The sequence below is a fragment of the Durio zibethinus genome, chromosome 24 (assembly GCF_047325235.1).
Source record: "Durio zibethinus cultivar Kanyao isolate XHJ-2024 chromosome 24, ASM4732523v1, whole genome shotgun sequence".
Classification (NCBI taxonomy): domain Eukaryota; kingdom Viridiplantae; phylum Streptophyta; class Magnoliopsida; order Malvales; family Malvaceae; genus Durio; species Durio zibethinus.
In genome coordinates this window covers 13,675,882-13,747,970 of record NC_143185.1, presented here as the reverse complement: position 1 = coordinate 13,747,970, position 72,089 = coordinate 13,675,882, and the positions used below count along the sequence as shown (strand labels likewise).

At 30.0% G+C, this 72,089-nt stretch overlaps 4 protein-coding genes and 2 pseudogenes across 16 annotated transcripts in view; 3 read left to right on the top strand and 3 right to left on the bottom strand.

The window, feature by feature from the left end:
* Window positions 1-16,081: 16,081 nt before the first annotated feature.
* On the bottom strand, window positions 16,082-21,459 carry LOC149511941 (exocyst complex component SEC6-like; annotated as a pseudogene).
* A 2,534-nt stretch (window positions 21,460-23,993) lies between these two features.
* LOC111316377 (uncharacterized) lies at window positions 23,994-30,980 on the top strand (annotated as a pseudogene). The gene is made up of 5 exons (XR_016333117.1): window positions 23,994-24,623; window positions 24,808-24,939; window positions 25,027-25,281; window positions 28,753-28,910; window positions 30,020-30,980. The product of XR_016333117.1 is annotated as an uncharacterized LOC111316377 (transcript).
* A 419-nt stretch (window positions 30,981-31,399) lies between these two features.
* LOC111316881 (protein DOG1-like 4) lies at window positions 31,400-31,844 on the bottom strand. The gene has a single exon (XM_022919101.2). The coding sequence runs from the start codon at window positions 31,842-31,844 to the stop codon at window positions 31,494-31,496; it is 351 nt and encodes a 116-aa protein (XP_022774836.1). The 3' UTR covers window positions 31,400-31,493.
* Window positions 31,845-32,345: 501 nt separating this feature from the next.
* Window positions 32,346-39,244, bottom strand: LOC111316880 (uncharacterized). The gene is made up of 5 exons (XM_022919100.2): window positions 39,095-39,244; window positions 38,658-39,022; window positions 35,724-36,355; window positions 34,857-35,372; window positions 32,346-32,704 (listed from the first exon to the last, which is right to left on the bottom strand). Exons 2-5 carry the CDS (start codon window positions 38,908-38,910, stop codon window positions 32,561-32,563), a joined length of 1,545 nt encoding a protein of 514 aa, XP_022774835.2. The 5' UTR covers window positions 38,911-39,022; window positions 39,095-39,244; the 3' UTR covers window positions 32,346-32,560.
* Window positions 39,245-44,308: 5,064 nt separating this feature from the next.
* NDC1 (NAD(P)H dehydrogenase C1) lies at window positions 44,309-57,347 on the top strand. 5 transcript variants are annotated; one of them, XM_089753406.1, is made up of 12 exons: window positions 44,311-44,530; window positions 44,611-44,801; window positions 45,160-45,255; window positions 53,067-53,133; window positions 53,254-53,437; window positions 53,787-53,880; window positions 54,018-54,230; window positions 55,371-55,772; window positions 55,992-56,068; window positions 56,791-56,894; window positions 56,992-57,113; window positions 57,144-57,347. In XM_089753406.1, the coding sequence occupies exons 1-12, from the start codon at window positions 44,479-44,481 to the stop codon at window positions 57,159-57,161; spliced, it is 1,620 nt and encodes a 539-aa protein (XP_089609532.1). In that variant the 5' UTR covers window positions 44,311-44,478; the 3' UTR covers window positions 57,162-57,347. The 5 variants fall into 5 exon arrangements, 4 of the variants coding, with proteins under 4 accessions (XP_089609532.1, XP_022774827.1, XP_022774831.1 ...); XM_022919092.2 differs by having other exon boundaries at window positions 56,992-57,347; XR_016333094.1 differs by lacking the exons at window positions 55,992-56,068; window positions 57,144-57,347 and having other exon boundaries at window positions 44,309-44,530.
* Window positions 57,348-67,571: 10,224 nt separating this feature from the next.
* Window positions 67,572-72,089, top strand: part of LOC111316877 (fatty acid amide hydrolase-like) — a 9,434-nt gene continuing 4,916 nt past the window's right edge. For 2 of the 8 annotated variants that reach the window (XR_016333240.1, XM_089753654.1), the window contains exons 1-8: window positions 67,572-67,693; window positions 68,183-68,292; window positions 69,973-70,033; window positions 70,745-70,935; window positions 71,097-71,226; window positions 71,491-71,568; window positions 71,663-71,810; window positions 72,042-72,089. The exon at window positions 72,042-72,089 is cut by the window's right edge and continues 65 nt beyond it. Coding sequence is in view for 7 of the 8 variants with exons in the window: in XM_089753654.1 (XP_089609780.1) it covers window positions 67,594-67,693; window positions 68,183-68,292; window positions 69,973-70,033; window positions 70,745-70,935; window positions 71,097-71,226; window positions 71,491-71,568; window positions 71,663-71,810; window positions 72,042-72,089 (866 nt within the window). In the remaining variant the exon portion in view is untranslated. Of the gene's footprint in view, window positions 67,694-68,182; window positions 68,293-68,791; window positions 69,434-69,688; window positions 69,901-69,972; window positions 70,034-70,744; window positions 70,936-71,096; window positions 71,227-71,490; window positions 71,569-71,662; window positions 71,811-72,041 lie in introns of those variants that run through there. The other 6 variants (XM_089753655.1, XM_022919091.2, XM_089753658.1 and 3 more) reach the window with 6 other exon arrangements.

The window sequence follows — 72,089 nt, the reverse complement described above, 5'->3', positions numbered from 1 at the left end:
AAATTTAAATAGCCTATCAAAAAGCTGAGAAGCTAAGGTAACAACAATTGAAAAATCTAAATATCCTTAAACACTTTCTTTAGATAAACTAATAGGCTTTCTCCTTAATCTATGAGATGAAGCTTAAAAGGGGATAAGAACCAATAAAAAAAGATGGCATTACTCTCAATCAACCTTTTAAGAAGATGAAAAAGTTTTTAGACAATAAGTGGATGATAAAGTTGAAAAAATGGCTATGTTTGCAAAAAAATTCAAGAGTTTATGAGGATAAACATGTTCTCAAGTAGAAGTAGACGACAAAAGGAAATGATAAAAAAAGAATCAAGTAGAAAAAAAAGGGATCAGATTATTTGCTATGAATGCAACAAACTGAGTCATATTAAATTCAATTATCCTTTGTGAAAAAAGCAAAACATGACAAAACCAAAGAAGAAAGCAATGGTTGTAACATGAAATGATAATGACTTCTCTGATGATGAATCAAATGAGGAGGAAATAGCCAATTTATGTCTCATGGCTCTTGATGAGCCCAAGGTAGCTTCTAATCCATATGATTTAAATTCATACACATTTAATGAATTACAACATGTTTATGATGAATTAGCCATAGAATTTGAGAATATAAACATGAAATATAAAAAAATGATCTCTAACTTGAAACTAAAAAATGAACTCTTAACTAAAGTAAAAGATGACTTAAAAAATGAAATTGAGCTCTTAAAGTTGAATGTTAACGATTTAACAAACAAAAATGAAAATTTGCATAACTTTTTTCTAAATTCTATATGGGACATCAAAAACTTAATGACATGCTTGAAACACAAAAAACATTCTTTGATAAAGATAGATTAAGTTATAATGGTGGTAACAAAGAGAATCATTTAAAGAATTTCTTTATTAACCCAAATAATTCATCCAACATATGTGTATATTATTATAAATTGGGTCATTCTATACAATATTGTTCCTTAAAGAAAGTCACTTATAGAAGTAAACTCATTAGGAAAGTGTGGATTTCAAAAAAAGTTAGCACAACTCAAAATAAGATTACTAAAATGAAATGAATTTTAAAAGGTATAAGAATTGTTAGTACTAACACTCAAAGATCCAAGAAAGTTTAGGTACCCAAAATAAAAATTTAATTGTGCTTTTGTAGGTGGATGAGCATTGTTACAAAGCAAATTCAAGCAAAAACAATTCATGGTACCTTGATAGTGGATGCTCAAAACACATGACTGGAGACAAGACTCTTTTTAAAGACTTAAAAGCTAAAAGTGAAGGACATGTTCCATTTGGTGACAACTTTAAAGGTCAAATTGAAGGGATTGTCTTTATTGGTAACAATTTTTCTACTACTATCGAAAATGTTTTACTTGTAAAATGACTCAAACATAACTTACTTAGTATTAGTCAATTATGTGACAAAGGACTTAAAGTTATGTTTGAATCCATGTGTTGTCAAGTGATTGATATCAAAACTAACAAACTTGTTTTTATTGGACATCATCAAGAAAATATTCATGTATTTGTATTGCATCTAGATGATCTTTTCTCTAAAAATGTTTATTTTATGGCTCAAAAAGAAAATTAAAGTTGGATTTAGCATAGAAGACTTGGATATGCAAGCATGCATGTAATTTTAAAACTGTCTGAAAATGATTTGATTGTTGGTTTACTAAAATTGAAATATGAAAATGACAAGGTTTGTGATGCATGTGCTCAAGAAAAACATAAAAAAATCTCTTTCAAACCTAAGAATTATATTTCAACTACTAGACTTTTTCAACTACTTCATATTGATCTTTTGGTCTTACTAGGACAATGAGTATTAATGAAAAATGATATGGGTTCGTTATTATTGATGATTTTACTAGATTCACATGGGTTCTCTTTTTGCATTCAAAAAATGAAGCTTTGGAAAAATTCATCACTTTTAGCAAGTAAATACAAAATGATAAATGCTATTCAATTTCTAGTATTAGAAGTGATCATGAAAAAGAATTTAAAAATCTTGGTTTTAATGTGTTTTGTAGTGAAAATGGTATTAGCCATAATTTTTTGCTCATATAACTCCTCAACAAAATGGAGTAGTAGAAAAAAAAGATAAGACCTTAAAAGAAATGACGAGAACCATCATTTGTGAAAATAATTTACCTAGATATATTTGGGTGAAAATCATAAATGCCTCTTGTTATATTACAAATAGAGCTATCATTAGGCCAATTTTGAAGAAAATTCTTTATGAACTTTTTAGGAGAAAAAGGCCTAACATAAGTTATTTTTATTGTTTTTGTTGCAAATGTTTTGTTTTAAACAATGAAAAAAATGATCTTGAAAAATTTGATGCAAAAAGTGATGAAAAATTTTTTCTAAGATATTCTTTGAATTCAAAAGCTTATAGTCTTTAATAAAAGAACATTAGTTGTTGAAAAGTCTATACATTATCTTTGATGAATTTAATCCACCTTCGAGAAATGTGCCCCTTGATAATGATGTTATAGGTATACTTCAAGAATATATCAACGATGCATCACATGACATTGAGGAGAACATTCAAAAAAAAAATGATGAGTTTCTAGAGAAGCCACAACATATAGAGAAAGAACCAAATCACCATAAAAAAAAGAGATATGTCAAAGATAGTAAGATTATTGGTGACCCAACTCAAAGGGTAAAAACTAGATCTTCTTACAATATGTGTAATTATGTTACTTTTCTATCTTATATTGAACCCAAAAACATAGATGAAGCCTTAGGAGATGATCATTGGATATTGGCTATGCAAAAGGAATTGAATCAATTTGAAAGAAGCCAAGTATGAAATCTTGTACCTAGGTCTAGTGATCATCCTACTATATACACGAAATGGGTTTTTAAGAATAAAATGGATGAGCATGGCAATGTTGTTAGAAACAAAGTTATGTTGGTAACTTAAGGGTATAGTCAAGAAGAAAAAATTGATTATGATGAAACTTATGCCCCGGTTGCAAAGTTAAAAGCCATTAGAATATTGCTTGCATTTGCATGTTTCAAAATTTTCAAGCTTCTTCAAATGGATGTCAAGAGTTCATTTCTAAATGGTTTTACAAATGAAGAGGTGTATGTAAAGTAACCTCCCAGTTTTGAAAATCTTAAATTTTCAAATCATGTTTATAAATTGACAAAAATTTTATATGGTTTAAAACAAGCTCCTAAAGCTTGGTATGAAATATTGCCAAAATTTTTAATTAAAAATGGTTTTAATAGAGAGAAGGTTGATACTACACTTTTTATAAAAACAAAAGAAAAAGACATTATCATAGTACAAGTTTATTTTTATGATATCATATTTAATGCTACTAATGAAATTTTTTGTCAAGAATTTGCTAAGAGTATGCAAGGTAAATTTGAAATGAGCATGATGGAAGAACTTACATTCTTCTTGGGATTACAAGTAACGTAAACAAAATATGGTACCTTCATCAATCAAGGTAAATACATTAAAGATTTGCTCATAAGATTTGGATTAGAAGAATCAAAGCCTTACTTAACACCTATGAGCACTTCAATAAAACTTGATAAAAATGAATGAGGTAAATGTGTTGACTCTAAATTATATAGGTTTATGATTCATTCATTACTATATCTTACTGCAAGTAGATCGGATATAATGTTTAGTGTATGTTTATGTGCTAAATTTCAATCATCACCTAAATAATCACATTTATCTGATGTTAAAAAAAATTTTATATACCTTAAGGACACCCTTACTTTAGGATTACAGTATCCAAAAGGTTCATCTTTTGCTTTACATGCCTATTTTGATGTGAATTTTGGAGGTTGCAAAATTGATAGAAAGAGCACTTTCGGTACTTGTCAATTGTCTGAGAATATGCTCACATCATTGTTTTTCTAGAAACAAAACAATGTTGCTCAATTCACAACCGAAGCCAAATATATAGCGGCTGGTAGTTGTTGTGCTCAAGTTTTATGGATTAAGTAACAATTAAAAGATTTTGAAATTATCATGGATCATATTCCCATTAAATGTGATAATACTAGTGTCATAAATCTCACCAAAAATCCAATTCAACATTCTAAAACTAAGCATATTGAAATTAAGCATCACTTTATTAGAGATCATATTCAAAAAAGTGATATTATACTTGAATATGTTGACATCATGCATCAATTAGCTAACGTTTTCACAAAGCCTCTTGATAAGGATAGATTTTATGCAATTGAGGTGAACTTGGTATGATAAATGCTCCTTGAAATGAATTTCTTAATGGTATGATGAATGTTGCTACCTTAGTTGATCAAATGTATTATATTGGCTTTTTTTTTTCTTGTGTATGATTATATTTGTAATTGTATGTACATATTTTAATGTTCATGTTGCATGATTTTTTAAATTATTTTAAAAAATTGCTATATGCGAAACCGATTAATCCCTTTTTCACCGAATCAATTAGTTTTTCATCCAGTAGCCAAATTAAATGGAAAACACTGAGGAACCAATCGATCCCCCTTGGATTGGATCAATTGATTTTTTATCCACTAGCCAAATTAAGTAAAAAATGTGGGGAATCAATCGATCCCCTTATGGACTTGATTGATCGATTCATGGCAAACCTACCTGGTTGATCCCTCTTTACACCTAATCGATTAGTCATGCAAAACTTGCCTTATGCGCACCGTTTTGACTTTTCAAAATTGGGTCTTCTCTTGTTCCTTGGTCGATCATTCCAACTCATTCATCCCTTCTTCTTCTTCTCCAAATACCTTCTCTTCAAACCTTAAATATTCTTACTCAATTTTCTCTCAAAATTCATCTCTTTTAACCAAAATCTTTTACAAATTGGTTCATTTCTATTTGGTTTCTTGCAAAAATCATCCTTAAAAATCTTTAAATCACATAAAAATCTCCACACATTCTTCTCACTCTAGAAAATTGATCTCTTTTTTGAAACTACTACATGTACTCAATTTTCTTACCTCTTTCAAACATATTCTACTACTTATTACCTACAATCATAAATTTCTCCATCAATTTCACATAAACCTACCTATTTCAACTATCCCATTGTTTTCATGGCACCAAAGACTAAAGAAAATGTTAGAATACGGAGGAATCCTATAAACGAAGCCTCTAGTTCATCAATTAGGCTTTCATTCAATCAAAATTTTACAAATCCTGATGCTAAGGAAAGATATAAAGCACACTTTGTTCATGAGGAGGTCAAGCATAGAAGGGTAATCTTTTTTAAATTTTTATAATCTATTGAGTCCTTTATTTGCATGCATTTAAGAGATTTGGCTAGATGAACTATTTATGTGTGGATGGAATTGTGGATGAGAATCTAGTAAAAGTGTTCTATAACAATGCTACTTGCATTGAAATTGAAAGGGCTACAAATAGATATTATCATGATAGATTAAAAACCTATATGATGGGTAAAAAAATTGTAGTTAGTAAGAAATTGTTAGCTGATGCCTTTATGCTAGATGATAAGGGAGACACTAACACTAGGTGTGACATGCTAGAACTAGCTCAAGATATATTTAAAAATGACAATTTAAGATTTGCTCCTACTAAAGCCACTAGACTTTCAATGTATGATAGGTTGTTACACTTTATAGTCACTCTTGTATTGGCACATTTTGGCACTCAATACTCAACCATTAAAAAACAAGATTATTGATAGATGTACAAAATCAAACATGCAAAAAAACCTAATCTAGTGAACTTTATTTTTCGTGATATGATAAGGGTAGTGCAAAACAGAAACTACAACTTAGTTTACAGGGTTGCAATCAGTAATCATTTAAAAAATTAAATATTAATACTATATGTGATAAAGAGATTGTGTTTAATGATCTATTCGACATTCTTGGTGCTTCTATTCTACATAGTATGGGTAATACCCAAAATGCAACTGGTTTGTGGATTTAGAAAAACTAAAATTAAAGCTATACAAGAAGAATGAGAAAAACATGATACCCTAGATATTCCTTATGCACATAAAAGAGAACCTTCTATCCTACCATTTAATACCTAAAGAGCTTTAAATATGCTTATACTTCAAATGAACAGTCTACACTTAGTGGTTAGAACTATGAATCTAGATTGAAAAATATGGAAATGACCCAACAAGAGTTAGTTTCCAAAATTCGCTAAGTTATAGCTGATATTGAACACATTCGAAATGCACAATAGCAAATGGAGCAACACTTTCCTTATTTTTCTCATTCTCCACCTCCTCCTCAATGATCCATCCTAATGCCATTCTTCAAATGTTTTCCCACATCTTTATTTTTTTATGTTGTAAATTTTTCCTTAAAAACACTTTGCATTATGTTTTTTTTATCAAACTTTGGTATTTGATGTTTATATTAATGAAATATACATTTCATCTTCATTATGATATTTGCTATATCACTTTGAAATTTGGCTTATGAAATTGGTATATTGCTTGATGATTTGACATTGAAATTGGTATGAACTTGAGTTATGAAATTGAGTTGGTATAACCTTGAATTGATTGCCATATTCTTTTGATTGACTTTATCTTTTTTGCTATGACAAAAAGCAGGAAAGGAAATGGTATGAAAAATTTTATTTGATTGATGATCTTGATGGTATGAAAAATTCATACTTGATGATATTGACATTGATGGTTGTACCCTTATTCTTAGTTGTTTTAAAGTCTTTTAAAATTTCTTTATGCTTAAATTCAAGGGGAGCTTATTTTTCAAATGAAAAAATGTTTTTAAGCAAATTTTTCACTTGGTTTTGTTATATCAAAAAGGGACAGATTGTTAACCTTAAATTGATTAAGAGTTTTGAATTGATAAAAAAAAATTTTGCCTAACTTGAATCAAATTCTCTTAATCTCAAATTGAACATTTTTTTAAGCCTTTTATCTTGTCAAAATTCATTTAGGAACTAAAACAAACAAATTTTAGAAATATAATGGGTTTATGGCATATTTTAGATAGAAGGGATCGATCCTCTCCCTTACCCGATCGATCTTTTGGCCAAATGGATCAATCTATTTTCTTCTAAAAGCTAAACTTCTAGAAATTTATCAAGAACCAATAGATCCTCTCCCTATAAGGATCAATTGGTTAGGATTTGGAACATAACCGATCAATCCCTCTTAAAAGGATCGATTTATTTTTTATACAGATTGCAAATATGGGTCTAAAATCAACAAAAGGGATGCCCACATGGGGATCGATCACCTAAGTATTGGATCGATTAGGTATACTACCTAATCGATCGGGTAGGTGTTTTTTATTAAATGGGCTTTTCTTTAGCTAACCCGATCAATCTTTAGGAGATCAATCCCCTGATGCCTAGAAAGCCCCAACGGTTATTTTCTTGTCTGATATTTTATAGGTTTGAAGCATTAAATGCAAAGCAATGGCTATCTACTCTTTTCTACATATAAATGAAGGTTTCCATTACAAATTAAGAGCATGAAAAGCTATGAGAACTTATTACCTCCACCAACCATCTTGTTCAAACATTCAAACTAGCTCAAAGAGAGAAAAGTCAAAAAATCCTCATTGTATTTTTTTTTTAAATCTTCTTGTCGATATTACTTTGTACTTCAAGTTAGAAAACACTTAACCTTAAAGAGGTTCTTTAAGTTTGCAAAACACTTCAGAAATTTTGTATTGTGACATTGTAAGCTTAAGGAGGAGGATAAATCTTAAGAGTTTATGGTGTTGATAGTCTAAAGCTTTGAGAAGCTAGGTTGTAACTTACAATATATAGTGGATTGAACTTCTTGACAAGTGAGGCTAAAGGAGAAGATATAGGTGCTTAAAAGAAAGACTTAACCACTATAAATCTTGGTGTTTAATTCTTTATCTCTATCTCTTGTTTTTTTAAGATTGTTTTAAGTTCATTTGCTTAGAAAAATTATTTTGCAGAATTTGTATTATTTAGTATTGATTTTTTAAAAATTTTATTATCAACCAATTCATCCTCTTTTTAGTTTATTTCAAGTTTTTGAGTTAACATGGTAAAATTTACCTTTATCTTTTTTAATTAGGGGGCTTCGATTCTGGCAAGATTCTTATTAGAAATCTTACTTTTGTCATTTAGTTTTTTAATTTGATTTACGAAATATGATTTTTGAAGTTTTTTAATATTTTTAACAATGTCAAAAAAAGAGAAAGCATAATATTTTCATCCATAACTGATTAGAATTATATCAAAAAATATAATATAATAGTGATATTGTATAAAAAGGAAGATTTTTATAAAAAATCTTACTTTTCATAATTTCATTCTTTAGTTTAGTTTACACAATGTGATTCTTGAGGTTTTTTAAGATTCTCAATAGTGTCAAAAAGGGAAAAAATAGGAGAAATAAAAACCTCTTCTTTTCATAAATTTTCTTTTGAATCTAGAGGAAAAGTAAAAAATTTGGCCCAATTTGCACTCACTTAATTACATTTTCAAACTACATTATTTACCTTTAAAACATAGTAATTTTATATGTTGCTTTTTATTTAATTATAATAATTCAACAAACATGACGTTTTTAAGATTAAAAAATGTACTTTTTGTTGAAAATATAAAAAAAATATGATTTTTGAAGTTTTTTAATATTTTTAACAATGTCAAAAAAAGAGAAAGCATAATATTTTCATCCATAACTGATTAGAATTATATCCAAAAATATAATATAATAGTGATATTGTATAAAAAGGAAGATTTTTATAAAAAATCTTACTTTTCATAATTTCATTCTTTAGTTTAGTTTACACAATGTGATTCTTGAGGTTTTTTAAGATTCTCAATAGTGTCAAAAAGGGAAAAAATAGGAGAAATAAAAACCTCTTCTTTTCATAAATTTTCTTTTGAATCTAGAGGAAAAGTAAAAAATTTGGCCCAATTTGCACTCACTTAATTACATTTTCAAACTACATTATTTACCTTTAAAACATAGTAATTTTATATGTTGCTTTTTATTTAATAATAATAATTCAACAAACATGACATTTTTAAGATTAAAAAATGTACTTTTTGTTGAAAAGATAAAAAAAATTTAAAATTCTTAAATTTCAACGAAGATGACATATTTAAGATTAAAATTACAGTTTTTTTAAAAATATAAAAAAATTTATATTATAATAAAATTTTATTATTACATATAAAATTTATTATTTCATATATGTGTAATAAAACCGCTAATAATTTTATTTAAATAATTGAACAAAAATATTAAATAAACAATTTCCATGTTAAATAAATAAAATTTTAAATAAACCACTTGCTTCTTCATGTATCATGTGTTATTCATATGCCATTAACGATAATATAGTAAAAAACTTTATTAGATAATTTTATATTCATTTAACCAAACACAATTCATAAACCAAATGTACTTGTAATTTAAGAATCTCTTGTAGCTTTAAAAAATCTTTATTAACCCAATAAGCCTTCAAGAGTTATAAATTGTTTGATCAATTTAACTAAAGATACTTTTTGATTAAGTTTTTACTGCTTGCATCCTTCAAAGAGTGATTTGAATCCAATTTGATTGAGATTTGATTTTAAATTAATTCCTTTACCATTTTCAATTCCTACTTTTGAGCAAAGAATCTCTTATAGCTTTAAAAAAAATTCATTAACTCAATATGCTTTCAAGAGTTGTAAATCGCCCGATCAATTTAACTAAAGATACTCTTTGATTAAATTTTTATTAATTGCAAAGCTTCAAAGAGTTAATATTGCGAAGATTACATTTTGCTAGTTTATATTCAAAATTAGTTGACATATCTTATTGATTTAGTATGATAGAATTTTTTTTGTTAAATCCTTAATTTATTCTTGAATTTTTTACCTTTATACTTACTTGATTAAAGAGCATATTATGCATATAAGCATTTTCCAACATGTAACCTTTAGGAACCAAGTTGTCAGCTCTAATTTCAATCGATCTAGTTCTAATATCATACCAACTAATTTAAAAGTCAACCAACTAATGTGATAGAAAATTAATTCAATAATATAATTATACCTTTTGTAGATTAAGTTGAAAAAAATAAAATCCAAACAACAGTAAATAATTTTAGCAAAAAAAAACAATAAATAATTTCATAAATAGACAACATTTGAATCACATCTCTCTTTTTCTCATCTTATATTTCCAATTTAAAATAATTTATTCTTTGTGAAAAAAATAAAAAATATGTTTTCTATTTTTTTTCTTTCATTTTTTCCCTTTCAAGCACTAATAAAATTTTTTCCATTTTCCCGCTCATCTTTTTTTTTTTTTTTTGTCATTCTTTTACTTTTTACATTCCAAGCAATGTCCTAAGTTTTGCTTTCAATATCACTTTAACAAACAAGGAATGAATTTTATGATTTTTAACCGTTTAACAAAATTTGAAGCCATATTATAGCAAAATTGCATAATGCCAAATTTTGATGGCATAGATCCACCTCTTTACTTATTCTAATTTTTTTATAGAAATTTTTTGTTTTTTTAATAATAACTTTTTGCTAATCAATCAATTTTTTTATCAAACAAACATGAAGGAATGTAAAAATTATATTCTAAAAATTATTTTATGCGAAACAAATGAAACCTTAACGATCAACGTTACAAAAGGTGTAAATTGTGAGGAAATTTTTGAAGAAAATATAGCTCAATGAATAGATAGCTTTTATGAAAATTTACTTCACAAAAGACTAAAAATTTCATCTATAAATTTAGTTTAACTCCTATACGGATGGTTTAGGTAGTGTCATGTTTCAAACTATTGCTTATCCATTTTCTCTTTTTTTGTCCTTTTTTTATAGTTAATTAATCTTTTTAAATTATCAAAAAGTAAATAAATATTATTTTAAAAATTATTTTTTGTGGGATCCACTTATACCATTTTTAAAATTTTTTTTTACCAATTTTTTACTTTTCTCTTTTAAAAAATTAATAAATATTTTTTTAATTTTAATTTTTTTGTTGCGAACTCATTTAATACCATGAGTAAACCACATAATTTTTTTTTACTTTTTCCTTTCTCTAATTTTTGTTTTTACATATTTAAGAAATAATTCTTTTAAATTGTCATTCTTTTTGTGAGACCTACTTGATATCAAAGATACACCACATGATTATTTTTCTAATTTTCTAATATATTTAATAAATAATTTTGTTAGATTTTATTTTATTTTTTGTTAGGGCCACTTGATAGCACAAGTATACTACATGTGAAACCATTAGATTCCTTATTTTTATTTTTTCAATTTATTAAATATTTTATTTTTTATATAAAGCCCATTTGATATTATTATTAAAAAAAATTTTGTTAGTTTTTTTTAATTTGATAAATTTTAAAGAAAAAAATATTAGTGGACATGTTGATATCATATCATATCTGATTTTGATTTTTTTCGTCTTTTTCTTTGGTCTTTTAAAGCTCTTATTTATTTTTTTAAAATCATGATATAAATTTTTTAGAAAAAATTTATCATTACTAATATAATGTAGCAACTTTCTTCCCTTTTTATTTTTTTATTTTTGCTTTCCGTCTCTTTCTTTTTTCTTTTTTTAGTTTTGTTCTTCATTTATTGTTTTTAAAATTAAATCATTTTTTGAAAAAGACATCAATTATGTACACATGACACCCTACTTTTTTTTTTGTCTTTCACCTTTTATTTTTTATTTTTTAATTAAATAAATTTTGCATAAAAAAATTGGTAAATAAACTTTTAAAGAAAAATGTCAATAATAGGTATGTAGGACAAAAAAAAAAAACTCCAAGTGATTGACTTTAATTCATCTATATCCAATAAGTGTATTTTTTTTCTAGTTTGGGATTGGATCAATTTTTTTCCAAAAATCAAAATAAGGTCAAATACGAGTTTATGATATTTTATCTTGCTAGGATATATATAAATTGTTAGCATAAATACTTGAAATAAACCAAGATGGCGTGAATTGGTTTATAATAAATTTTAAAAAAAATCAATATCTAATGAGCACAAATTTTACAAATCAATTTTTCTAAGATAATAAACACAATAAATGTAAGTATACTAAAAATTATTTTTTAAAAAAAAGATAAAAATAGAGAATTAAATACTAAGATTTATAAAGGTTTGGCCTTTCTTTTAGGCAGCTATGTCATTTCTCTTAGCCTCACTTGCTAGGGAGTTCAATCCATCATGTGTTGAAAGTTACAACCTAACTCTTCAAAGCTCTGTACAATCAACACTACAATCTCTTAAGGGTTATCCTCCCCCTTAAGCTCACAATCTCACAATACAAATTTTTGAAATGCTTTACAAACTCAAATAACCTTTGTAAGGTTGAGTGTTTGCAAATATAAAGAACAAATCAATATTGAGAAAAAGATTAAGAGAAAAACATATACAATATGAACTTTCTGCACTTTTCTCTCACTAAATTGGTCTTTAATGTTTGAAGGAGATAATTGATAGAAGCAATAAGTTCTCTTAGCTTTTCATACTTTTCAATTGTAGTGGGAAACCTTTATTTATATGTTGAAAGAATGAGATAGCCATTGTTTGCATTTAATGCTTGAAACCTGCAAAATTTTAGACAAAGAAAAAAGTTGTTATAGCTTTCTGAGCACTAGAGGATCGATCCTCCATATAAGGGATCAATTGGGTCAATTGAAATAGGAGTGCCAACCAAAGGTTGCCCGATCAATTAGGTAAGGGACCTAATCGATCCCCTACCCAGATGATTGATTCCCTTTATAAAAGCTCAGATGCTACCAACTCTCCCAAAAGTAATTGTTATTAGGAACATGTATACCCTAGTCTAGTGCATTCAGCACGCACAAGCACCCATGAAATTCGAACACATGGAGTTAATGGATATAGCTTATCTCCGATCTATTAACAATCTCCCCCTAGCAACACCATTAGAACTTAAACCCATAACCTTGGCTTTGATACCACTTTTAAGACCTCAGGCGCTACCAACTTTTTCAAAAGTAATTGTTGTTATGAAAGTGCATACCCTAACCTTATAGTGCATTCAGCACACACAAACGCCCACGGTGTTCAAATGCATGGAGTTTATAAAGGTGGCCTACCTCCGATCTACCAACATAAATATATATTTTATTATTCATTTAATTTTATGTTTATATGTATTGTTATATTAATAAAATTATTATTTAATATCTAAATTTAATAAATTCACGTGCAATCCCCATTTGAGTTCATTCTTTTACAAGTTTTTTATTTTCTAAAATTAAATAAATTTTGTAAGAAAAAAATTAATAATTATAAGGATGACAGAAAAACTCATATCTCATGAGTTTCTATTTGGTGCGATCTAATATTTGTTAGTGCTTAAAAATCTAAGATCAAATAAAAAATTTTCATTTTCTAAAATCGAGGTCGAATCAAAAACGGGTTTCAAATCTTCCATCTTGCCCCCAATACATATATAATTATATTTTTAATTATTTATTTTATTCTATATTTATATATTATTATATTAATAAAGGTGTATTTAATATTTTAATTTAATAAAAATACTATATTTATATATAATTAAAATATAATTCATCTATTCATCTATTATATAAATTTGACTTATTTTTACTTTTGTTTGACATTTAATTAAGGTGTCCATTTGACTCTTTATGTTTCTTTTTTTTTTCTATTTTTTCTTTTTCATTTGTTAACTTTTTTGTTTCTTTTTAATTTTTTGCTTTTAATATAGAAAATTTTGTTAAAAAACCAAATAGAAGTGTACATGCAACACCCAATTTGATTTTTTTGTTAATATCATAAATAACCCTTAAATTATAATTAAATGTTTAATAAAATACCTAAATTTAAAATTTTTTAATATGATATATGAACTATAAATCTATTAACTAATGTGACATTCAATTCTAAAGTGACTAGCTTTAAATAATGTCCATGATGAATAAACAACCCTCTAAATACTTCATTAGTTAACAAATTTATAATTCATATATCACATCAAAAGTTTTTAAAATTCAATATCACATTAAATATTTCACTATAGTTTTAAAACTATTCATTATATTAACTTTTTTTCTTTCATTTTTTTGTTTTATAATTAAATAAATTTTGTAGTAAAAAAAGCCAATAAATAAGAATGGAAACAATTTTTATACAATAAACTTCAATTCAATAGAGGATAATTTTTTTTTGTTTTTATAGTTTTTATATTTATATTTTTTATACCTTTTTTATTAAATTAATTTTGTAAAAACAAATATAAGATCAATGAAGACATTCCCATGATACTTTATTTGGTTTTTTCTCTTTTGTCCTTTTTTGTATATTTTAATTGGATAAATTTTGCAATAAAAAGGTAAATTGATATAGATGATAAAACAATCCATATTGATCCATAAAAAAACAATTTTTTTTAATTGAGATCAAATTGCAATAAACTAAGTGTTTTTTTTTTTTAAGGACGAGATTATAGCAAAAACTTATTTAGGATGTTTTATCATAACTCATTTCAATATATATATATATAAGGGTATATATTTTATTATTATTTTATTTATTTTATATTTGTATTATATTAATAAAATTACTATTTGATACTTATAATTTAATAAATTAATATTTCAAACTTAGTAAGAGTGTTCATATTATACCTTCTATGAGCTATTTTTTTCATTTTTTATTTTTCACTTTCATACTTTTTGCAATTTTTTTTGTTTTAAATTTTATTTTTTATTGGATACATTTTATGAGAATAAGTAAGAATATAAAAGTTTGTATTGAATTAAATTAGATTTTTTTATGACACATAATATTATAAATTTTTAAAATCCGTTTCGAATTAATTTTTTTTTAAACCAATTCAATCTAATCTAAATTTTATAAGTTTAATTTGGTTCATCAATTTTTAAATTTTAAATTTTAAATTTTAAATTTTAATTTTTATAATATTATTTTAATTAGATTTTTAATATATTTAAATAACTATATATAAATAATTATTTTTATTTTATAAAACTTTAAAATATATATATAAATTAATAAAAATATATAATTCAATTCGATTTTATTTTTTAAAAATTTTCATATGTTGATCCAAAATTTAATTCAAACTTAATATATATTTAATATTTAAATTTAATCAAAATTAAAAAATATCAATCAAATCGAAAATTACGATTTCAAATCGATTTTTTATTTTCTTGATTTTTTTTCAACCCTAAAAATAAGATGTCAATTTACATATCCATATGTCTTTCCTATTTGATTTTTTTAACCTTTCTTTTTTTTATTAAAAAAAATGAAGAAATAAAAATGGCAAAAAAAAAAAAGTTTAACCCACGACAATGTCGGGTATCCACCTAATAATAATAACAAAACAATGAGATTCCCCTCCCCCCACTCACCCCCCAATTCACATCCCCACCCGTTAACCAAAATGCCTAAAAGAAATATAAAAGCAATTTTATTACTACAATTAATAACAGCCTAGAATGCTTAAAAAAAAAAAAAAAAAACAAACAAACAATTATAAAGCAACAAACCTCTAATCTAAAGTAGACAACTGAACTATGTCAGTTTTCGCCATATAGATCCTTTAGAGACTGATAAACACTTCACCCTTGGAAAAACAAATCCCGCCTTCGTAGGGTTCCCACCAACAAGAGAGTTTTCATATATCTCTTTGCACTCATGCACAACCTGTTCCCCAAGGAACCATACGTATTTAAAGAGGAGAATCCTCATGCAACATCACTAGAGCAAGACAATAAAATTATTAACACTGGTAAAAGCTCACATAAGACAGGGCAAAGTTCATCAATCTTCAAAGGCAAAAGATTTTACAAAGAACGATAGTAGAACAATAAGAGTATACTACTGAAGCATTGGCACTCCGTATCCACCAAAACCTTTAGGCCCAAAAGTTGGTTGAAAATGGAAAAAAAAAAGCCAATTTTATTTCCCTGGTTCTACAATTTTTAATCTCTTCATCTAAAGTTGTTACTTGATCCATTTTCTTCAACTTCAGTTTCCTCCTAGCTTTGCTTTCTCACTCTTCTCCTTTCATTATCAAACAAAATCCTAAAGTCTCACATATGATTATCAAACTTATAAACCAAATTAAAGGGCAGCATTTACCTCCTTGGCATCTTTGCGTGGTATGCCTTCCCGCAATGCAACAAGCTTCTCAACAACATCAGGCTGAAATTAGAAAATTTTGAAATATCTATTCAGAAACAACATATATGCAGATTTCTGCAACCACAGTATAACCTTATAACAAATACTAGAAGTAGTGAATATAACTTTTTCCATCTTCTTTCGTCTATTGTTTTCTATCCTCTAGAACAAATACTAGAAGGACAACTTAGATAACATCTTATTGTATCATCAATTTTTACCAGGCAGTCAGGTTGGTGCTCAAGAATATTTGAATAAATTAGCGTGAATGTGTCCAGACTCTCAGCTGAAGCAAGCTCTCTTAGATCACTCAGTATCCGGACTCTGCTTTCAACTTTCTGCAGAAGAGAGAAAACCAGGATGAAGAAAGAGCTAGCAGAAACTATTTGATAGAAATTTATTCAACAACAGAATGACAAGGCAAAAGCAATCACAAAAGAATTTGAAGACATCATAAAAGATTATTTTGAGAGAATGCCTGAATCAAGAAGCAGAACTTACAGAGACACTAATATACTCCCAGAAGAATCCATAAGGACCTCCTCATCTAGCCTCATTCTTTCAATCGTTTCCTCTTTGATGTAATTTTTCTATAATCATGATGAAAAAGAATAGAAGTTACATAAGGATACATTCTGCATTTATCCACTAGAAAGAGAAAAACAACACAGAATCGATTCCTAAAAATCAATTAAAATTTAGTAATAAAACCTGTGTTAAAAGATGATCAATATAGACAATCACTGTGTCCTCTAAGCATGCTTCAACAAATCTTCTGAAAGATCTTTCTTCGATATGCCTTTGTTGAGAAGCATTAAATCAATAAGAAACGATATATTCACATTGACATAGAGAACGAATGATGAATCAAAGTACATCAGAGCATAAAGTGTTGTACAAACCTATCTTATTCCAAAGAGGATTATCAAACCAGTCTCAAAGGAAATCAATGAAAAGTTCAGCAAGATAAAAGTATGCTTAGGCATAGAGTAAAAAGCAACTTCATGATAAGACACAGCATCCAATTTGGCTCAACGGCCAGACCAGCAGGTCTAGATCAGTTAATATTGGGTTAACTTTGAAATATTAGGAAACAATAATCAATTACAACTGATAATTATGTAATCTTTGCTGAAAAAGGAGCCAGACACAGTAAATATAATTGATCGTGAAGGTTATTAAATGTTGAAACTTCAGCATCTATGGCAGAAGGTGAAGTTCTAGATGAAGTGAGAAAAAATGGAGGATTAAAGAAGCATGTCCTTTATAGATCTGATAAAATGGAAATTTATTGCTTTTATGCCTTATAAATGAAAGAAATGTAATCTTGCTGTCCTCCAAGTTTTAAGGAAAGATAACTTACATCTTTACATATGTAAAATAGTCACCAAATGTTGCAACTAGGTACTCGGTAACCTGCCTTTCACACCACTCTGAAAATAGAAAGGTAAAAGACCCAAATCAATGCTTTAAATTCAAAAACTCCAGAGCTTTGATTAAGTAACTTTTTTTTTTCCTCAATATGTTTGGAACATAATCAAGTAACAGAAAGTGATCTGAACTGAACTCTTCCTCACTCCAACAGGTGCTCATCTACCAGGAACTTTGAAAAAAGGGACATTGCATGCATAAGCTTCTGTTTTACTAACAGAAGCTTACCAAAAATATTCTCTTTCAAGGGTGAAGAACAATCTGAAAGTCACATATACAACTTAAAGTAAAACATCCTCAAAAAACACTGCATATGGTTGTGTATGGGATGAATTTGGATTTAAATTTGTTTTCTTTTAATTTTCAAGAATCTCAAATCCTTTGTTTGGAGGAATCTAGGATCTAAAATTCAACATTTTAACCAATCTTAGATGTGGTAAGGGAGAGGTCTTTTTTTTTTTTTTTTTTGCTTTGGCTGATGATAAATACATAGCTCAAACAATCATTTGAAATCCTAGATTTAGACCTCTTAAACTCCTAGTGGATTTGACCCAAATACTATAGAAATTTGACTCTCCTACATTAGTGCAGCTTGATTTCCTAATTTAATTTGGGAATATTTCTCATTCACACTTCTGATTTAGTCAACTATTCTAATTATCGAGTTTTTAAGGATTTTTTTTTCTATTTTAGAATAGAATAATTCTCCTTCCTTTTATTATTTTTTGTTTTTTGTTTTCATATAAATTTTTTCCTAATAAGGAACTTCACTATTCCTATTTACTTAGATGTACCCCTTCAATGTAGATAGAATAAGAAAAAAAAAAAAAAGGATAATTGGTCTTTAAGTTTTTTGCAAATTGTTCTTTAAGTTTTCTACATGGTATCAGAGCAAGTTGGCCTGAACTATTAGACTATAGCCAAACGAGTATCCATTATGGCCAACAGGAGTGAGAACTCTTCTTCTGTAGAGGTATGGTATGAGGAAAGTCACAAAGATGTGATGCTTCAACAAACCCTTCAAAACAAGTCTACAACCTTTGGAACTAGTTTACTAGCAGAAAAAGGTAATTTCCTAAACACTTTAAATGTCCCACGGGGAAATACACATCTTGGATTGTTGATTCAAGAGCGTCAGATCACATGGTTGGAGATGCATCCTTATTCAACACATATAGACCTTGCTATGATATTTTTGCTATAAAAATTGCTAATGGTTCTTTCTCAAAGGTGGTAGGAATAGGTTCTATTGTAGTTTCGAAAGACATAATACTTGACTATGTCCTCCATGTCCCTAATTTAAGTTGTAACCTACTTTCCATCAGTAAGCTTATGAATAATAGATGTTGTGTCACTAAATTTTTTCTCAACTTGCGTGAATTTCAAGAATTGGGCTTGAGGAGGATTATTGGCAATGCTAAGATGTGTGCAGGGCTCTACCTTCTTCAATATGATGTACTTGAGAGACCATAAAACTCTTGTACAGTATAGCCTCTAACACTTGTAAGGATGACCTTATCGTGTTATGACATTATAGATTAGGACATCCAAATATTTCATACCTAAAAAGACTATTTCCCTCATTGTTCAATAATATCTCTAAAGATTTTCAATGTGAAATTTGTCAACTTTCCAAGTACACTTGAAATTATGAGAAAACATTTATTTACAGCTGGTTCTAATCTTGTAATCAATGTATTTATATTTGTATCTCTAGAATTAACTATTTGTATCCCTAAAATTTAGAACAAAAAATTAGGATAGACAATCCCTAAATTATAGGATCAATTTTTAGGAATATTTAGTTTCCTAGTTTAACCCCTATTTAGTTGTATATAAACCTAAGGTTCTTGTATAATTCTTAATGAGCAGTTTTTCAATATACATTCAGTTTTTCCTCTTACTTTTTCATACAGATATATTTCTTAGTTTTTTCACATGGTATCAAAGCTTTAGGCTATTCTTAGGAAACAAAATTTTTAGCCTTCATTGCTGACTTCTATTTAGACCTTCATTGCTGACTTCTATTTAGACCTTCATTGCCGAACCCTGTTTAGACCTTCATTGTCAAACCCTATTAAGGCCTTCATAGCCATTATATTTTTTCCTTCTTTAGCCTTCATTGCTAAAAGTCATTTCTGGTTATATCTTAAGACTTGTTTCAGTTCAAAGATAGATATCACTACCACCTAATTTAAGGAAGTGTCAACTAAGAAAATCACCAGAATACTACAGATGTCTCGAAAACAATGAGAGTTCGATAGAAAAGAGATTGAAAAGCTGAGAAACCTATTGAAAACCCTTGAAAAGCCTACTGTGATATGTTCATTGGGTAAGGTCTCTAGTTCAAGTAAAGCTTCTAGTTTTCATGGATTAAATGTCTCGGTTAAGCCTATTACGAGTTCCTGGGTCATTGACTCAGGAGCCACAGACCATATGACATATTTCTCACAAAAATTTAGTACATATACCATGTGTCCTAGTAATAAGAAAATTATTGTTGCAAATGGTTCACTTACTACAATGGCAGGATTAGGAGATATTCAAGTTAATCCCTCATTTGTTCTAAAAAATGTTCTTCATGTTCCTGGATTGTCTACTAATCTGATATCTATACAAAAACTTACCAAAGATATGAATTGCAAAATGACTTTTTATCCCTTTTATTGTGAATTTCAGGACCAGAGTTCGGGGAAGAAGATTGGACTTACTAAGGAGAATGATGGACTATACTATCTTGAGATATCAAATAATACAAGTAATATCAAGAATAGTTTACCTTTGTCATTTCTTTATAAAAAATCTTTCAATAAAGATAAAATTTGGCTTTATCATTTTTCTCTTAGACATCTTTCTTTTGAAACTTTGAGAAACATGTTTTCTTTTTTGTTTAAAGGATTAAATGTCGAAGATTTTTATTGTGATGTTTGTGAACTTGCAAAGCACAGACGTGTGTCTTTTTCAATTAGTAACAAAAGAAGTTTTACTTCTTTTTACTTGATTTATAGTGACATTTAGGGTCCTTCTATAATTTCTAATATTTCTGGTGCAAGATGATTTGTTTCATTCACAGAGGATTGTACTAGGGTCTCTTGGGTTTTTTTACTTAAATTCAAATCAAATATGAATAGTGTGTTTTTAAGCTTCCAAAATATGATCCAGAATCAATTTAGAGTGAGAATCAAGAGATTTAGGTTTGATAATGCCAGAGATTATTTCAACCAAAGTCTATCTATCTATTTCCAAAAGGAGGAAATTATCCATGAATCCTCTTGAGTTAATACTCCACAACAGAATGGAGTGGCAGAGAGGAAAAACAGCTATTTACTAGTCACAACCCGAGCTTTTCTTTTTCAAACAAATGCACCCAAATCTTACTGGAGGGAAGCTGTTCTCATTGCCACACACATTATAAATAGGTTACCTTCAAGGGTTTTGAGATTTAAAACTCCTATGGAACTACTGTCACAATTCTGTCCCAACCTTAATACCATAGACAACCTCATACCTAGGATATTTTGTTGTACATCATTTGTTCATGTTCACAGTCATAACAGAGGAAAGTTAGATCCAAAAGTGATTAAGTGTATTTTTGTGAGGTATTCATCAACTCAGAAAGGGTATAAGTGCTATCATCCTCCTACCAAAAAATTTTATGTATGTGCGTATGTCACTTTTGAAGAAAATAAACCATTTTTTACTCAACCTTATATTCAAGAGGAGACTTCATTCATGGAAGATAAAGATAAAGACTTCTTTTTACTTGATTTGTCTTTGTCCCCTTCTTCAATATTTTCACCCACTAATTCTTCTGAGTCGAAACTTGTTTCTACTGAGCCTAAGTCAAACACTGAATTTGAATCTGAACTCATTCCAAATACAAAAAATGTGATAAAAGATAATATTGTTCTTGATTTTATGAAGGAATTACAGGTGTACTCAAGAAGAAAAGTTCCAGAGCCTGAACCGGTGCTAGTCCAAGAACCTGATCCTAACTTTGGAAATGAGGTAACTACAATTTTTGACTCTGTTTCTCAAAATGAGCATGAATCTCCTAAAACTATAACTAGTGATTATGATCTGCCTATTGTCATTAGAAAAAGAATCAATGAATGTACTAAGCATCCACTATACCTAATCTCTAATTTTGTGTCATTTGAAAAATTCTCACCATCCCACAAAAATTTTCTTGTGAGCCTAAACACTATTTCTATTCCAACTACATTATCTGAGGCATTATCTAGTGAGAAATGAAGGCAAGCCATTAAAATAGAAATTGAGGCCTTAGAGAAAAATAAGACATGAAAACTGGTAGAATTGCCTAAAAGAAAAAATCCAGTGGGGTGTAAATGGGTTTTCACTATAAAATACAAAGCGGATGGTACTGTTGAAAAGTATAAAGCCAAGTTAGTGGCTAAGGGCTACACTCAAACCTATGGAGTGGATTATCAGGAAACCTTTACTCCAGTTGCCAAAATGAATACAGTTAGAATTTTGTTATCATTGGTTGCAAATTACAGTTGGCAGCTTCCACAATTTGATGTAAATAATACTTTTCTACATGGTGATTTGGAAGAAGAAATATATATGAAGGTTTCACCGAGATTTGGAGGTCATCTAGAAGCAAACAAAGTATGCAAGCTGAAAAAGGCTTTATATGGCCTTAAATAGTCTCTTAGGGCTTGGTTTGGGAGATTTGCCAAAGTGATGCTAGCAATGGGATATAAACAGAGTCAAGGAGATCACACATTGTTTATCAAGCATTCTGATTCAGGAAAAATCACAGTTCTATTAGTGTATATTGATGATATAATTGTAACTGGAGATAATAAAAAAGAGAGAGAATCTCTAAAATAGTGTTTGGCTAGAGAATTTGAGATAAAAGAGCTAGGGACATTAAAGTACTTCCTAGAAATTGAAGTAGCTCACTCACGGCATGGTATTTTCATCTCACAATAGAAATATATGATGAATCTTCTAAAAGAAACTGGAAAGCTCGTATGTAAACCTGTAAATACTCCTATAGATCCTAATCATAAAATTGGAGAAACTAACGAAAATGTTGCTGTAGATAAAAAGACGTACCAAAGATTAGTTGAAAGACTCATTTATCTCTCACATACTAGACCTGATATAGCATATGCTGTGAGTGTGGTAAGTCAATTTATGCATAGTCCTAAAGAAGTGCACCTATAGGCTGTCTATCGTATATTACACTATTTAAAGGCCAATCTTGAGAGAGATCTTATTCAAAAGAAATTCAAGGCTACTTCTAAAAGCATACACAAATGTTAATTATGCAAGTTTGGTAACTAATAGAATATCCACCTCAGGCTACTGCACTTTCTTAAATGGTAATCTTGTGACTTGAAGGAGTAAAAAATAGAATGTGATGCAAGATCAAGTGCTGAAGCAGAGTATAAAGCAATGGCTCAAAGAATTTGTGAACTCCTATGGTTAAAGATTATCTTAAAAGACTTGAAGATCAAGTGGAATTGACCAATGAGACTCTACTGTAATAATAAGTCTGCAATAAGCATTGTGCACAATCCTGTGTAACATGACAAAACAAAACACATTGAAGTAGACTGGCATTTCATAAAGGAAAAACTAGACAGTGGTTTGATTTGTACACCTTATGTATCAATCAAGGGTCAATTTGTAGATGTGTTGACTAAAGGTCTCAACGGTGCAACATTTCAAGAAATTATTTCTAAGCTAGGAATGGAAAACACCTATTCACCAACTTGAGGGGGAGTATGGAAAAATATTTATTTACAGCTGATTCTAATCTTGTAATCTATGTATTTATATTTGTATCTCTAGAATTAAGTATTTATATCCCTAGAATTAAGGACAAAAAATTAGGATAAACAATCTCTAAATTATAGGATCAGTTTTTAAGAAGATTTAGTTTCTTAGTTTAACCCATATTTAGTTATATATAAACATAAGGTTCTTGTATAACTCTTAATGAGCAATTTTTCAATATACATTCAATTTTTCTTCTTACTTTTTCACACAGATTTATTTTTAGTTTTTCCAGAGAAATACCTATCCTAGCTTTTCCTATAAATCATCTCAACCTTTTTTCAATGATTCACAATGACATTTGGAGACCGTTAAAAGTTAATAATATCATAGATTCTAAGTGTTTAGTTACATTCATCAATAATCATATTCGGCTCACTTTTAATTTTGTGTTTATCCCTTAAATTTCCGAATTTAACTCTGAATCTTTTATCATAAATCGCGTATCTGTGATTGACAACCCCGATTACGTCGCTTCCGTTTTTTTTTCTTATATTCCGCTATACAAAGATATTACTGGATATTTGAAGTTATATGTAATTTGTGCAAGAGAATAAAATTATATTATTATGTCTTGGGTTGTTGTTTGGTGATAATGTCTAATTTGGGGATGGGTATTAGTACATCGATGATGGAAACTTCTCCATTGTTGAGGCTTTGTCGAGAGAGAAAAGAATTGATTGCAGCTGCGGCTGATTGCCGGTATCAGTTGGCTGCAGCCCATGTAATGTACCTTTAATCCCTTTTAGATGTAGGCAACGCGATTAACCAGTTTGTGGAGGAAGAGTTGGTGATTTTAAGTGATTGCTCTATTGAGTACTCAGAGGAGGAAAACTCTAATGCCCAACTCATCTCCTTGACTGATAATGTTCATGATCATTCTGAGGTGTCAGGTTGTTCTCCCTCTAATTTGCAATCTTCTAGCATGCCTTTTAATGTTTCACTCATTGATGTTAGGTATGATCAGTCTAACAATCAGGTGCATTCACAGCCAGGTGGTGCTTGTTTTAAAGATAACGGTAGTGAGGTGATTTTTGGTTTTGCTACTCTGAAAAATAGTGTTAGCTATCCCCCACATGGAAATCGGGTAGCTTCTGGTTCTCCAGGAGTAGAATCTCCTGGAAACTTGTATCAATTTGAAAATGGTGAGCAGCAAGATGATTCTTTCTATGATCGGACAAAGAGTGTTACTCCTACTCCATCTACTTCTCTCCAAAATAATATTGTTGATTGGTCTTACTTAAACTCATTTAAGATAATTGATGGCATAAATTCTAATTACTATTCTCAGAGTTATTTTTTTAGTGAATTTAACAGTGATCAAGACTTTAGAGAAGTGAGAGAGAGAGAGAGAGAGAATTCCTGATTTGGAAGATGAAACTATGCCAAATCCTGTGGATGTATCCAAGGGCAAGCAATCGGAAGGCATTGTAAGGGAAATATCAGGCACCGGCACTTCACAAGCTCCAATATCTCAAGAAAACGAGAGTGATCCAATCAACATTGAGGAAGATATAAGCTATAGATTGGATACCTTGGCAGTAAATCTCACTGAAGATGAGTATATAAATAACGACAGGTTGCATACTCAGCTAAAAAATTCAGTTGCCTGGGATGCCGGGTCTTAGGGATCATCAAGCTTGATGACATCAGATGACTGTGTCTCAAAGAATATCAATGAAATAGTAAAGGAAATTGGAGATGCTTTTGAGACTGTTTTTAATTATGGCAAGGAAGTAGCAGTATTGCTTGAGGTAGGCAAACTCCCATATCAGCCTATGGGAACCAAACTAAAGGATAGGATTTCTGTTATTGTTGTCTTCATATTCAATTTGTTCTTTTTATTTGTCAAATGTTTGAGTCTAAGTCATTCTCCTACTCTTGCATTGCCTTGATATTGAACTATTTTAAGGCAAGGCAAGAGTACATGTGCATGTTAATATCACTCCCTGCATGTCCACTGACCTTCTGTTGATGAGTGTCATATGCTTCATTTCCTGTAGGATCCTTTCCCCTGCTCTAGGTGAACAACCGAGTGGAGAGTAAGGGGACATTCAGTTTTGCTCATTTCTTTCTTTGATCCTAAGATGCTTTAGCATGTACTAGGCCAGAGCTGTGTTCTTTTTCCATATCTTTGGCCATTATGCTGACGATGAAAATAATAGAAGTTTGCTAAGCTGGCAGATTTTGAATAACATCTAACTGAAACTAATCACTGTTTCTATATTTTGTCATAAATTAGCTTAACATCTCAGATTTTGTTTGCAAAAGTAAAAGCTAAGAACTTATATGGTTTAAAAGAAGATTGGTTACAAAGAAATTTCAGTTTCCCATTTTCTTGTTCTTTACGAGAAACTGAAGACCTTAAATCTCAACTCCTGTGCCTACATTACACAATTTCTTGGTCCTTTGTCCATGGATAATATACTCTAAATTTGACGCTAGATTGAATTAGATTATAGTCTTACTTGCTAGCTGGCCTCTGGCCCAAATAATATTTACATTTAAGATCTCTGGCTTTGGATGTTGTTTGAACCATAAATTATGTTCTTGACCTGTCATCTAAAAAACTTGATGGCTATAAGATATTAGGATTAGGGTTTTAATATTAAATATAGTTATTGTTTCATTAATGAAGAATAATGCGAGCTTTGTGGGGGTTAACCTGGATTGCTGGTTGAGTTGTAATCTGTTAGACTAGGAACGAGAATCTTTCAAAATGAAAAAAGAATATATTTACTATCATAACAGAATCTCCAAATATAATGCCAAAACTGCACTTTTCAAATCACATTTCAAATGCTTTGCTTGAGGCAGAGACAGATGTTATCAAAACAATTCAAAAGGATTTGTGTATGGCAAATGAAATAATAAGTTCTTTTAGACAAATGAAATTAAAGGTTATTTTATCCAATCCATGCCTCAAATTTTCTGTCTCCAGAAGCTGCCATGAGGGTCTTTGGTTTTACTCCATTGTGTTCAAATCAATTGGTTCCTAGAACAATGATGATGGACAAAGCTATAAATGGTGACTTTGAGGATACAAGTCGGAAGTTTGGTGATCTCTAATCGACTTTAGAGCAGCTGCGTGCATTGGAGAAGAAACTATATGCTGAAGTTTTGATAAGCAATCATTTTTTTAATGCGTGACTACAATGTCTATCTGCATGTTCAAGGAACAGAGTTCTTGTCTATACTCCTCTCCAGGTGCACATAATTTAACCCATAAATACACGGACACTTTGAACATACAATGTGCTGAATTGTACTTTGACATTTAAAAGAAGGAAATTGGCTTCTAATTTAATTGTTTGACATGATTAGCAGTGAGACCAGTGTGATGGTCACCGGGGACGTTTCCTTTGGGCTTTGCAACTTCATCTTGATCAACCTACTTGCAAAGTACTAGATTGGTCATGTCAAATATGGCTAATTTCGCAATTTTAGTTGTGAAATCTTTCAAGTTTCACCTAAGCTCGATACAGCACCCATATTGTATTATTTTTTCCCCAAATTGTTTCAAGTCATTGTCATTAAAAATTGGTTGGGGTAGCAATGATATCTAAAATTTGCTCAAGGATACATTTAGTAAAAAATAGTTCATTCGGTTCAGAAAATTCTGCTTCTATCCTAGGAAGAGGTCTCAATTATTTAAAATTAGCTCTTGTTTTGATACTTTTTGATTTGTTATTTTCATTGGTTTCTGCGTTATTTCCATCTATCTTACAGCAATGAGATGACTCCATTGAGCTTCATGTCTCATGATCTTGTAGTTTTATGAGGGATAAAACTGATAACAAAGCTGTTAGATAAAATTCCTCCATATTTGATTTAGGTACTTGGCATTGGACTGCAGCATCCGTGAGTACTGGAGACCAAGGATGAATTGGAGAAAGTAGGCAAATAATTGGACAAAGAGGAATAATGTAATATTTAGGAAATCATTTTATACTATTCCTCTTATGTTGAGGTTTCTATTTTTACCCATGTTCTACCCTTTTTCTTCTTCTGTCTTTGGAGGAGAGGGTTTTATGAATATTTCTAAAATGCTGGTTTTCTGAATCATTTTGGCATATTCATGGCTTTGGTAGGAATAAATATGTTGGCCATCAAGCTTTGCCAACTTGGTCTTTGGAAGCTTCATAAATTATGTAAGAAGTATCAATATGAAAAATTCACCAAAAGCATATTATTGTGCTATCAACAAGTTTTTTATTTTTCCTCCCTCTCTCTCTTGGGTGGCAAGCATTGGTGTGACACCTTTTTTGGTGGCATGCTCATGACAAGGTTTGTGCGCTCAGTGTGTATGTCTTTCTAAACATTTAGAAAAGCAGTTTAGATTTATGGTTTCCTTGGAGTGGTTAGCTTGCTACCCAGACTTGTGCAAACGAGGTTTGAGAAGATAAGTGTTAGATCACTGTCCTCTGTTTTAGTTATTTTAAATGGAGCACTGCCCTCTATTATTGTCATTTTCAAAGGATCTGTTCTAGTTAGACTAATAGTGGAATCTGACTCCATAGTTTCTGTACAATGGAAATGGATCAAGAATGTCAAGGATTGCTGTAGAATATGTGGATTTCTTCTAATGAGATTGGATTCTCTCATTGCTCGAATTGGAGTTTTCTCTTTTTAAAAATGTACCCAAGGAAGCCTATGGTTTGGCGGATTCATTGGCAAATTTAGTGCTTCTTGAGTCAGTTAGTTTATGACATGGTGGTGAATTATGGTTCTCCTGGTCATTTTCTTTTAATTTTCGATTGTACCTTTTAAGGTGGGTTCTATGTCTTGCATGTGTGCATTTGGATTTGTTTACTTGGATGTTTTTTGGGGATCATTTTTTATATTTGCATTTTTGGGCCTTTTTATGTTTTGTTATGACTATGGCAAGGATCTTTTTTTGGGTCTATATGGGCCTTTTCCTCTGTACTACTTTTATTTCTAATAAATTTCCTTGGCTTAGGGAAAAAAAAAGCAGAAAAAAGACAGCCAAGCCTAAAGCATGTCTTCTCAGCTCTGTGTACTGAGTATGTATTTCATGGGCATCGATGTTCTAAGTTAAGTTGAAAGTGAATAATGTAATGGATGTGTATACTAATGCTGAAAGCGATAATTAATTTATAAATCGAAAATACTGACAAGAATTTTGATAATATTAGAAAATGCATCTTGTATGCTGACATCAATGCTTCATTTGACTTGTTTGGAAGAATATTATGCATGAGATCATCTTTTCCTTTTGTTTGCTGATGCTCCTGCTTTTAAGTCCGTTTGCTTGTACCAATCTCAGGGAGAAGAAAAGCTCCGAGTTATATATGATAAGAAGTACTAGCAGCAAAAGGTTTTAGATGATGAAGGTGCTGAGTTCAGTAAGATTGACAATATTCACGGTTCACTCAAAAGGTTTGCTTTCAAAAATTAATGTAGCTGTCACAGCAGTTGAGGTGATATCGAGACAAATACACAGTTTAAGAGATGAGGATTTGCATGCCCAACTGAAGGAGTTGATTGAAGGGTATGAGATAGACGATCACTTTACCTTTCTCTTTTCCCCTTATCCTGTATTTTTCCCGTATCCATTATTTATATTAATCTTTATGGGTAACAAGGAATAACTGTGCACTATTTCTGTTTCCAGATCTTTCTATTCTACTTCATGCATTCAATTTGTGTGCTTTCTTTTACTTGAAGACTAGTACAATTCCTCAAATACTTGTTTAATCATGTGCCCCATCCTGCTTGATGTGTTAGTGGAGAATAAAATAAATTAGAATATAAATGAGAAAGTTTTTCTTAATGCTTTCATGTCTTGTTTATTTTGAATATTTTAAGAGGAATTTCACTCGATTTCTTTTTCTCTTTAATACATTTTGAATGCTGGTGTGATCTCTAGTTTCGGATGTATATGCTGTTGTATATGGTCATATCTTACTGATTTTTTCTTTGTTGAGTAGCGGAGAGGGTTAACAGTTGGATGGTTTGCTTCTCTTATTAACAATAAATTTAAGTAATGGTTTCTTTCTCTTTTTTTGCCAATAAGTAATAGTTTATTCATAATCAAGGGTCATGAGTTTGAAGACAAGCATCATTCCAATGATACAATTTTTTAAGTTACTCATGTAATTTTGATCTCTGGTTTGTACCAAAAAATCCAATTTTGTATCTCGAGGTAGAGAATGAATTGACCATGAATTATCCTGGGGATATGCTTGCAGATGTTGATGAGATTGATTCTGTTTCTTTATTGGTTCTGACCACTCCTATAGGACCCGTATTCTGAAGGACTGAAACAAGTTAATGTTTGTTTTTCTTTTCTTAGGCAACATGTATTTTTCTATAAAGAAGAAACTGAGAAACTTTCTGAAGAAGCATCCAGAAAATCAAGTTGATTAGGCATTGATATATTTACAATAGCGTTCAACTAACTGAACATGGCATGAAAGAGGGCCTGGTTGAAATTACTAAAAACTGCATGTTAGCAGTAGGGTTTTATTTTCAAATTTCAGGCATAATGTTGAAATCAACTGAAAAGCATGATTGAATACATCACCCTTGTGTGTGTTCTTTTTTTTTTTTTTCTCCATTACCTGTTCTAATGTGCCATAATAATATATTTATTTTCAGGTTAATGAGAATGTGGGAGTTGATGATAAAATGGCATCAAAAGCAATTCCGAACTATCATAGGGTCAAAAGCATATGTACATATGGCAAATGTGGATGGTCGAAAAAGTTCAAACATGAAGGCTAAAGAGAGACTGGAAAAGGAGATATTAAATTGGGGCGCAAGCATTAGAGATTATGTTAGTACTCAGAAAGCCTTTGTGAAATTCTTGAATGAGTGGCTTTTGAGTGCATCTTGCAGGAACCAGAAGCAACCCCTGCCGGAATGTCTACATTTTCAGCTAGTAGCATTGGAGCTCCACCGATATTCAGTATCTGTAATGATTGGTACCATGCAACTGAGAAGATTTCAGATGGTGGAGTATATGAAGCCATTCTTAGTTTTGCCTCAAGCTTGCACCAGTTATGGGAGAAGCAAAATGAAGAACTGAATGAAAGACAGAAAGCTATGCACCTGTCACAGGAGTTTGAGAAACAGCTAAGAATTCTTCACGAAGAGAGTGCTTTGACTTTGCATTGGCATCATCAAGATGGATTGTTCAACCATTATTTGGCTGCTTCAGAATTTCCTGCTAACATTGAGTTGGTCTCTGCCAATGAGAGATTGGAAGAAGTAAAAGTCAGGCACGAAGTAGTTATTAAACAACCGAATGATGCTGCTTCAAGCTGCTTAAGGGATGGTCTGGTTCCCATTTTTGAGGCTTTGGAGGAAATTTTTTTGGAAAACTTGAAAGCCTACCAGCAAATCAGATTTTTGAACAGACAATAAAGTAGGAAGGGAAGTGGTAAATGAATGTCAAGTTGTCAATATGAGAAAATTTTTATCGAGTAATAAAACTACAACGAATCCCTAATTATCGATAAAGACCGAGTATCAATACTCTAAAATTGTGAAAACTTTAACCAAAATAGATTTTAACATATAATTTAATCTTTTGAATTATATCATTTTTCAGGATTTAATATTTATAATAAATAATTCATGATTTGATATTTAAAATTTTCATTCTGTTATGTTATTTTTCAAATATTAATTTCGATAATAAATATAATGATATGATAAGAAATCAATGAATAAGATTATTGTTGTGAAACTATAACAATGAGGTGCATGCTAACTTTTATCATTGCCACATGTTTCATTGAAATAAGTAAGCATCCAATCAAACTTATTGGTAACAGGTATTAAATTTTACTAAGTTAATATTTGATACATTAATAATGTATAACTATCATAAATTATTACTCAATAATACAATGACATTTCATTAATAAATAAAATTTAAACATTAAACCTATAGGACTAGATTTCTCTCCGATCCTCCATCAAGATTAGAGTAATGCATGATTGAGATTAAGTCAGGTTGACAATATTACATAACCCAGATAAATATTGTAAGTAAATAACATAATATTATCACTTTGAATACAAGATTGAGTAATACAATTGAAGATGAAGGAGAAAAAGCAGCTAGCTAGCTCACTCTAGTTTTTGCCACTTTGGTTGCCGGTGCTATTGGGTTTGCTGTAGCAGTATTATTGTTACGATTATGATGATTGTCATGAATCGTTAGATGCAGCTCAGCAGCAGCTATCAGAAAATGCACACCCTGGATTGGACTCGACATGTCAATCACAGCTTTCAGTGTTTTCAGCCTCAGATCATCTGCCCTTTGCAGCATCTCCTTCAATCCTTCCTCCTTGGACTCCACGGCTGACTCCACTCTCTCCTTCTCAACTCCAACACCTTCTCCATCCCCGCTCCTCATCATCTGAGATAACTCAACCATGGACGAGTCTGCTACCGTCTCTTGATGGTTTGCCATCTTCCCGCTTATCTCTTTCTCTTCCCTGATGGTCCTTGCCTGCAACTCATCGATCCTTGAGAGTTGACTCGGTGCTAGGTCACCCAAATCTCCCCATCCAAAATCCACGACGAGTTGGTCCTCCAGTTACAGCCCTGATTTTGAGTAGAGTAAGTGAAAAGCTAAGCTGGGTCGCCACCCGACGATCCATGGAAAAGCATCCTCAAGCGTGCTGGTCCGTGATTACCATAGATTGGGAGTTTGGTCTCTTTGGATCCAGCAGTTTTGCATGTGCCAGATCGTAAATATCTGACTGAAAACTGCCCTAAATTTATTACCATAGAGAAAAAAACAAGAAACAACTTGTTCGCAACTTGCAGCTTAGATTCCGCTGCACCACCAAATGCTCCTTGTCATAGATTTTTCCTATTATTTGTCCTTATTTGGAAACAACTTAAATGAGTTGTTTCTTTAATATATTTTTTTCAAGCTTCTCCAATAAAAACAACGGCCAAACCATGATTTTTATAGGGGAGGTACAATAACATATATAATTTATATCCAAGGATTCAATTCAATTAAAATATTTTGAGAATGGAGGAAAAAGAAACTCAAGAAGAATTTACATTTTGAAATGCAAGTAAATATTGTTCACAGAGTTGTTAAAGTATCCATTACCCTGTACTGGTATTAGTTGATTCTCATCAACCATCATCACTTCTAGAAATGCTTAAAAGTTAGTAGGAGCTATCACCTTCTGGAACAAGCACATCAAAATCACTTACAATCCATTCTGCGGTCTCTCTTGTGCGGCTCACATATATTTCAGTACCAACATTGATTGAAGACCAGATGCGCCTTGCAGGTTTTGTTCCAGGATCCTGCATGACATGGCAGGGATATAGCTTTTGTGATCACTCCATAGAACACGTTGAAGAATAAAACTGATATTCAAAAGCATCGAGCTGGACACATATTATCAATGAAAACTGAAGAAATCTCTAAAATAAAACTATTTTATTCTTCTATATTTTTCTTATTACAATGCTAGAATTGCATGAAAATGTATAGGCTAAAGACTGAATATTCTCAGCCTTAAAACCCAAGATTTTCATGCATTAAACAGCTAAATCAAAGGAGTAATTTACTATTTACACATAATAAGAAAATATCTAATGGATTTGGTGTAATTACCAAATCACTCCTTATTCTAAAAATAAGAGACTTAACTAAAAAAGACAAAATCAATTAATCAAGTAATAATGAAGCTTAGATTTCTACAGATCTATATGACCTATGTTCTTACAAAGCAATAAGCAGCAGATATCCTAACAAATGAATTACATAAACCAAGTTTTAAGACTCTTATTGACAAGCTGAGAATGATATATATTTATTCTCTAGTTTGAGAGGGAGTGTTGACAAATTATGTATCAAATCAGGATCCATTTCTTAATTTGTTAGGATTTATATTTCTGATTTTTTATTTGTTTATATGTTTGGATGATTGTGTCCTGATTTTGTGGGTTTCTTTGTACAAGTCAATTCCTCTATATATTTGGTGATTCTTTTTAATAAAATAACACTTAGAGAACATTATTTTGTCACTGTTTTCAAATAGAATGGAGCCTCATTTCACCAAAGATATGATCCTAGATCACGTGTTCTGGCAAAACATGATCGATGTAAGCGAACCTTAGGAAATGAGAAACAAATTAATTTTTTGTTGTTGTTGTTGTACTTACCATCAGTAATCCATGAAGCAGTGGAAAGGCAACTAACCGTATTGAAAATTCAACAAAAATTTGGGGCCTATCAAAGATTTAACAAACCTTTTAAGAATCTAAATAGTTTGCCCTTCAGGCAATTATTTTTTAAGGTAAATATGATTCTGATAAAAATAAATGGTGCAATGACATTTTTTATGAACCAAAAAGAAAGAGTTAATTATAAAACCTACAGAGCAACTTAATACGCACTGCAAATTGCAACTGCAGTCAAGAGTCACCAATACATCCTTTAAGAAATGTATAGGTGAAAAAGAAGATCTGTGTTCCATTTTTCCACTTTGAATTCAATCAACTTTGATATGTAAATGAATGTGAGAGAGGAGAGAGAGAGAGTCTATTTAAAGTAGAAACAATGTTGAGCTACAAGTGTTGACAATGCCCTATGGTCAATTTAAACACCAAAATGCTCTTGTTGAGCTACACGTGAGGGGGAGTGTTAAGTGGTGTTATCCCATATTTGTTAAGTCTTGAGTTTCATATGATCTATTTGAGTTGGGCCTTTCCATCTGTTGTTAATTGGTTTTAGGTTGGATGTTTAACATTATGAAATCAACTAAGAGTTATCACTTATTCGTTTGCATTGAATCTTGTGATTTTATATTGTATCTTTTCATTTTTTTGCAAATAACAAACTAAAAGGAGAGAATTTACTCTAATGAAACAGTTGTTGGAAAATTAACTTCGAAAATTAGGTAAAAGCAAATTACAAAGGAGTACAAACTAGTATATTCAAAGGCAGCGTATTGTAGTTTAGACGATCGAAGTAGTAAGACACAAGCTTTGAAGCATTGGAGTTTAAGCCTATCAAGTGCATTTCATATTTTAATAAATATACAGCTAACATTAGAAAAGTAAAAAATATAGATAAATAAATTTATGAGACCAAAATGAATAAAGTGCTACTCCCATGATGCAAATATGATCTGCGAACCAATTATTCATGATTCTATCCTATGGGAGAACTAAGCCTGAATAACACAAATTAATAGAAAAAATAATCACCTAAAAAGAATGTCTAGCCTGCTAAAACAGTGACGGCAAAATAACCTCTCCTTTCTCTTTAAACTCTTCCTCCCTAGAACCTTCTCTATGAATTTTCTGTTTCAAACCCATTTCTCTTTAAACTCTCTAATGCACCAAAGTGAAAGCCCACCACTAAAGAGAGAGAACTAGAAAGAAATGAGCTATTGAACCATTTTTTTAACTGATGTCATCATAATACTCTGGTAAAACAACAAAATACCTGGTAGAAGTATAAACGGCTTGAGAGAGCACCCACATCAAGCTCCCAAGTTCTTGCGTCTCCAATCCAGCCATCTCCTTTCTTTTCAGGATAGCCATTTACAGCCCATTCAGGATGTGGAAGAATTTGTACCAACTCTTGTGATTGTGGATTGCTATATGGATCACAGATATCATATGGTTCCTCCAGATATTTGGCATTTCCTGGACTGCAATAGAGATGATATGCAGAATATGGAAACCGAGCTGTCTCATTTCTATATATTATCTCACCGATAGGACTAACATGGTAAGGTGGGCAAGAGACCAAGTTATCTGGGCGGCACCAGTTTGTCGTTTCTGGATTAATTATCATCTCACTGTATCTAGTCACATCTGTGAGAACATCACCATCACATGGTTCTCCATTGTTTTTCCAACAGCTTCCTATGTCAAGTAGATAAAATTGACTGTTGGGTCCTCCTCCAAGTTTTATATCAAGTGTCAACCTTACTACAAAATTTGGAGATTCTGGCGACTGAGAGATTAAAAGTAATTCAAACAAATCATGTTTCTGAGACTACAAGACTTAAAGCCTCGTCAACAGTTTCATTTCACAGGAAAAAGGAAAGACAGACTCTCAAGTAGAAAGTGAAGCAATTAGGATTAATGAAAACACAATGCATTTTTGTCTCTTGGAACAGAAAAGATGTAAGGCAAATATCTGCATAAGATCTCTAGGAGATATGCATAAATTCATAAGAAGAGCAAAATCAGGGCTCTATATTTCAATTCTAACTTAGAACAGTATCAACTAAGTAGCAAGCATGTTCAAAGAAAATACTCACATACAAGTGTCTGTTTTTCAAAGTACATGCAGACAACAAACCTTTTTCAACATGCCACGTCCATTATAGTGATAACCACCATTAAACCCTTCTGTTGCATCCGCGCGTAGGTATAACATAAGCCAGGGATATTTAGTTGATGTTGTTAACCTGTGAGAAAAAATCCAACTCCCTGTGCTTATATTCTTCTTCCATGAGACTGAAAAGAAGGAGTTGTTTCCTACACCTTCACTCAAGTTGGCATCAAGGTCATATGTTCCATTAAATTCTCCAGTTAAATAAAGCTTCTGGTCGCCAAAGGAATCTAATATTGAGTACTTATGGTAAACAAGTGGCTGATTCATACACCCCCCACCAAAACAGGGAAATTTTCTGTCTGTGACTACTTCACTTACATGTTGTCCATTCTCAGGACAAAGGGTAGTATTTTTGTCAAAGTTCCCATTTTTAACCATGATCATCCAAAATTGCCAGGGATTTGGCGATTCTGGCACCTCACATAAAGAGCCAAGATACAGTTCTTTCTCCTTTGCGAATAGGTCAGGGTCTTCGTAAGACTCAAAATCCATATCAGGAAACTTATCACCAGCTCCTAAGCTGTTGTCAGTATCATTCACTTTGTGAAGTACTATGCATTGACTGCCATTATTAACAAGGCCATCACCCAGATGAACTGATTATTACAACAGAAGGCCAGTAAGATGGTCAACATTTGAAAAGGATATTTGATACATCCAATTTTATGTCAAACAGATAAAATTTTGAGTTAAAGTGAGAGATGTGGATATAGGACCTTAACATATTCTTCATTTGCTTATAATGGTTAACAAGATGACAATGAAACTGAATACAGTAGCATTCTCAAAGATAAATTACAGTTCTTAAATAAGGACTCCTACAGATTCTTTAAACTGTATCACTAACTTGAGAATTAAATATTTGGGTTTAACGTGGGAGAACTTAAGATCAACCACAAATAGATTGCAGATAGAATTGGAATAATGCTACAGGATCAGACAAGCTTTACTATCAAAGAAATCAAAACGCATTGTAGGAAATTGATTTGTACCAAAGAACTCAATTTGCTCAGCAAGGTTATAAATAGTGAAAGAATTAACAGAAAAAGAAATAAAGTAGCTTGGGTAAAAGATTAAGGAACCTCGATGCACCTAAGATAAAATTTCCTATAAACTCTTAAAAGTGTGAAATATGTCAAAGAGAGGATTAGAACATTTTATGGACTTAAACCTAAAAGAAATTTAAAAAATAAAAATAAAATTCCAATAAGGAAATCAAAGCATAACGTACAACATCATAAAAGAAGTACCTTGCCATTTTTGCAACCTATAATATTAAAGCAACGATATAAAGTTCTAGCAAATAAATAATTTAACAATAAACAATTAAACGAAGGGCTAATTTTTTTCTTTGTTCTTTTCTCCATCTTCCAGATGAGATGATTATCCTCTATCCACGACAAAGCTACAGCATAATTTTATTAACAAACAAGATGGATGCCACAAGAGAGATAATCTGGTCTTTAGCTATATAATTAGTGAGGACTAACACAAGGATTTTAACTGTGAAATTAAGAACTGAATGGCACAGCATATTTTCAATGTCAAAGTTTGAAATTGGTCCTTATGCTATCTCAATTTGGTGGTTTTAGCCTCTACCTTAATTTTAATAAATTTAATCATGCACCTTTATTAAAGGTTGACTTAAGGAAAATGATAACAATGTTAAAACTTTGTCTTTAACTTGGATGACTAAGCATGCTGAAGTTAATTTTTGGCTAGGTGCCACATATGAATCTAAAAAGTATACTTTATTTTAATTAAAAATAATTAATATTTTTTAAAATTCTAAAGAAATATTTTTTAGTAATTTTTACTAAAATTAGTTTTTTTGTACTAATGTGTGCTACCTTCCTAAAAAAATTCAAGTTGGGATGTCATGTCATCAGCAAGAAAACCAAAAGGCCAAATTTAGCTGCAAAAATTTAACACTTATCAATTGTTCTTAAATCGAATTTAACAAAGGTGCATGGGTTAAATTTATAAAAATAGGGGTAGAGGTACTAAAACTGCCAAAGTGAGATAGTAGAGGAACCAAATTCAGATTTTGGCCTATTTTTGAATACTAGAATTCGTGTGAATGCCTAAATAGTACAACGAAATGACAAGTTTGGGCTTTTGATCTTGGCTACCACAAAATGTGATCAAGAAGAAAGTATGGACCCCAATAGCATCAAAGGTAGAGAAAAGAATGAGATTCAAAACTTTTCAGGTGAAAATGAAAGCTGAAGAAAGGGCCTGAGAAAAATGGTAACCAAGGTCAGTGATCAATTTTGTTTTTCTCATGATGTCCTCATTTGAAAAAAAAAAAAAGAAAGGTTCATGCCTACTTTGTGGTTCAAGTTCTGCCCTAGGAAAGTTTTCTAGATATATTAGATCTTAGGAAAGTGTTATCATGCTTTGTGATCAAGCAAGCAATATCAATCACGAATTCAAAATGCATTAAACTATACATTTCAATGGATTGATAATCAAATTGACTTTTATTTCTTTAACACTCTAATATTTGGCAAAACGATTATTCACTATAATCAAGCACAGAGTTGATCAGGTAGCTTTATAATATAATTAGTAATGCTAAGAAACTCTGTTGCCTGGCCAATTGATTCCCAGGTTTAAAATCAAAGACATTAGAAAATGCACTTGACTTCAAGTACATACTCAACAAATTTTATCAGGTTAAAGATTTATCAACCCCAAGTTAACAGACAAACGGATCACTCCATATACATTTATCTAATGTTGCTTGCTTATTACCTATCTAGGAGATTAGAAATAACTTTAGAAGCAATCCTAATTGCAAAAGGAAAGAAGTAAGAAACAGTTAACAAAAAGCCAACCACTTTAAGTTCATTTGGATCCGCTTCATAGATAAAAATGATACGAGTGAGAAAGTACCAGTATTGGAAGAACAGGAAAGATCTGCACAGTCGGCCCATCGGGGGCTGCCCATGTCGGGAACTTCAAAGCCAACTTCGTTGCAGAAATTCCAAGCTTCCAAAGCAACTCTGACATTTGGGTTTTTCATTCCAGGGTCCCCTACGGCGGAAACGTAGTTGGTTGACTCACCATACATCCACAAAAGACCACAAGTCAAAACAAATAATTGTTGGAAAACAACGACAAGAAGTGCCCAACAACAAAAGCCCATGTTGGTTTCGCTGCTACGGCTGTGAATTACTGTGGTTCGGGCTCATTGAGAAAGAAAAAGGAGGAGGTGCGCGCGTTGGCTGGACGTTCCATCTTGAGCGTGGTGGCACGGGCTGAGGATAAGGGAGATGACATTTTCAAATAATTCATGAATGGAATTGGAGAGAGAGAGAGGAGTTTGGTACTTTGCTTTGCGTTGCTTTGAAGATAATTTTTGGACACGTTTGTTGCCGTTTGTAATTTGCCTCTTTCTGACTTTACACTGAGTTTGTTAAGATGGCATTTTCGTCTGTTGGACGCCCGGCATAGCCTGGTATTAGGGTCGATGCAATTTGCCTCTGCCACTCCAATTTGCTCATATATGGATCGTGTCCGGTCAGACCCGACAGGTAGTGGGTTTGGGTTAGACTATACCAAGTATGCACCAATATTTTCTTATATATAAAATTGTTTAATTGTTTGTTTTTTTTTCAATTTCATAATTATGAAAAAAAGTAAAAATAAATCAAATTAGCCTCATGACAATAAATTTTTAGGATCACAATAAAAAATTTTAAAATTTAAATATTATAGTAGATATTTTATTATAATTCAAGAGTTAAATATAATATTATTATTATTTCTGTCATTTGAATTTTAGAAAGGATGACATGAAAAAAAGTGTCTTTTTTCATTGTCAAAACAGATGAAGTAGCTAAAAAATGAAACGTTAAACAGTGATATGACCCTCAAATTATATTATTTTTGTCAAAAGATCCACCACCGTATCAATAAAATAAACAAAAATTTAAAGATTTTTAATAAAAGATAAAATTGTAAAATAAAAAAAAAAGTCTAAGAAAGTTAGAAATTTGAAAAAGAATAATGTTAGGAATGGCTTTGAATTCTAATAAAATATTTGGTATGACATTTAAATTTTAAAATTTTTAATATGACACTTAAATTATAAATTTATTAATTAATATAATATTTAAATGTTATTTATTCATCAAGTAACATCATTTAGAATTAATCATATTAAAAAATAAATATAATATTAATTAATAAATTTATAATTCAAATATTATATTAAAAATTTAAGTATCATATTAAATATTTTATTATAATTTTTTATTCATAACATTAATTCATCTAAAAAAATGAACAAAGTTAAAATTTTGAAAAAAAAAAGAAGAGAAAAGTATGGAAGAGAGAGAAAAGAAGAAAAGGTAACAGAGAAAAAAAAAGAAAAGAAAAGGAGGGGTGACAGACAAATCATTGAATTAGTCGATCCAAGGAGATCGATGACCAGTTTATCTCTGATTAGCCATTTTGATGATCGACTGCTCCATTGTCTCCCCATTATTTTTCCATCCCATCCTTTTTCTCTTTTTTCTCTTTTTTCTCTAATTTTTCTCTTTTCACGATTCTCTTCTCTCTTTCTTTCTTTTTTTTTTTATAATTTTTTTGGATTTTTTATTATGAATTTTATAAATTTTTTTTATTAATGATGAGATGCTTAGATGTAAATTGATGTGCTATATTTAATACGACGATCTATTCTTGGCCAATTAAGCCACGTTTGCTTTCTTTTTTAACAAAGTTAGTGCTTGGGATAATTCACCGGAATGTAAACTTAAGTATTTAATTACGAATTTTTATTTTCAAAATACATACTAATAGTTTCAGGCAAATCATAATTAATCAAAAAATAAAATTTGTTGTCTAATGTTTCATTTGTTTCTTGAAAATCGATTTCTAAAAGTAACCTTTGAAAATATTGATATTTTTCAGTAAGCTTTTATTATTTGAATGATTAAATGAAAAATATTTTATATTATTTGTTTTTTTTTTAATCTGCTTTTATTAAATAGTAATATTAACATAACTATTAAAACACTAAAATATTTATTATCAAAATATTGAAATTTATTTATTATTATAATATTTAAAAATATTAATTATTGAAAGTATTAAGATTTTAAATTAGTAATATTTTAGTAATAATATTTATTATTAAAATATTATATTAATATTAAATACTTAAAATGAGATTTTTTTTATTAAAATATTATTTATATTAATATTTCAGAATATTTTGAATAGAATTATTATTAAAATATTATTTCTATTAATATATAATATTAAAAATATTAATATTTATTGTTACTATAAAATATAAAAAATATTTATATTATTAAAATATTAATATTTATTTATATCGAAAATATTTATTATTAAATAGAAAAGTCTATTATTTATTTATATTTGAAAATAGTAATATAAAAACATATTTATCATTAAAATATTCACATTATTAAAAAAATAAAAATATTTATTATAATAATATGATTATTCATTATTAAAATAATGATATACTATTTATTATTAAATATTAAAATATATTTATATCTAATAATATTTTAAAATATTTATATTTAAAATATTAAATAAGAAATTAATATAACAATATATTAAACTAGGTTAAGCTGAATTCAAATTCAAAAAATCATATCTAGAGTTTAATTCAAATTAAATAAAACTCATAGATTTAACATTCGTTATATTTTTTATATGTAATATCTTCTTTAATTATGTAAAATATAATAGTAAAAGTTTAAAAATAAATTAAAAATTTTAAAACTTATTTTTAATGATTATTTTTGTTTTTATTAAAATTCATCTCATCATTAAGAGACAGTTGATTCGTAAAATATCAAATTTGGAGAAAAAGTTTGATTCTCGAGAAAATGCGATGCCCAAGGTTTTATTTTATTTTTGGGGCATTCTGTGTTCAGATTTATTTGTTTGGTTGAGAGGAATTCACGTATATTATTTCTTGAATAATTATCATAATCTTCTTGACATATATGATCATAATTTTTCATTAATAATAAATACTCAAAAGACAAATTATGCATTTATAAAAGAAAATAAATATTTACTTGATTGCTATTTTATTTATAAAATATCATCATTAAAAAAATATTGAGGATTATTTAAAACATTTTTTGTTGGAAAACGAATTAAAAAATATTTTTTATTTTTTATATGGGGATTATTTAAGTCTTTTTTCAACCAAAAATATTTTAAATAATTCATTCATATTTTAAAAAGGGATTATTTAAGAAGTTTTTTGTTTGAAAACGTTTTAAATAATTTTTTTAAAGAGATTATTTAAGGTATTTTTTAACAAAAAATTCCTTTAATAATCTTCTTTAAAAAGTATAAGACAATTATTTAAGATTTTTTTAATTGAAAAATGCCTTAAATAATTATTTTTAAAAAATATGAGAGGATTATTTAAGATTTTTTTTTATCAAAAAATACTTTAAATAATTCTCTTAAAAAAATTAAGGATTATTTAAGGAGTTTTTTATTTGAAAACACCTTAAATAATCTTTTTTTATTTTTTGAAGGTAATTATTTAAGGCTTTTTTCAATTAAAAACGTCTTAAATAATCCCTTTTAAAAGATATGAATAATTATTTAATGCATTTTTCAATAAAAAATGCATTAAATAATTTTTTTAAAAAAATATTAAGAATTATTTAAGGTGTTTTTGGTTGAAAAACGGCTTAAATAATCATTTTATTAAAGTATAAATAAATTATTTGAGGCGTTTCTATAAGCAAAAAAATTAAATGATCATTTTTTTTATAAAAAAGATTATTTAAGACATTTTCAAAATAGATACACCTTAAATACTCCTTCATATTTTTTAAAGGAGATTATTTAAGGCATTTATAATTGAACAACGCTTTAAATAATCTCTTTATATTTTTATATAGGGATTATTTAATGTATTTTTAAAAAATATATGGGAATTATTTAAAGTGTTTTTCAACCATAAACGCCTTAAGCCTATGTTTGGATTGAGGGAAAGGGAATGAAAGGAAAAGAAAATAAAAGAAAGCAATGGAAGTAGAAATTTCTTTCTTTTGTTTAAATAAACTTTTAATTGAAAAGAAATGAAAGAGGTGAAAACTCAATAACCTTTGGTTTCCCTATAATTCTCATTTTTTTAATACTTCAATTGAAATAAAAGCTAAAGAAAGAAAAGTTGAAAAATTTTTATTTTTATAAAAAAATGTTATATCTATATTTTTATTACAAAATTAGATTTAATTATATAATTGACACTTCCTATAAAGATAATTTTTTTTATAAGTATTTTATATAATATCATAGTTTATAAATATTTTATAATTTTTCAAATCTTAACAACAAAACAAGCTAAATTATTGTCGGAATAAATTAAAAGACTAAATTAAACACAAAATTAAGAGTAAATCAACAACTAGCTAATACATTTTATTATATTAAATACGTTCAATTTTATTTAAAAAGATTTGTTTATACAAGCTAAGTAATATAAAAATATATTTATATATTATATGTTATTTTATAAAAAAAAGGTTATAATTAGAAAAATATTATAATGAATTATTTTTTTCCTTTTCATTATTTATCCAAACATTGATTATTAAAATTCATTTCCTCTATTAATTTTAACCATCTAAATAAGGAACATGTATCATTTCTTTTCATTTAAAAAACTTTTTTCTCCTTTCGTTTCATTTCATTTCATTTCCTTTATTTATATATATCCAAACATAATATAAATAATATTTTTTATATGAGAATTATTTACGATATTTTTCAACTAAAAATGCTTTAAATAATCTTCAATATTTTTTTATTAATGATATTTTATAAATAAAAATGCAATCAAATAAAATATTTATATTCTTTTGCAAATGGATCATTTATCATTTATATTTTATTATTAATAAAAACTAATGAAAAATTATCATCATATATGTTAAAGAGATTATAATAATTATTTAAAAATTAATATATATGAAATTTTCAACAAAATTAGTAAATCTGAATATGTGATGCTTTAAAAATGAAAGAAAAACTTGGAGTATCGCACTTTTCGAGTGATCACACTTTTCATTAAAATCTAAGATTTTATAAAAAGGGCATTTGGTTCTTAAAAATTTATAAAATTTTTCTTAGAATCTTGATATTGGGTATTTAATTCTCATATTCGATTTAAGATAATCTGATTACAGAAAAAATGATAAATTTTCAATAATACTTAAAATTTCGAAATTAGAAACTCACATTTTTTTATAATATTTTAAAATTTTGAAAAAAAATTACTTACTTTCAAATTTAACTTGAATAAAAAAATAAAATAATTATTATTCTTTTGAAAAATATGTTTAAAAATAACTACAACACAATTATATATTTTTGTTAAAATTTTTTTTACCAGTTACTATATTAACTGCTGGGTTTTTCAAGGACGGAGGATAACCCTTTTAACGTTGTCTTGAATCTCACGTTGGTATAAATAAACCCTAATAAATAAATTTTTAAATTTTTTTAAATTTAATTTATTCGGCTAAATCCGTGTGTCCAGCCTAAGAATAACATAACATAGCATCCAAATCCAATACTTGAAGGAGGGTTGGGCGTAGGTGCAGCGTGTCGCCAAAAGCAACCATAGAAAAGAGAAACCCCGCTTTCGCCGCCACTAAATAGCAAGTAGCAACCACTTCCCTTGGTTAAATGTTCAATGGCGTTCCTTGCATCCTCTGCTTCAGCTGCTGCACTACTCCCTTTCAGCAGTATGCTCTCTTTTTTCTCTATTCCTTTCTTTTCATCTGCTTTGCAGAATCTGATTTGCCAACTTTTTATATTTATTTAGGAATTTTTGGAAAGAAACAGAATCGACTATGTCCTGGTTATTCGACTAGATTGAGGGCTGGACCCTCCTATTTATCCAAGTTCAGGACACCCACTTTTGGTTCCGCCGCAACGGGAAAGACCGCTGGAGCTGTACGAGAAATATCTCAAGCTGATAGAAGGCCTCCTATCTACTCATGGCCTCGTAACAAGGTTTGGTTCCTTCCCTACAACAAACAAATTTATTCAATTCCAACATCTCTCGTTATTCTTGTATTACTTTGATAAACTATGGACTATGGACGGACCACTGGAAATTCCTAATGCGAAAATCATTCTGATTGATATGAAACTTTAGTATGATGACTGATTGACTTGCAAACATCCTGTCATAGTCCTAAAAGTATTTATATAGTGGCTCACATGAACACGGCAACACGAGTAAAAATAATCGTTTCAAGAACCTCTAACACTGGCACCATGCTACATGAAAACAATGAAACAAAAGGGTCGCCTGCATCAAATCCATTCTGATTCTCTCCTAAGTTAATGACTGAATTGCTGTTTACAGAGGCCAAGGGTGTGCATATTGGGCGGTGGATTTGGTGGTTTATATACTGCATTAAGGCTAGAATCTCTTGTATGGCCTGACGACAAGAAACCTCAGGTAAGTTGAGATTGAATTTTGATTATTATTTACTATACAGACAATGTCACGAATAGCCACGGAACTATAGTGAAATGTTCAATGTGATACATAAACTTTAAAAATCTCTAATGTGGTACATGAACTATGAATCTATTAAGTAATGTGGTACATTGGGGGCTGTTTACAGCCATTGGAGCTAAACACGTTAGGAGTGAGTACCATATTAGTTAACAGATTCATAGTTCAAGTACCATATTGGATATTTCTAAAGTTTAAGTATCATATTAAACATTTCACTATAGTTTAGGTCCTTTATTATGGTGTTTTTCAAAATGACATAGTCTGCAATGTATGAATGATATGCTGGCCACTATGATTAGATATCTGAAAACTACTGTTTCTTTGACCGTTTTCTTCGTTATGTTATATTTGAGTATGCATCCTTAATTTGATAAGTTGAGTTTGTAACAAATCCTTGAAGGTTATGACCTTGCATGCTAGCATTTATTGCTTGCTCTTCCATGACATGCATACAGCATAGTTTACCCTGACTTATCTGTTCAACCATGTTGAACTTCATCTTAGTTTAATTTGGTTGTCTCAAGTGTGTATTCTTTGGCATAGCAGATATGACTTGTGATGGGCTCTTCAAAGCACCTCTTATTAAGACCTCTAGCTATTAACAACAAACCAAGTAAAAGAAAGAAAGTTATATTCAAGAGAAAAAAAAAAGAATTATTTTTGTTCCATATTCCTTTGAAATCTTTTTCTAAGGAAAATGTTAGGTGCATCTCTCTCTCTCTCTCTCTCTCTCACACACACACACACACACACACAACAGAAAGAATCTTCTTTCTAAAGGGTATGCAGAAGCGTAACATTCTAAATACTGCATTATTTGACAGCTGAGAAAGGGGAGAATGTTATCGTGTCATAACTAAGGCAGGTAGAGGATTATGGACATAAAACAAAGTATGGAATCCTTTCTACGTCGTTCTCCTTTGTTTTTATAGACTACAGGAGTTAAGGATAGCTGTTGAGCTCAAAAATAACAGAATTTTTAACTCAAAACTAAATTTCTGTAATTACATTAACACGAAAACATACCTGTCCAGCAACCAATTTTTAAGATTGTGATAAAATTGGTCAAGAGAAACAAAGAAAAGGTAACCAAATTTAAGAGGGATATGTGTTGGGTACGGGCATCCTTTTTAAACTCATTATCTTTTTTAATAACAAATGCTCTTATCTAAAGCCTAAAACTCATTATTCAAGCATTTTACATTGCATTCTATTGAGAAAATCATAGTTTTTCTGGAGAGCTAACAATGAGATGAGAGAATTACAGTTAGTTTCAATTAATTTTCTCCCCTAATTTTCTATAGGGGTTGTTGTTGCATATGGAAGACTACTGCCTATCATATTACCAGTGGTTTGGCCAAAATTAAACAAATATGAAGCATTAAATCCTGGAACAAAAAGTTCAAACTAGAGATCGCTAAGAAGGTTAAATATTAGTGACATGTTAATATCAAAACCGAATACTGACTAAAAACCAAATAACCTTGTTTATTAACCTAAAAAAAGTTTGTGGAAAGCAATTGGGAAAATCTTACATTCGAAGAAATAGTAAGATACCAAATAACTAGTAGATGCCAAATCAACATAGGAAGGGACATTATCTGATTAATTGATTTATAGAAAAGACAATTATGATGAGTCAAATGACTCTACACCTTTACTTTCTATATTGAGAAAAAAGAAGGCATGTTTGGGTTAATAGGCTGGATATTGGTCATATAAGCATTACGCTTGATATTATAGGGTAAATGGATTATTAATAACATAAGGACCCTACCTAAACACACCTATTTACCAACTCTATTTTAAACTACCCTAAGCTTTTAAACCTTGAAAATTCTGTCTTCATTTTCCTTTGCTTTCTTCACCATGTCTTCAATGACTTCAGCCAATTTAATTGTCATGTTGCTATAATTACTTTGATCAGAAAAGAAACATGGTTAATTCTAAAAATCGAACCATGTTTTGGTCAAACATTAAATTACAATTGTTGTCAAGGCATGTTCCTAGGTTAGAAAAGCATGCTCCAAGAAACTATTTTTGTGCTAAATTATTTATTGCCATGAAGCATAAATCATTCAACTCATTTTAAAGTCTAAGAATAGTGTATTCCATTAAAACACATGATACTCAATGAAGAATATGACATAAATATGCATTAGCCCCATCAGCATCCAAAAGAAAAGAAAATTAAAATGAACATTCAAATGCATACCATATGTTAAAAGCTGCTAAATTAACATTCCAGTTAATGCGTAAGTCAAAAAAAGGCTAAGTTGGATTAAAAAAAATTAGAAAACAAAATAATTTTTTGCCCAGATTAATTGCAAAACAATTCTAGAGGTATTGATACTTGTTTGGGCGGTATTGCTACCACAAAGAGAAGTTTGTTCCATTTTGTGCGTTTGCTTCAGTGGGGCATCGGTGATGGTAAGGTTGTTTATTGTATTTGTAATGGTTAACTTTGAGCTACTAGTGATGCTTGAAAACATGTTCGAATTCATTCACTTGTAGATTGTGGGAAAACACTTATTTACAGTTGGTTGTAATCTTGTAATCTGTATATTTATATTTGTATCTTTAGAATTAAGTATTTGTATCCCTAAAATTAAAGATAAAAAATTAGGATAGACAATCCCTCACTTATAGGATCAGTTTTAGGAAGATTTAGTTTTTTAGTTTACCCACTTGTTAGTTGTATATAAATCTAAGGTGCTTATATAATTCTTTATGAGCAGTTTTTCAATGTACATTTAGTTTTACTCTTAGCTTTTTATACAGTTTTATTTCTTAATTTTTTCACATAGAATTAGAGCTTTAGGCTCTTCTTAGGAAAAAATTTTTTTTCGCCTTCATTGTTGAATTTTATTTCATGCCTTCATAGCCAAATCTTGTTAAATCTTTCAGTCTTAATTTTCTTTCTTTGGCCTTCATTGCCTAGAAACGTCTTTGGTTAAACCTTTACTATCAAGACTCGTTTCAGTCTTGAGAAAGATAACCATTCAAAGATAGCAGAATTTGTCATTATTACCCGATTTGCGGAAGTGACAACTGATAAAATCACCGGAGTATTATAGAAGTCTCGGGAACAAAGAGAGTTGGATAGATAAGAGATTGAGAAGCTAAGAAGCCTATTAAAAACTCTCGAAAAGCCTACTGGATATGTTCTTTGGGTAAGGTCTCTAGTTCAAGTAAAGTTTCTGGTTTTCATGGATTAAATGTTTCGGTTAAACCTATTATGAGTTCTTGAGTTATTGACTTAGGAGCCACAAATCATATGACACATTCTTCATAGAAGTTTAGTACATATACCCTGTGTCCTAGTAATAAGAAAATTGTTGTTGCAAATGGTTTACTTACTACAGTGGCAGGATTAGGAGATGTTTAAATTAATCCCTCGTTTATTCTTAAAAATGTTTTTCATGTTCCTCGATTGTCTACTAATATGATATCGATACAAAAACATTTGAGGACCAAAGTTTGGGGAAGAGGATTGGACTTGCTAAGGAGAAGGACGGACTATACTATCTTGAGACATCAAACAACATAAGTAATATCAAGAATAGACTTTTGTCATTTCTTTCTAAAAAATCTCTCAATAAAGACAAAATCTGGCTTTATCATTTTCGTCTTGGACATCCTTTTTTTGGAACTTTGAAAAACCTGTTTCTTTCTTTGTTCAAAGGATTAAATGTCGAAAATTTTCATTGTGATGTTTATGAACATGCAAAGCGGAGACGTGTCTTTTCCAATTAGCAATAAAAGAAGTTCTACTCCTTTTTACTTGATTCATAGTGACATATGGGGTCTCTCTACAATTCATAATATTTCTGGTGCAAGGTGCTTTATTTTTTTCATAGATGATTGTAACAAGATCTCTTGGATATTTTTACTTAAATTCATATTAGATGTGAATAGTGTATTTTTAAGCTTTCAAAACATGATCCAGAATCAATTTAGAGTGAAAATCAAGAGATTTAGGTCTGATAATGCAGGAGACTATTTCAACCAAAATTTATCTACTTGTTTCCAAAAGGAGGGGATTATTTATGACTTAGCTTGTGTTAATGCTCCACAGCAGAATGGAGTGGCAGAGAGGAAAAACAATCATTTATTAGCCACAACCCGAGCTTTACTTTTTCAAGCAAACGTACCCAAATCCTATTGGGGGGAAGCTGTTTTCATTGCCACATATGTTATAAATAGGTTACCTTCAAGCGTTTTGGGATTTAAAATTCCTATGGAACTACTTTCACAATTCTAACCCAGCTTTAATACCACAAACAACCTCACACCTAGGATATTTGTTTGTACATCATTTGTTCATGTTCACAGTCATAATATGGGGAAGTTGGATCCTAGTGCAATAAGTGCATTTTTGTGGGGTATTCATCAACTCAGAAAGGGTATAAGTGTTATTCTCCTACCGAAAAATTTTATGTGTTTGCAGATGTCACTTTTGAAGAAAGTAAACCATATTTTACTCAAGCTTATCTTCAAGGGGAGACTTCATTCATGGAAGATAAAGATAAAGATTTCTTTTTGCTTGATTTGTCCTCTTTTTCAATATTTTAACCCATTAATTCTTCTAAGTTGAAATATGTTTCTTCTGAGTCCAAGTTAAACATTGAATTTGAGTCTGAACCTTTTCCAAACGTAGAAGATGTGACAAAAGATAATATTGTTCTTGATTCTATAAAAGAATTATAAGTGTACACAAGAAGGAAAGTTTCAGATCCTGAACCAGTGCAAGTCTAAGAACCTGATCCTAACTCTGGAAATGAGGTAACTACAATCTTTGACTCTGTTTCTTAAAATGAGCATGAATCTCCTAAGCATTATGATTTGCTTATTGCCATTAGGAAAGGAATCAGAGAATGTACTAACCATCCACTATACCCAATCTCTAATTTTGTGTCATTTGAAAAATTCTCACCATCCCACAAAAATTTCCTTGAGAGCCTAAACACTTTCTATTCCAACTACATTATCCGAGGCATTATCCAGTGAGAAATGAAGGCAAGCTATAAAAATAGAAATGGAGGCCTTAGAGAAAAATAAGACATGGGAACTGGTAGAGTTGCCTAAAGAAAAAAATCTAGTTGGGTGTAAATGGGTTTTCACTGTAAGATATGAGGTGGATGGTACTGTTGAAAGGTATAAAGCCAGGTTGGTGGTTAAGGGCTACACTCAAACTTATGGTGTGGATTATCAGGAAACTTTTGCTCCAATTGTCAAGATAAATACAGTTAGGATTTTGTTATCATTAGCTGCATACAATTGGCAGCATCAACAATTTGATGTAAAGAATGTTTTTCTACATGGGGATTTGGAAGAAGAAATATATATTAAGGTTCCACCAGGATTTGGAGGTCATCTAGCAGCAAACAAAGTATGCAAGCTGAAAAAGGCTTTATATGGCCTTAAACAGTCTCCTAGGGCTTGGTTTGGGAGATTTGCCAAAGTGATGCTAGCAATGGGATGTATGCAGAGTCAGCGAGATCACACATTGTTTATCAAGCGCTCTGATTCAGAGAGATTCATAGTTCTATTAGTGTATGTTGATGATATAATTGTAATTGGAGATGATAAAAAAGAGAGAGAATCTCTAAAATAGTGTTTGGCTAGAGAATTTGAGTAAAAGAAATAGGAGGATTGAAGTACTTCCTAGGAATTGAAGTAGCTCACTCACGGGATGGTATTTTGATCGCACAACAGAAATATGTGATGGATCTTTTGAAGGAAACTGGGAAGCTTGCATGTAAACTTGCAAATACCCTTATAGATCCTAATCATAAACTTGGAGAAGCTGATGAAGATGCTGTTATAGATAGAGAGATGTACTAGAGATTAGTTGGAAGAGTCATTTATCTCTTACATACTAGACCTGATATAGCATATGTTGTGAGTGTGATAAGTCAATTTATGCATAGTTCTAAAGAAGTGCACCTACAGGCTATTTACCGTGTATTACACTATTTGAAGGCGACTCCTGGGAGAGGTATCTTATTCAAAAGAAATTCGGGGTTGGTTCTAGAGGTATATATAGATGTTGATTATGCAGGTTCAGTAACTGATAGAAGATTCACTTTAGGCTATTGCACTTTTCTAGGTGGTAATCTTGTGACTTGGAGGAGTAAAAAACAGAATGTGGTGGCGAGATCAAGTGTTGAAGCAGACTTTGGAGCAATGGCTCAAGGAATTTGTGAACTACTATGGCTAAAGATTAGCCTAGAAGACTTGAAGATCAAGGGGGATGGACCAATAAGACTCTACTATAATAACAAGTCTGCAATAAGCATTGCATACAATCCTATGCAACATGACAGAACAAAACACATTGAAGTAGACCGGCATTTCATAAAGGAAAAATTAGACAGAGGGTTGATTTGTACATTGTATGTATCAACCAAAGGTCAACTTGTAGATGTGTTGACTAAAGGTCTTAGCAGTGTAACATTTCAAGAAATTATTTCCAAGCTGGGAATGGAAAACACTTATTTACCACCTTGAAGGGGAGTGTGGGAACACACTTATTTACAAATGGTTGTAATCTTGTAATCTTTATATTTATATTTGTATCTCTAGAATTAAGTATTTGTTTCCCTAAAATTAAGGACAAAAAATTAGGATAGACAATCCCTCAATTATAGGATCAGTTTTAAAAATATTTAGTTTCTTAGTTTACCCACTAGTTAGTTGTATATAAACCTAAGGTGGTTGTATGATTCTTTATGAGTAGTTTTTCAATATACATTCAGTTTTACTCTTAGTTTTTCACACGGGTTTTATTTTTTAGTTTTTCCACATAGATTACTGAAAATAAAGCATTTGATCTTTTGTCATTTTGAATGCAACTGTAATAGCATCTGTAGTAGGGTCCTTGGATTAATATGTTACAAGTTTTCACAAACTATCAGTTAATATTTTCTGCCTTTTCCAAAAACTCTGAGGGATGTGTTTTACCATTCTTATTTGTCTGTTGAATTTGATACATTCTTTTGTTTTAAAGTCTCTATAGGGATAACTACCAAACTAGAACTGAAAATTGAAACTGGAAAAGAGTTTTATCCATGACGCAAAGGAAAAAGGCAAGTACTGCAAAAGATCTTTATCTAATAGTTAAAGACCCAAATAATAAAGTCAGTTTATAACTTCTGTTAGATTGCATCGTTTAATTTATCTTGAACCATGACACTTGAGAAAGCTCATGCTTGTCTTGTATATATTTACAATTTGAATGGTATTCCATAAATCATGGATTCAGTTTGCATAAATAGAGTCTGTCAAAGCTGGGTTAAGGCTGCATACATCTGAACCTTCTAGATCTTGAAATTAGGGAGCTTCATACATTGTTGCCTTCTTTTCAATTTTATTTTAGATTGTTTATTGAATCACATATGATTGTTGTGTGTCTTCTCATTTCAATTAGTTGTTCTCATTGTCAAGACCCTTAAGTGATTTTTTTCATCCGTTTTATCCAAAAATTTGCAATTTTAAAAAAGAAAGGAGGAAAAAAAAGGTGTGTATGTGTATGCTATGGATTTTAATTACTTCTCTGTCCACAAATTACTTTCTTTTCAAAATGTTGGTATCGTAAAAAAATGTCCCTTGATTTCATATTTCCCTTTTTCCTGTTAATAAGAAGATAGAATCAGAACATTAATATTGTGTGATATAGGCATTGTTTCTTAATGCAATTTCTCCGCTTCTCAACTCACTTGTTTACTTCACTGAATATGGATCAGGTGCTTCTTATTGATCAGTCTGAACGATTTGTTTTTAAGCCAATGTTGTATGAGCTTCTATCTGGAGGTATGTTTTCTGGATCAAATTCTAAGGACATAAATTCTTCCTTCTATAGAGAATTTAGTTGATCATTCTTTTCAAATGAAGTCAAGAGCTTGATTGTGGTAGAATTATTTTGTGATGCAGAAGTTGATGCGTGGGAAATTGCTCCTCGTTTTTCAGAGTTACTTGCAAACACTGGTGTTGAGTTTTTTCAAGACAGGGTAAAACTGTTACATCCCTCTGACCAGTGGGGAACAAATGGCCCTAAACAATCAAGTTGCGGTGGGACTGTGCTACTTGAAAGCGGCCTTATCATTGAGTATGACTGGTATAATTTTGTTACCATCACTACCAATCCTAGTTGTTTATGATGATAATTTTGAAGGTTTTTCTTAATGACACCACTTCTCATTGACTATGTTGCTTCCTTTATTCTTGTGCTATGATTTCTCAACTTAGAGCAACTGAAATACATCTTCTAAGTATTTGATGTGAAAAAGATGTATTATCAGTCTTGTATGGTTCCAAGACTATTTTTCAACACTCTGGCAACATTTATGAACTTTGCATAAGTGGTCTTTTTGATTAGCATACATGCACGTTGGCTTTCTTATTTGGGTTGCTTGTAATTTTTGAATGCCCATCTGATATTATTTTATCTTATCTTGGGCAGCTAGGTTGGTTCTTGCTTTGGGAGCTGAAACTAAACTTGATATTGTACCGGGTGCTTTAGAGTTTGCATTGCCATTCTCCACCCTAGAGGATGCATATGTAAGAGTCCTCCAGCTACCCCCTTGACATCTTGATATAGCCTTCTTTTAGTTTCTAGTTTGCTGCCGGACTCTTAGTTTTTTATCCTTGTTAGCCTTTTGTTTACATCTTTTCATGTTACCCTTTTTTTTATGCAGAAGGTTGACAAGAAGTTAAGAGCATTGGAGCGGAGGAAGTTTGGTAAAGATTCTCCTATTCATGTGGCTGTAGTTGGTTGTGGTTATTCTGGAGTGGAGTTAGCTGCCACAGTGTCAGAGAGACTACATGATAGAGGAATAGTACAAGCTATTAACGTTGAAACCACAATCTGTCCAATTGCCCCAGCTGGAAATAGGGAAGCTGCTTTAAAAGTAAGATACTAACTTTTGGAAAGTATGTATTCTTGGACCTTTTTTTTTTATGTTACCATGGTGTTTCCATATGAAATGATAAGAACTCAATAGGAGTCATCTGGCTGGTTTTGGGAAGAAATGGAGGTTGTATTGTTTACATTTAAGTTATAGAGGACATGCATGATGGTTGTATGCCCAAGGAGGCATGATCAATTGTTTCCAAATGGTAATGGGCTTGCCGTAGGCATCAACTTTGAGCTTAGCTTTTAACCCTGGTAATGGATGGATTTTCAAGGCTTATTCAGGACCCTATTAATTGGCGCATCCCTTTTGCAGATGACCTATTTTTGGGTGTATAAGACCAAAATAGGGACTAATCCAAAGCTTGAGTTCTGGAGAAGAATTTTGGAGTCAAAGGGCTTTGCATTATGAATGTTTAGATGTATATGATGTGAAGAAGGATTATACCAAGACTAAATGCATTCAGAAAGTGTAGATCTGCTGCAAATTGAGGACAAAAAGAATGAGATGTTTTTAAGGTGGTATTGACATGTAAGGTGAAGGAGAAAATGTGACTTGATGGAGAATACACGTGTCTAAAGGAGGAGAAGACTGGCAAAAAAAAAATGGAAACTATTAAAAAGCTTCTTGTTTTAATGGAAATTTATGGAGATGGTAATAAAGCAGAATAGCTGAATATGAGTCATGTAGCTGATTCTCCATAGTCAGAAAAGGCTTCTTGCTGTTGTTGAATAATAATAAGTTATAATTTTAACTTCTTATAGCATTAGGATAATTTAATTTGAAGCACTACTTGATTGGCTTTTCCTTAAATTTATTTAGATAGAAAGTGCCGAAATTCTGCAAAAGCATTTGAAAATCTTATTGAGCAGCAGCTAGTGCGGCATCATTTCAGTTTCAAGCTGAACTTGATGTTCACATGTGTGTTCATATCTCTCTGCAATGCTCTCATTAACAATATTATTTCAAAGAATCAGGCATGGGAGCTTTAAGCTTCATACCATTATATGTGCTCTTAAGCATTTGTAGTTCTTATTATCCTGTCTTATGCTTTTAATTCTCTTGTTTGTAGTATGTGTTTAACTGTAGTAGCAGCCTTAATTTGGCCTTTCTAATGTTTGTGCTTGTTTGTACTAGGTTCTTTCATCTAGGAAAGTTCAACTTCTCCTGGGTTATTTTGTTCGCTGCATACAGAGAGTAAGTGATGTGGAAGCTTCAGCAGATGCAACTGGTATAAGAGAAAGCCAAGACGTTGCAGAATGCAACTCTGAGAAATATGTTTTGTGTCTGCAACCTGCTGAAAAGGGATTAAAAAGTCAAATTCTGGAAGCAGATTTGGTGTTATGGACAGTTGGCTCCAAACCTCTTCTTCCTGAACTGGAACCCTGTGACAAACGCCATGAACTTCCACTGAATGCCAGGGGACAAGCAGAAACAGATGAAACTCTCCGTGTTAAGGGCCATCCCCGCATATTTGCACTTGGTGACTCTTCTGCTCTAAGGGACTCAACCGGACGGCTTCTGCCGGCCACAGCTCAGGTATAACCTACAAGCTTTAGTTTTATTGTAAGATTTAATATATTTTTCATTTCACTACTTTGCTGAAACACTGTCAAAACTTCCATTGTTATTTTTCTAAATGGGACTTTAGGTTTTCATATGGTTCCACAACTGCAACTTCCCAAACCTATCAATGTTTTATTATTTTTACATTCTCATCATTTTTATTTTATTGACTTGCTTGCTTGTCTTTCTAAGGTTGCTTTTCAGCAAGCGGACTTTGCTGGTTGGAATCTATGGGCTGCAATTAATCACCGTCCTTTGTTGCCATTTAGGTTAGAAATACGGACACTTATTAATATGAAAGTAAAATTGCATGGCTTTTTATAGCACCAATGAAGTGTTTGTATTTTTCTAAGCCATTACCTCGATATTCTTTTTCTTTCCTCCTTTTCATCCTGGTTGCTAGTGTATAATTTCAAGGGAGCATGCATATCCTTTGTCCCTTCATTAAGATTTTACATATTAGCTGGTTTAATAGATTCTTTCATATGTTTTACAAGATGAAAACTACTCACTTATGTATAGACATCATTCATGCTGTTAAATAAGTCTAAAATATGTGGGGGGGAAGGTGATCTGAAGTTCCTGATAAAATGTAGTCCCAATAATCATGCTGCAGATGGTTCATTGCTATGTTGATAAAGAGTTAATCATTCTTGGACAGTAGACATTTTTACATGTTTTAAAATTTTCATGGAAGTTTAGATTGTATTCTCTCAACTCCCTCCATTTTTGTTGGGTTGTTTATCATGCAGACTATACACTGTTGGTTTTTTTCCACTTGCAATCACCACTTTTATGCCTGCTTTATGTTGTATGTTCTATCCAATATAGCTACGGATGGACATGTCTGAGTGTGTGTATGTGTTCTGTGAACATGGTAGTCATACATTTCTGTCATTTTGTTACGTGCGAGGTCGTTATACTGCCTAAAGTTGTACTGAAGTTCTTGAACTAGAATAAGTTTTCGAAAACTATCATGTTTGACTACCAGATTCCAGAATCTAGGAGAGATGATGACCCTAGGGAGAAATGATGCTGCTGTTTCGCCAAGTTTCATTGAGGGTCTAACCTTAGAGGGTCCTATTGGCCATGCTGGTAAGTTCTTTGTGCATTGATTTCTCTGAATATCCTCCCTCATTCCTACTTTTGCTTCTATTTTAAGTTTTTAACCAATTTTTCATCATCACTTCAGCAAGGAAAATAGCATACTTGATTAGATTACCGACAGACGAGCACCGGTTTAAGGTGGGACTTAGCTGGTTCGCTAAATCTGCCATAGATTCAGTAGCATCGATACAGAGCACTCTAACAAAGGTTCTTTCAGGCTCATAGATACTAACAAAGGTTCTTTCAGGCTCATAGATACTCTGTTAGAAAGCCAAGAGTGATGGGATTGTTTGAATTAAAAAGTTTTCCTTTATGCCAATGTAATTTGCTTATTAACACCACACCATTTGGGTCTTGAATACTACAAATTTTTATTATAAAATAATAACTAGATTAGTAAATTATTTATATTTAATTATATATTATTTCTTAATTATTTGATATTATTGTCTTTTCTAAGAAAATGAATATTTTTTACTTTAACATATAATTTTTTTCCCTTCCTCTTTTATTCTATCTTTTTAAGAAAGCATTTTCAACAATTGTTTTCTAAAAAAATTATTCATATATTATATAGTATAATATAGTTAAAGATGTTAAAAAAAATGTAGAAAAATGTCAACGAGACTATTGTGAAAAAGATGGAACATTGAATGTTACTTCACCGAAAAGGAATGAAAATAATCTTAAAATATGGTAGGATTGTTGGATTAATTCAATTATTGGAATGTTTCGAAAACTTTGGCTTGGAGGTTCGGATAGTTGAGAAATTTTTCATAACATTTTTTTTTTGAAGTACAGGTGTTTATTACTTGTTTTTCCCTTTTTTAGAGTAGATAGTGAACTTTTAATGAGCAATACATTAATACTTTTTGTAGCTGTTAATTTCATAATTATTCTTATTCAATATTTGTAACTTCTACTTTTGAAAACTGGTTCTCGCAATTCATTTGGGGATTTTTGAAGATTTTTGAAAACTTTGGCAAATTCACTCAATCTTCTTTAAAATTTTCCATGTAATTCTCTTTTCTCAATTCGATTCTTCTTTCTTTTCAGTCTAACTTCAACGGCTCCTATCATCTATTATTGCACTCAATATTTTAGAGTACTTGTTTGCAACACTTTTGTCTTCTCATCGAAAAACCTCTTAACAAAAGCTATATTCTTATTCCGAAAAAAAAAAAAAAACAGTTCATCTCACCCTCATTTTTTAAGTACAAAAAAAAAAAAAATAAAACTATAATGAATATGTTAAAACTCTAAACTCTAAAATGTAGACTAAGATAAGAACGTGTAATGAAGAAATTAATAATTGAATACTGGGATTGCCCATAAACTAAAACCTAAAACGCTAAAACAAAAAATCATCTTGATCACTGATATCTTGTAGCAACACCTTTCTAGCTCGGATATGCACTTTTTAGACATGGATTGGATTATGGTGAGGCAAGGCGAAGTGTCCTTTTCTGTTTTACGCCTCTCCCATCTCAATATCTTGTCTCTATAAACAATCGCCAAGGCCTTTTGATATCACTACCAAAGACTTTCTTTTCCCATTTCAATTAGGCATTAAATGTTAAATGTAGAAAATTTATTTTATATATTAAACAGTAAAATTTTTAAATTTCACAAGAGAATTTAGAAGATTGATATGTATTTCATTAAGATATATTTATAAAATTAAATTAATAAATTAACTACATCTACTTGTAAATTTTAATATAAATTTCATTATATAGATATATAGAAAGAATAAGTGTCCATTATTATTATTATTATTATTTGTTTGATAAGGGAGAAATATCATTAAATATCAAAATGCATTCGTATTACAATAGGAGTTGGGCAAAGAACCCTCCCAAATTTTTTGAGGCCCAACTTCAGACTCAAATGTGGCTTAGATTCCTCTTGATTGTGTGGACAAAAGAACAAGCAATGCATGATGAGGAAGCTAGGTCTATAATATACCAAATCAACCCTGCCCCATCCCAGCTGTACTTTTCAGAATCACTTTCGACAATGGTTGAATGGAAGCCATAAGTAAGAGATAACTAATTCGAACCAAACAAAATGGCTTGAACTTCAGCATGCATATCTCTAACAACCATTTCTGGTGTTGTCGTATCATTTCGAGCATCCACAAGTGCATTTGCATTTACATTACAAGCTTGATATGGAGGAAACACCCACTACCGATGAAATTCTCTTATGATAATCTTTTACTGAAAAGGACTCTGTTAGGGGTATTTTTAGATTTAGAGAGTAAATCGATTTTTTTTTCTTGTTAGAGATTGTCAGCAAACAATTAAAGGTATTTTAGACTTTTGAGTCAACTTGACATATATAGTGCTACGGTAGCTTGTTACGTCACAAATCTCTCACCTTCGGCCTATAAACAGAACCATTTAGATACTATCTACTTAATCTAACTTTCCCTTTTACTTTCCTACTTCTCTCTCCTTCTGACCTTTGATATTTCAACTCTAACTTGAGTATCGGAGTGCAAATGCAAAAAATACTCACTGCCTTTACTCTTAACGACTCTTTTTTATTTAAGATTTCATGATTTTTACCTTCAGCTCAAAGTTTAGTACCATCAGACCCTTCTAAAAACTTTTTAGCTCTAGTAACTAAGTCTTTTGACAAACCACAAGCAATATTATGTAACAACCATAAAACATACATCACATTCTCCTTACTAGTTTTAATTGGTCAAATTATGATAATGGTTTCTGTCTTTTAACAAAATTTGAAATTTAGTCTTTTTTATTATAATTCATAAAAATATAGTTTCGTATTATTTTGATTTGATAATTTTAGTCTAATCACTAACTATGTTCAATTTTTGCATGTGACCGCTAATTTGATGACATAGTTGTTGATCTTGCTGTGTGGCATTGATTTTGTTGATGCAATAACATGAATAAATGAAATCAATTGTCAAATAGTGCAAATGATTTCAGTACTCACATGAAATTTAAATTTTAATCTTTATATTATAATTTATAAAAATCTCATTTTTGTATAAGTTCAATTTGATAATGTTGATCAAGTTACTAATGCAATTAATTACTCTTCATTCACTTTGTTGACGTAATCGTTATTTTTTCAGAAAAATATTTGAAAATTAAAAAGTTTTAAAAAAATAAAAAAAATCTCAGAAATTAAAAAATGATAAAAAAGTAAAAAAAATATTTTTAGGTTTTTTAAAAAAGTTTTTAAAAACATTAAATTAAAAAAAATTCCTATATTTTAATTTTTTTAAAAAATAATATTTCTAGATTTTTTTTGAAAAATAATGTTTTAATTTAAAAAATTATAATTTATGAATTATTTAGAAAATTTCAACATTTTTAAAAATTTGAAATCTAATTATTTCCAATATTTTAATTTTATTGAAAAATAATATTCCTTTTATTTTTAAAAAAATAATATTTTAATTTTTTAAAAAAATGTTAGAATTTGTCAAAATTTTAAAATATTAAAATTGATTTTTTTCCAATACCTTAATTTTAAAATATTAAATTTAATATTTTAAAAAACTCCTAAAATTTTATAAAAAATTAAAAATATTTAATTTTTTTAAAAAATTCACTTTTATTAAAAAATGCAAAAAATATTTTTAAAAAGATGAAATCTAATTTTTTCATAAAAAGTCAAGAAATATTATTTTTTAAAAAAATTCAAATATTGAAAAAATAAAATTAATATTTTTAAAATAAAAATTATAAATAATTCAAAATTATGATTTTTTAAAAATATTTGAAAAAAATGAAATTTAATGTTTTTAAAAAATTTGAAAAAAACCTAAAAATCATATTTTTCTTTAATTTTTTGGGGATTTTTAAAAAAAGTTTTAGATTTAAAAAAAATTAGGATTTTTTGTTAATTTTTAGATGATTTTGTAAAAAGATAACGGTCACGTCAGCAAAATTAATAAAAAGTAATTGATCACATTAGTAATTAGACTAATATTATCAAATTCAACTTGTATGAGGATGAGATTTTTATAACTTATACGAAAGAGACTATAATTCAAATTTCGTGTGAGTACATGGACTATTTGTAAATTTTACAATTGGTTTCATTAATCCATATTGACACATCAGTAAAATCAATTCCACGTCAGCAAGGTTAATGTCAACGTCATCAATTCAACGATCACATCATTATTTTTAATAATAAAAATTTCACGATTAGTGATTGGACTAAGATTATCAAATTAAAATAGTATAAGAACTACAATTCTATGAATTATGATATAAGAACTAAAATTTAAATTTTGTTAAAGTACATAAACCATTATCATAATTTGACGACTTTAATTAAAAGGTGAACCCAAAATTCCATAAATGAAGACTATATCTTAATGAGAGGCAAGAATCACTCACATGCATAGCGACAAACCGTGAAGTAAAAGTGCATTGAAAAAAAAAAAAAATGACTTTCAAATTACCACAAATGGAACAAATATTGCTACCTAAAGGCATTTACTTATAAGTAGAGGCAAATCTAAGGGTAGGTAGGGCCACAACCTCTTTAAAAATTTTGATACCCTTATGTTAAAGTGTTGGCACCATCTTATATAAGCTTTGCCCCATTTTTTTCCCATTTTAAAGTACTATTTGATCCCTCTTTCAAGAGTACCATGCCTTTGCCTTTGCTTTTAAACGTATCTTTGGTAGGCAAATGGGAAAGAGATACTCCATTGATACTTTTTTTTTATCCAAAGAACCTTTCTTGTTGTTGTATATGCAATAGTTATGGCAACAAGAATAATAAAAAGGAAAGAAATAAGTCTTTAAACAAGGTATTTCCAAGAAGCTTTTTTAAGAATAATAGTTTCTTCACTATGGTACAAATGAACTTTTAAAGACATTATCCCAAGGTACAATGCCTAAATTGAAGAAGAACTTGATTGCACTTCAATTCTTTTTCAACTCGCTTGAACCAAAACCCAAAAAAAAAAAAAGTGCAAGAAGGCAATTTGGCTTTTTATCTATGTGAAAATGAGAGTTTATTGATGAATTTATAAGCTTCAACCAGTTTTAGAAACACTATTTCATCAATAGGCATCTTTTGGATGAAGAATCATTATTTTTGGAATGATAAAACACGTTCAACAAATATATTTCTTGAATTTCCAGAAAGGGCATTCAGATACCTGATAATGATATTCGAATTCTCTATGTCATTTTTCAAATAGAAAGTGTGCATTTGAATTCCCTCATAGAAGAATTAGAATTGCCTAATTCTCAACTCAAATTTAAGCATTTGAATGAATTCCCAAAGCATTCAATTTCCTTTGTTTTTCTTCATTTCAATGATTCTTCCATACTTCCAAAGGCATCATTTTTAACACTTATGCATACTACATGATTTAAAATCAATGTTTAACATTAAGATGAGTTTAGAAAACACTTATTTGGTAATATATAAAACAACCCCTCACTCATTATCAAAGAATACAAATGCTTATGCAAACCTAAAGAATTATAAAATTTTGGTTCTTATGTAAAACGTATGTCTAAAGGTAGTCCAAGGCTTGAACTTTTAGAGTGAATATAAGACATAAGGAAACATACACCTTATACTAGTTTGTAAATTTTACCAAAGGCAGTGCATTAATAGGCTTTTGCTTTTTCCTATATTAGCAAGTTCTTTAGGATTAACTTAAAACCTATTAAAAGTGGCATCTCACTTCCCTACTTGTATAGAATGACTTATCTAGAATGTTCAACAACTTTTGTTTTACTCTTCACTCTACTCAAATGAGCTATAAGTTTATTATGGACTTATATCCAACCATATTGTTATGGACTAATAATGCATATAGATATGAGAACTTATAAGGAATAATCTTTTAATTAATTGCCCTTACTACTCCAATAAGAATGATGCATTGTGAATTCTATATATTTTACATATGAATTCTTTGGATAATTCAAAATGGGTTAAATACAAAATGATACCTGTATTATACACTTTTTATTAGTTTGGTACCCAAAAAATAAAATTCGCAATTAGGTAGTCCAACTTTCATTCTCTCATCCACATTGGTACCTTAAACTAACGTCTTCAGTTAATTTGTTGATGTAGTATGAACATCCAATAAGATATTGAAACGTGTAAGTCCAATCACTACCACATCATCAATTACCATATGAGTATTAAAAGAAAATTTCAAAAAAATTCTAAAAAAGATAAAAAATTTTAAAAAATTTGAAACATTTAAAAAAATAGAAAAATTAAAAAAAATTTTATGAAATATTTTAAAAAGTTAAAAAAGAAAATAAAAAAATAAAAAAAATCAATTATCTAAAAATTTTAATTAAAAAATTAAAAGAATTCACAAAAACTTAAAAATTTTGAAAATTTCAAAAAAATCTAAAATTTTCTAAAAATCTAAAAATTTAACAAAAATCCTAAAAATATGAAAAATGAAAAAATAAAAAAATTATGAAAAATTCTAAAATTAAAACATTTTGAAAATTTTGACAAATTACTCTATATACAAAAAAATTTTCAAAAAATTTGAAAAATGAAAAAATTCCAAATTTTCAAATAGAAAAGAAAAATCTAAAACCATAAAAATCCAAAAAAAATTTTAATAATTCTAAAAATTGTGAAAAAATCATAAAAATTCAAAAAAATATGAAAAATTAAAAATTCTAAAATTTTCAAAAAATCTGAAATTAAATCTTCTTATAAAATTGAAAAGCTAATATTTTCTATTTTTTTAAAATTTTTTAGTCTTTTAAAAATGTTTAGATTTTTTGGATTTTTTTAGATTCTTAGGATTTTTTAAGTTTCTAAATATTTTTTGAATTATTTAAAAATTTTTAGACTTTTAGACTTTTAGATTTTCTTGATTTTTTAAGTTTTTTTTTTTTTTTTAATTTTTAAAGGGTGAGGTGTTTTATTGAGTGAAATTAATAGGATTTGGTAGAATCATAAATATAGTAAAGGTTACTATCTTGATCTTGAAAGATGGAGATTGTATTTTGTAAGAGATTTTTCAAGTAGTTGATTAAACTTAGCTAAAATATCTAAGAGATAGGACATAGGTGTCTTAAAGGAAAAATCAAACATTTATAAATTTTTGTATTTGATTTTTTTTATCCTTACTATTTTATTTTCATTCTTGTTTATGTGCACTTTAATTTTCTTTATTAATGTTAGGCTCCATTTGTTTCGCAGAAAATAGTTTTCAAAAAATGATTTTTGAAAAATATTTACATTTTCTAAATTGAAAGAAGTTTTCTGTTGTTTGGATGAGTTAATGAAATATATTTTTTGTTGTTTATGTATTTTTTGGAAATTTTTTTTCAAATAATATTAATATAACTATTAAGATATTAAAAATTATTTATTATTAAAATATATTGAAAATATTTATTATTAAAATTATTAAAATTAAAAAATAATTATATTTTAATAATAATATTTAATATTAAATATTATGTTAATATAAAAAACTTAAAATAAAACTATTTATTATTCTTTATATTATTTATTAATATATTAATATATTATTTATTAATAATATTTATTAATATATTATATTAATAGTATATTATTTATTAATATATTATTTATCCATATATTATTGTAATATTTATTAATAAAATTAATAATATTTATTATAATATTATTTGTTAATATATTATAATATTCTTTCTTAATATTATTTATTAATATATGATTTATTAATATAATATTATTTATTAATTAATAGATTAGTATATATTTATTTATAATAATATTTATTAATATTATATGTTTCTTAATATATAATAATATTATTTATTAATATAATATTATTTTTGAATATATTATAATGTTATTTATTAATATTTTTATTAATAAATTATATTAATAGTATATTATTTATTCATATAATATTATTTATTAATAAATTACATTATAATATTTTTTGTTAATATAATATTATTTATAAGTAAAATTATACTCAAAAGCATTAACAAATAGTTATACTCGTAAACAGTTCTTTTTTGAAAAATATATTCTCATTTTTAAATTCGTAAGAAAATTTTCAGAAAAATGATATCATTTTTCATTAATTAGTAAGTCATTTTCTGTTCACCAACTAGTTTTTTGTTAAATAAATACTTGAAAATTCAAAAATCATTTTCTGAAAGTCATTTTTCGCAAAATAAACAGAGTCTTAATCTCATCAAATTTTCACAAAAGATTTTATTATTTTAAATTTTTAATTCAAATTTATTGAAAGGCTATTTTGGGAAAGAATTTAGAGATAATCCAATTCATTCCTCTTGGATTGTTATCTACACTTTGGCTAATAGTTTGCAAAAAAAAAAAAAAAAAAATTGTATTTGAATAGTTTCAGAGATACAATGAAGCGTATGTTTGGTTTATTTTGCAATAGAAACCACTAAACACTTTTTAATGAAAGACGAAAATACCTTATCTTTAACAATGTTTTTTTTTGCAATAAATAATGCTAAAGAAACAAACCTTTATTTGGAGAGAAATGAGAGAAAAGATAAGAAGAAAAGAACTTCTAAACATATCTCAAATAAACTCACAACAATCTCTATTTATAGAGATTTAATCTTAAAGTTGTGATTATTTAATTGTGCTGTTTTATTCAAAGATCACTTTTTTTTTATTGGAAAGATGTCGTTCTAAATAATTAAGGATGGTTAGTTCATTAAATTGGTTAAACTCTTTATTCCAAGAAAAACCATTTTTTTATGTTTCAGGAAATTATAATTTTTTACGCAGAGCAATTGACTTCACCAAAATGGTAATTAATTATCTTTTTATATTTTTAATTTCCAAAATGCTATCCGAAGTAGGATAGTCGACTCTTCCTTATTCAACTTATAAATTACATTTGACATATGAATATTCTGACTCCTTTTAATTTTCAAAACGGTTCCAACTCTAATCTCTTATGAGGTAATCGACTTTTTTTTTTATTATCGATCGACTTCTATAATCTCATGTCATTTTCTAAAGGGTTATCAATCAATAGCAATTGATTCTATTGAGGTTTGGAATCGATTCCACTCATATGCAGCCATAGCAATCAATTGCTCTAAGTTGGCAATCAATTGCTATTTTATATAAAATTTATATTTAGCTTTTGTTTCTCAAAGCAGTTTATTGTTTTTTTTTTTGGAAGTTTAAGGCAGTAAATTGCCTAAATGGTCTATTTTATTTGATTCTCTTTAAATCTATAATCATATCTCTGATCTTGAATCATACCTTATGTTATTTCATAACTTAATATAATTTTTCTTTGATTAAACTTAATCAAATTATTTAAAATATTTTTAACACAATCTCTATAATATTTTACTCCTGTCGCTGTTAAAAATTTGCATAATGCAGTTAAATATATAAAAGTGCTCCGAAAAATACAGAAAAAGTGTTGTTAAAATATTTTTAACAGTACATATTAAAGCCCAACTCAAATATTTGTTGTATTGGGGGCATTTTTTTTTACATATCAACCAAACACATAAGTCAACACATATAGCCAACTGACTCCGAATCTCAAACCAAATATAATATTAAAAATGTAATGCAATAAGTTTTCGATTCCATTAGAAAAAAGATGCAAACGACACCAAACTAAAATTGAAATAGTTGAAACCAAAGTAACAAGACAAGCAATTGCGACATAAATTGCAGTAAAGGACAGGAAGAGCAGGATGAAATTGATTCCATAGTAAAAAACGAAAGTAACAAGCAAGTGCTACATAAACCAATCAACATTGATGGCCGCAAAAGTTGGTATAGACTATTGTGTAGTTCGCACAATAAAATCAGATAAAAAAACTTTGGATAAATCGACACTTAAATTGACTGCAACCATGAGTACAACAAATTTACCCTTACGAACCTTGGAAGAAGTAGAAGGGACCGAAGAAGTTAAATATGAGTCCCAGGATTTTATCTGACTGAAAGAAAACATTATGCCTTGAACCAGAGTAACCCTTTATCTGCAGGAGAAAGAAAATATTAGGCTTTAAACTCCAGTAAGTGCAACCGACATCATGCCATTCAAGCTAAAGGCTCGTTGGCATTGTGAATTTATAAAGAATATTTTTATACTTTGTAAACTTGCTCTTGTGGATTTACCTAACCTATATTATTAGTTGAAATGGAGAAAATTTTTAAACAAAAATTTTATGGCACTTAAGAACACTTGAATCCATATATACAGCTGTTTGCTTTTATACAAGAATGAATAATCAGATATACTTTTATGGCAGCCTGTCTGGGGACCCAATTTGGCCTCTTTATGCATCAAAAATAAGAGAAAAATTGGGTTCCTTCTTTGTAAAAAAGAAAAATTTTGTTTTTTTTTTTTAAATGATAATTTGAAATAAGAAAAATGATTTCAAAACATAAAATTTAAAATATGTACAGGTTGATGCTAACTATGAATTTGAAACATTGATATTGATATGGACAAACATTGTTGCCATCTCCGCATAGTCTCATGTCTCTTTCTATTAAGTATATTTATGTATAATCTTACTTTACATGTATAAATCAATTATAAATATAAATATGTATCTGTATCGATTGAATATTGTAGTGTTTATTGTTGAACCTCGTTTATTGCATTTGCTCTAAACCCCACCCCCCCCCCCCCCCCCCCATCAGTCCACAAATTTCTTCCTGCAAAATGGGATTGTTCAGTGCTGCCGGCGTTGTTTACAAGCCAGTAGAGCAGATTGATCTTGGTCCTGGCAGCAATGAGTTTTATCTCAAAGCCAATATCAAAGGTTTTAAGTTCACCAAACCATGATCAGCCTGCTCTTACTTTTACTTCCACACCAAACTCATACTTGATTTTTCTGATTTCAATGCCAACTCTTCCTTGAACAAATTCTCAGGCTGATGCTCAAAAATGACTTCCTAAGAACTGTGATGAGAAACTTGTTTCAAACAAGTATAATACGCTGTTAGCTTCTGAAAACCAATAGCTTGGAAGTCTTGTCTGATTACTCATCGAATTGTTTAAGAATTTCTGTTTTTTTTTTGGTACTAACTGAATCAACAATTCCTGACAAATTGCAGATGTTCTGTTTCTAGTTATGTTGGCTTTCTGGTTTAAATGTGTAAATGATATTCGAATTCAGGAGTCAGGAATCAGGACTAGCCTCTCAAACTGTGTTTTACTTGCATAAAATCTTCAAATTTGCTTCTCCTTTCACTAATTCACTCTCTTTCTTGTCTCTCTGCCTGAATTTTACCGTCTTTTCTGTACATAGCTCCTCGCATGGCCGGATTTTTGGTTAAAATCTTTGCCTGGTTCCTGGAGTCAAGGATCTTTGGAATGCCATTGTTGTACATATTGAAGAGGATCAATCAAGTTCACAAGGTACACAGTTATTAGCTTCATTTTCTTTCACTCCCAATAGTCATTTTTATATAATATAATATTAAAGGAAAGCCATCATCACAATGGAACTCACATGAATCATTTCTCATTTATATTTCCCAAACCTTTAATTCACCATTATGTTTGGTTAAAAAGTAAAGCTGCGAAAATTGAAACACAAAAAAAGGATAGAAAAAGGATCCAAAAGCTGTAAAGATTTAGTCAAAAATTTCCTAGTAAGTCTGGCATTGTGTCTGTGGTTCAACAGCTACAAACATGTTTCAGATCTTTTACTAACACCCATGTGATGGCATTTTGGTAAATTTCTCCTATAATTCCATGAGGAAAAATACAAAGAATAATTTGCCAATATTTCACAATGATTCCACAAAAAAGTTAAAATTTGTTTGTTAGCGTTTTACTTTTTTTGTTCTCTCTCTAATTTTCTCAAATTGTCAGTTTGATGAGACACAAATTTGGCAAAGGTTAGGAGTTGCCCACAAATTGTGATGAATTATTTTATTTTTCTGTCCAAACTCCAAGCAGACAACAGGAGCTGATGGATCCATTTGTTATATTATTTACAACTAATTTACCTAGGGTAACCTTCTCAGAAGGCTAATGAATATCTAACTAAAATGGATGTCAACTGCTTCAAACAGCAGGGAATTGTAGAGAAAATTGTTACTTTCACCTGATAGGGTTTAGGGTTTAGTCATGAACTTTTCTTACCTATATGATCAAATTGAAAGCTGTCAACGGTTGTAGTGTAGAGTGCTGAGCTCTTAGTTCCAACAATTATGGTTCACAATCTCAAATTATCTCAAAAATAAGAAGGCAAAGGTAATTAGAACCCCTTGCTTTTTCTTTTATTGGTGCATAGGGAATTCCAATTTGGCTGGACTCTTTTGCTAGCTTTCCCCCATCTTATAACCCACCCTTCCATTTCATTTCAAGATTCAAACCTAACACCTCTACGAAGAAGTCCCAAGTTCTAAATGTGTGCAGCTTTTAGTTTAATGAGACAAGTGATAGTTTCTCCCCTAAGTTCCAGCAAGTAAGAATCTGTTTCGAACTATCATGGAAGTTATGCCGCTTGTGGTCCAAGAATCCTCGTGGTTATCATCTGAATTCCAGCCAGGTAAAGCATTGTGCTCTTTCAACTTATTTACAGGCAGAACAACTCCGGTATTCCAAAATTTCTCCAGGGAAAGTTCTTTTCAGCTACTTCTTTAGATATAAGTCCTAGTTTATATAACTTGATCACAGATTTTCAAAATCCATGCAGATTATAACAATATTTACCCTAAAACCATCACTCTTAAATTTGAATGAAACAATTGATTAGAAATCAAACATTGATGTTTAGTTTAATATACTGATTAGGCTCTTATAGAAACAGGACATTCATCAAAAAGGAAAGAAGGGCTGAGTTTTCTGCTCTTTATACACTTGTAAAGCACTGGTACGAAGAGAGTCATTCTACCTTTTGTCAAATGGAAGATTAACCATCCACCCATAAAGATTATGGTGGGAGAATCATTCCTTGTTCATGTCATCTTGGAAACTTACAAGCTTTATCTTTGATCTCCGACAACCAAATCAAGTGTATGATGGATATGGTTGCTTGTTTGCTATTTATTGTTAATTTCTTACTGAGTATGTCTTCCCCTTGAGCAGCTTATTACGAATGCATCACTGGAGGAGCCACCTATGTTTGTTCCATTACATCATTTTGTTGGTATGTATGCCTATGTACTTTTGGCAATTCATATGCTTGAGGCTGCTATATTTTGGATACAGTACATAGTTCATCTTCATCACTTAAAATAAAATCAGACTTTTGTCCATGTCTAGAGTAAAATTTAGTTATGGAAAGCATTTTAAAACTAGTTAAACAGTGCATCATAATATCTTTTGCCATTAAGATATCTGTGAAATTTCTACCACTTACATTTGCAATTACCAAGACTAGAATGCCAGGCTAGAGGCTACTAGTATATCTATTCCTCCATATATGAGAAACAACATGGAAGAAACGTAGAATACTCCTTTTATATTACAACAAATTGGATTCCAGACGGTGGAAATTTCTTATGTTCCAAAGGTGTTTGATGTATTTGTAAAGCTTCATCTAGTGGACTGTAAGAGTCAACTATAAGAATGTTCATAAATGTCAAGTGCTCGGGCTACATAATTTCAGGTAGAGATAGGTCACAATAACTGGGAAATGAAAAATGCATCTAGATATAGGGATTATGTCTTCAGAATGGGATAGGTTATATATATTTTTATATGTATATATTTATGTTGTTTTTTCGCTTTAAGTTTTGTGAGCTTCTGTTTATATCCATTAAACATACCTTAGACCCTTATGTCAAGAAATCAAAGTGCATTCTCCTTTCAAATATGTACTTTTTGTCTTGTGTCTGATTTGATTGCATCAACACAGACCTTAATGAGCAAGAAGTCAAACAAATTGACTCTGATGCATCTCCACCAGAACGAGTTCAAGAGGCAATAAATTGCCTTCCTATAACCTTAGAGAAGTCACTAGATGATTTAAAACCCAGCTACTTCCGACGCCGGACAATAGCAGATTATTCAAGAGCCTACTGTTGTGGAGAAATAACTCCACTAAGGGTATCATTCTTGGCTATTTAGTTTATGGCATATTGTTGATTTCCCATTTATATGTGTGATTATAGTTTCACCTGAAGAATGATTTTTGAGACTTTCTAGCTAGTTTATATTGATAATTTTTAGTCTACCATGGTCATGGAAATCAATTTTCAATTCTACAGGTTGCAGAGCAGTTTATAGATGCCGTGCATGAATCTTCCAGACCTCCTTTGTCAATGTCCTTCTTCATTAACTATGATGCTGAAGACATCCTAAGGCAAGCTACAGAGTCAACTCTTCGGTATGAAAGAGGTAATTTTTTTTACTGTAATTGAATCACTATTTACACTTCCTAAATGTGCTTTGTTATTTAGACATTGTTGTTGTCATTCTCCTGAATCATAACGAAATAAGCATTCTCCAGGATGAAGATCAAACTGAAAAACAAGTTGACAGCTGATTTCCAAACTTAGTAGAAGTGAATTCCATTTTCATGTAGAATCTTTTTGGATTTATATTATCCCTTTGTCTATACTGTCTAGATGTTCATATAGATCTCATTTTTCTCTTCTTCAGGGTATCCTATATCAGCTCTAGATGGAGTTCCAATTGCTGTCAAGGATGAAATAGATTGTTCTCCATATCCAACTACAGGTCTCCTAAGTTCTCCACTTGCCATGTTTTTTATGCGCATCAATTTTGTTTTCTTAATGGTATTTTTGTCCTATCTTACTCCTGATTCTTCTAGGAGGAACAAAGTGGCTGCACAAGGTTAGACCTTGCACAGGTGATGCATGCTGTATTACGCGCCTCAGATCCTGTGGTGCTATAATTGTTGGGAAGACTAATATGCATGAGCTTGGAGTTGGAACAACTGGGATAAATCCCCACTATGGGTGAGAACTTGCAGTTGTCTTTCCCTTCCATAAACCAGAAAAGCCATGTTTAAATGCAATGATATTCTGCTTGAATTTGTTTTCCATTTTATCCACATAAAGTCTTAGTTACAAATTAATTTACAGGAAACCAACTTAACTAAATTTAGCACAAGTTTCCTTTATCTTGTCCAAGTTCTTTCCATTAAAAAACATTAAAGATGCAGTATGTTCGTTTTGTTAATGCTGCAGGACTGCTAGAAATCCCTATGATCCCAACAAAATCACTGGTGGCTCTTC

What these genes read in the sequence shown, in the direction of transcription:
- NDC1 (XM_089753406.1), top strand. Translation starts at nt 44,479, where the DNA reads ATGGCGTTCCTTGCATCCTCTGCTTCAGCTGCTGCACTACTCCCTTTC. An exon ending in TTCTGCCGGCCACAGCTCAG is followed by an intron (nt 55,773 to 55,991) that starts GTATAACCTACA and finishes TGTCTTTCTAAG; the next exon opens with GTTGCTTTTCAGCAAGCGGA. An exon ending in GGGTCCTATTGGCCATGCTG is followed by an intron (nt 56,895 to 56,991) that starts GTAAGTTCTTTG and finishes TCATCACTTCAG; the next exon opens with CAAGGAAAATAGCATACTTG.
- LOC111316881 (XM_022919101.2), bottom strand. Translation starts at nt 31,844, where the DNA reads ATGGCAAACCATCAAGAGACGGTAGCAGACTCGTCCATGGTTGAGTTA.
- LOC111316880 (XM_022919100.2), bottom strand. Translation starts at nt 38,910, where the DNA reads ATGGGCTTTTGTTGTTGGGCACTTCTTGTCGTTGTTTTCCAACAATTA. An exon ending in TTCCTGTTCTTCCAATACTG is followed by an intron (nt 36,356 to 38,657) that starts GTACTTTCTCAC and finishes TGTAATAATCAG; the next exon opens with TTCATCTGGGTGATGGCCTT. An exon ending in GCCGTTTATACTTCTACCAG is followed by an intron (nt 32,705 to 34,856) that starts GTATTTTGTTGT and finishes CATGTCATGCAG; the next exon opens with GATCCTGGAACAAAACCTGC.